The sequence below is a fragment of the Saccopteryx leptura genome, chromosome 3 (assembly GCF_036850995.1).
Source record: "Saccopteryx leptura isolate mSacLep1 chromosome 3, mSacLep1_pri_phased_curated, whole genome shotgun sequence".
Lineage (NCBI taxonomy): Eukaryota > Metazoa > Chordata > Mammalia > Chiroptera > Emballonuridae > Saccopteryx > Saccopteryx leptura.
Window position 1 is genome coordinate 70,301,528 of NC_089505.1, and position 72,089 is coordinate 70,373,616.

The 72,089-nt window shown below is 42.9% G+C and overlaps 2 protein-coding genes across 4 annotated transcripts; both read right to left on the reverse strand.

Annotated features, from left to right (window-relative positions):
• Positions 1 to 15,742: 15,742 nt before the first annotated feature.
• On the reverse strand, positions 15,743 to 20,251 carry LOC136399259 (sialic acid-binding Ig-like lectin 5). Of its 3 annotated transcripts, none has more exons than XM_066374291.1 (9): positions 20,197 to 20,251; positions 19,739 to 20,119; positions 19,242 to 19,520; positions 18,957 to 19,004; positions 18,494 to 18,751; positions 18,125 to 18,409; positions 17,812 to 17,911; positions 16,920 to 17,001; positions 15,743 to 16,376 (listed from the first exon to the last, which is right to left on the reverse strand). In XM_066374291.1, exons 1-9 carry the CDS (start codon positions 20,234 to 20,236, stop codon positions 16,182 to 16,184), a joined length of 1,668 nt encoding a protein of 555 aa, XP_066230388.1. In that variant the 5' UTR covers positions 20,237 to 20,251; the 3' UTR covers positions 15,743 to 16,181. The 3 variants fall into 3 exon arrangements, with proteins under 3 accessions (XP_066230388.1, XP_066230386.1, XP_066230387.1); XM_066374289.1 differs by having other exon boundaries at positions 15,743 to 16,361; positions 16,896 to 17,001; positions 20,197 to 20,236; XM_066374290.1 differs by lacking the exon at positions 18,125 to 18,409 and having other exon boundaries at positions 20,197 to 20,236.
• A 5,322-nt stretch (positions 20,252 to 25,573) lies between these two features.
• LOC136399278 (sialic acid-binding Ig-like lectin 14) lies at positions 25,574 to 40,839 on the reverse strand. The gene is given in 9 exon segments (XM_066374332.1): positions 25,574 to 25,689; positions 25,823 to 25,958; positions 26,067 to 26,324; positions 36,446 to 36,451; positions 39,569 to 39,616; positions 39,842 to 40,120; positions 40,340 to 40,642; positions 40,645 to 40,725; positions 40,803 to 40,839. Coding segments are annotated over 9 exon segments (1,164 nt in total). The 3' UTR covers positions 25,574 to 25,673.
• Positions 40,840 to 72,089: the final 31,250 nt, after the last annotated feature.

A 72,089-nucleotide genomic window follows, 5' to 3' on the forward strand; every position in this document is an offset into this window, starting at 1 on the left:
ATATAGCCCTGAGACTGGTTATATACCCTTGACCACATATAGGTTGGGGGAAAAGGAAAGGGAACATGACACAATCATTAACAAGCTTATAACATTTGTCTATAGGATTTATAAAAAACACTCCTACATATTAAAACTTACAAGGTAACACAATAGTGAAAAATGTTGTTTTATGTATCAAAAGACATTCCCAAATGTTTTAGTGTCTATCTCCAATTCTCTTGTGTAGAGGTACATACATCAATCACATGACTTTAGGATGGGAGGGAACTTACATGATGTCAGAGGATAAGCATTTGTAAATTGCCCATTAAGGAGAAAGAAAGGGGAGAGAAAAGGACCACTCAAATCTTACACCCCCCCACACAAGGTAGCTGTTTACCTTCTTCCTCACAGGTGTAGGGAAGAGAGGGGTTCCAAGTCTCCTTCCTCTTTTCATTCAAACTCAGTACAAAAACCTTTCTATTTACAATATAATAGCCCTTCATAAGCATGAATGCGATCGGCCATCTTGAGCTGGTGTAAATCACACAAAAGTATAACAATCATATTTACAAAATCTCTCTGTATGCTTGACCTAAGTTATAAAATGCCTTTTAAGCTCCTTAGTAAAAGGGGGTTTCTTATCTCAGTACATAGTATGTCCTTGTAAGCCAGGAAACTCCCACTTCCTTCTCCCTCCATTCTCTAAAGAAAGGATGCGGCAAGAAGCCTGACTTTTTCTCCTAAAATATTAATATTAATTCTTGCAATTCTTTGGTACCTTACCACACCTGGAGATATCCAAACTAAAAATCCTGTTCGCTTTTTTGGTCCCCGACAGCATGGTGACTAGTATATAACAGTAGGTATTAATACTATTAACTATAACAATATAGTTTTTTTTTTTTTTTTTTTTTTTTTTTTTTTTTTTTTTTTTAAATTTTTTTTTATTTATTCATTTTAGAGAGGAGAGGAAGAGACAGAGAGAGAGAGAGAGAGAGAGAGAGAGAGAGGAGAGACAGAGAGAGAGAAGGGGGGAGGAGCTGGAAGCATCAACTCCCATATGTGCCTTGACCAGGCAAGCCCAGGGTTTCGAACTGGCGACCTCAGCATTTCCAGGTCGATGCTTTATCCACTGCGCCACTACAGGTCAGGCAATATAACAATATAGTTAATAATACTGTAAGGTCGGTGGATAATGAGGAAGGTCACATGGGTAACCCAGACCCACGAACTTTGGCTAGGACCGCCCAAAACCAAGTATGCCAAAAAAACTTCCCAGGAGTCCTTTGGAAAAAAGCAACTGTTTGCCAGCCAGTGAGATTTCACTACGTCATATTAGCTTGACCACCCTAGAGACTCTAAATATCTCTTATGCGGGTCACCCCTTGTGACTTGCCTAGACTCTGTCCCCGAGGCTAGGGAACCTCGTCGGGCGGGATGCACTCTGTAATAAATAAAGCCTTTTATTTTTCTACACTTTGTGGCTCAGACCCCACACTTCCTTCTCAGTGGGGAAAAATACCCTACATTTTGATGCCGAAAACCCAGGAGGTGTTGAAGTCCGCAAGAAGTGCTCCTCTCCTCTTCCCCTCTGAGTAAGAACCAGGATTTCCGACCTTCCATCCACTTCGGTGCATGGTGTGGTAAGTTCCCTGCCTCCAGCCACCCTTGAGTTCTTTCCACTGAGACTCCCTGTCCGAAAACTGTAGCTATGTCAGGGAAGTCTTTCCGTTCTGAGTACGTGTGTCCATGGAGACGTCCAGAGCACATCTACTTTACCTTATCCATTCATGGCCAGAGCTTGAGTTTTGGGATGCCAATTCTCAAATCTGACCATTCCGAGGACTGAGGGTGGCCATGGGGCACAGGAATTTCCCTCCCTAAAGAAAAAGAAACTGTTCTTCTCGCTGTGGCCAGGCCACAGAACTCACTGATTAGCCTCCTGAAGGGACTTTCGGTTTTAACACCCTCACCAATTTAACTATCACTAAAAAATGCTGGGAGCTGATTGGAAATCTCTTACATTCATGGCTTCTAATTATTCACATGCCTGTTCCTAATCTCTGTGCCACCTGTTCCACCACAGAGACCCTTTTTCTGGCCAGAGAAACCTCACCTAAAACCTCCCCTCCTAATCTTTCCTTCTCTATGGACTCCCAACACTCTCCCCCTCCTGCCTGACCCCCGGGGGCACCCCTCTCTCAAGACTTCTCTCTGGTCCCTCTGCAGACCTCTTTCGGTCAGGTGTCTTCCCTCTGAGAGCCCCCCCTCCCTTCACAAAATCCTGTTTCTTATTCACCACTACCATTCTCTCTTTCTCCTCTCCTGCTGGCCAGGGGCCTCTCCCTTCTCCAGTGTGTTCTTAAACCCCTCCTCCATTAGGCCATTCTCAGCCTGGCATTGGCTCTTACACTGGTTTTTAGGATGTCCAACCCCAATTTTCTTGCGGGAAGTTATGGCCCTGTCCTGCCTTTGGCTCCAGCGTTTTCTGCCAGATCTGAGTGCTGGGCTTCCCACGAGCCCCCCTCCTCTTATTCTCCACCCCCAAACCCCTATCCTGAACCTGTGAACATGGCATTTAAAGTTTTTAACAGTCCCAACTAGTAGAAAAACGCCAAGGCTATTTGCCAGGCCCACATGCAGAAGAAGGTAATGCTCCAAACCCAAACCCTTGTAGCAGCCCGGAGGCTGGCAGAGCAACAGAGGTAAAACACAGAAGCTTCTCGACCTAAGTCCAAGCTGCAAAGAAAGTCTCCACCAGGAGCTTGCTTTAAGTATGGCAAGCAGGGTCAACAGTGATATGTAACTAATTATAATTAATCATATATTCTATTTGTCATATCGTATTTTGTATACTATCATATTATATGTATATAAATATAACAAATGATACTTTATGAATATGGTTGGTATTATATAAATATAGATTTACAGTTTACATTATATTAGCTCGACCACCCTAGAGACCCTTTAAATATCTCCCACATGGGTCACCACTTGCAACTTGCCTAGCCTCTGTCCCTGGAGCTAGGGAACTTCATCGGGTGGGATGTGCTCTGTACTCAATAAAGCCTTTCAAAATACAATATGACAAATAGAATATATGATTAATTATAATTAGTTACATATCAAAATTTTTATAGAATATAAACTATGATAAATATATAAGGTTTACACAATATAAAAATATATTTTTCAAAACAAATATATGTAAGAAATTCAATTAGCTCAACTTTCAAGTCAAGAAATAGAACATGAAGGCTCCCCAAGGCGCTCAGTGTTTCTCTTTGTTTCCCATTCTGCCCAATCCTCTCATAAATTACCAACATACTGACATTTGGGGTCATCTATTTTTCTGCCTTTGCCTATAAGCGTAACACCGGCACACTCATTCTTAAACAAGAGAGTTGCTTTAGAACTTCACATAAATAGAATGATGTAGTAACATGTATTTTGTATGACCTTAATAGGGTTACCCTAGCTTTCTTATTAGTAATGTTGCCATAGTATATAATTTTGTCTCTTTTGACTGTTGACATTTGTTATCCTTATACTTTGACACATATATTATAAAGAGCATAGACTGGAATGTTTATCCAAGCCAATTCTCTGTACTTAATTGAAGTGTTTATCCCACTGTATTCAACATAATTATCTCACCATATATTTATGTCATACATGTACCCAAAATTCCACGACTTCATCTTTTTACTATTCTCACCTTTTGATTTACTAAATTCTTCACCATAAACTTTTAACTGCTTCTAGTTTGTAAATTATACATTCTAATTCTATCTGTATGGTCACTACCATAAAATATTACTGCATGCAGAATTACCCTTTTTTAATAAATTTTTATTAATGTTAATGGGGTGACATTAATAAATCAGGGTAATATATTCAAAGAAAACATGTCCAGGTTATCTTGTCATTCAATTATGTTGAATACCCATCGCCCAGAGTCAGATTGTCCTCCGTGACCCTCTTTCTACTTTTCTTTGTGCCCCTCCACGTCCCCCTTCCCCTCTCCCTCCTTTCCTCCCAAGTCCTCTCTCCCCCCACCCCTGGTAACCACCACACTCTTGTCCATGTCTCTTAGTCTCGTTTTTATGTCCCACCAATGTATGGAATTATGTAGTTCTTGGTTTTTTCTGATTTATTTATTTCACTCCGTATAATGTTATCAAGATCCCACCATTTTGTTGTAAATGATCTGATTTCATCATTTCTTATGGCTGAGTAGTATTCCATAGTTATATGTGCCACATCTTTTTTATCCAGTCTTCTATTGAAGGGCTTTTTGGTTGTTTCCATGTGTTGTTGTGAGTCGGGGGTGCAGAGAGAGAGATCAGCAGAAGAAATCATCAAGGACTAGCAAAGGACCACCGCTTGCTCAGGCAAATGGTCCCGAGTTCATGCTGTGTCCTAATTTTATTCACAAGACTTCAAAAAGCTTGTTTACTGAGAAACTGGCATAACATTAAGTGTAACTTTTACTTAAAGATACATGGAGTGCACCTGCAAGATACCTTAGTAACAACATAATATCAGAAGGCATTAATTGCTATTGCTTCTATGGATCCCATAACATTCCTCTCCTTATCTTAAGAGATAACCTTGGAAAGTACAGAAATCTTATGAAAATGTTTTACTGAGAAAAGCCCAGCAACTGCCTTCAGTCACATAGACCTGTTTCAGTGACCCGCCTTCAAGTCACAAAACAATTTTCTTGGCAAAACATTCTTTTCTTGTTGGCTGTGTTCCCATCCAAGGCCATGCAATGGGTTATTCCACTACATTCATGTCTTGGCCACTGTGAACAATGCTGCAATGAACATGGGGCTACATGTGTCTTTACATATCAATGTTTCTGAGGTTTTGGGGTATATACCCAGTAGAGGGATTGCTGGGTCATAAGGTAGTTCTATTTTCAGATTTTTGTGGAACCACCATACTTTCTTCCATAATGGTTATACTACTTTACAATCCCACCAACAGTGAATGAGAGTTCCTTTTTCTCCACATACTTTCCAACACTTGCTATTACCTGTCTTGTTGATAATAGCTAATCTCACAGTTGTGAGGTGGTAGTAGTTTTGATTTGCATTTCTCATTGTAGTTTTGATTTGCATTTCTCTAATAACTAATGAAGATGAGCATCTTTTCATATATCTGTTGGCCATTTGTATTTCTTCCTGGGAGAAGTATCTGTTTATGTCCTCTTCCCATTTTTTTATTTGATTGTTTGTTTGTTTGTTGTTGAGTTTTATGTGTTCTTTGTAAATTTTGGATATTAGGCCCTTATCTGAGCTGTTGTTTGAAAATACCATTTCCCATTTAGTTGGCTGTATGTTTATTTTGATGTCAGTTTCTCTTGCTGAGCAAAAACTTTTTAGTCTGATGTAGTCCCATTCATTAATCTTTGCCTTCACTTCTCTTGCCTTTGGAGTCAAATTCATAAAATGTTCTTTAAAACCCAGGTCCATGAGTTTAGTACCTATGTCTTCTTCTTTGTACTTTATTGTTTCAGGTCTTATATTTAGGTCTTTGATCCATTTGGAATTAATTTTAGTACATGAGGACAAGCTGTAGTCAAGTTTCATTCTTTTGCATGTGGCTTTCCAGTTTTCCCAGCACCATTTGTTGAAGAGGCTTGTTTTTCTCCATTGTGTGTTGTTGGCACCTTTATCAAAATGTTTGACCATATATATGTGGTTTTATTTCTGGGCTTTCTATTCTGTTCCATTGGTCTGAGTGTCTATTTTTCTGCCAATACCATGCTGTTTTGATTGTTGTGGCCCTATAATATAGTTTGAAGTCAGGTATTGTAATGCCCCCAGCTTCATTCTTTTTCCTTAGGATTGCTTTGGCTATTCAGGGTTTTTTATAGTTCCATATAAATCTGATGATTTTTTTTTTCCATTTCTTTAAAAAATGTCATAGAAATTTTGATGGGAATTGCATTAAATTTATAAATTGCTTTGGGTAATATGGCCATTTGATTGTATTTATTCTTCCTATCCAAGAACAAGGAATATTTTTCCATCTCATTGTGTCTTTTTTGATTTCTCTTAACAATGCTTTGTAGTTTTTGTTATAGAGGTCCTTTACATTCTTTGTTATGTTTATTCCTAGGTTGTTTTTTGTTGTTTTTTTTTTTGTTTGTTTGTTTTTTGCAATCATGAAGGGGATTATTTTTTTTAGTTCATTTTCTAATATTTCATTGTTGGCATATAGAAAGGCTATGGACTTTTGTATGTTAATTTTGTATCCTGCGACCTTACTGTATTGGTTTATTGTTTCTAGTAATCTTTTTGTGGAGTCCTTCGGGTTTTCGATGTATAGGATCATATCATCTGCAAAAAGTGATACCTTTACTTCTTCTTTTCCGATATGGATGCCTTTTATTTCTTTGTCTTGTCTGATTGCTCTGGCCAGAACTTCTAGCACCACGTTAAATAAGAGTGGAGAGAGTGGACAACCCTGTCGTGTTCCTGATTTAAGGTGGAAAGTCCTCAGTTTTATGCCATTTAATATGATGTTGGCTGATGGTTTATCATATATGGCCTTTATCATGTTGAGATAGTTTCCTTCTATACCCATTTTTTTGAGTGTCTTAAATATAAAGTTGTGTTGTATTTTATCGAAAGCCTTTTCTGCATCTATTGATAAGATCATGTGGTTTTTGTTCCTTGTTTTGTTGCTATGGTGTATTACCTTAACCATCCTTGAGATTCTGGGATGAATCCCACTTGATCATGATGTATTATTTTTTTAATATGTTTTTGGATTCGATTTGCCAGTATTTTGTTTAGTATTTTAGCATCTGTATTCATTAGAGATATTGGTCTGTAGTTTTCTTTCTTCTGCCGTCCTTGCCAGGTTTTGGTATGAGGGTTATGTTGGCCTCATAAAATGTGTTTGGAAGTATTGTTTCTTCCTCAATTTTTGGAAGACTTTGAGTAGAATAGGAACCAAGTCTTCTTTGAATGTTTGATAGAATTCACTAGTATAACTGTCTGGGCCTGGACTTTTATTTTTGGGGAGGTTTTTAATAGTTTTTTCTATTTCTTCCCTGCTAATTGGTCTGTTTAGGCTTTCTGCTTCTTCATGACTCAGTCTAGGAAGGTTGTATTGTTCTAGGAATTTATCCATTTCTTCTAGATTGTTGAATTTGGTGGCATATAGTTTTTCATAGTATTCTACAATAATTCTTTGTATATCTATGATGTCTGTGGTGATTTCTCCTCTTTCATTTTGGATTTTATTTATATGAGTCCTTTCTCTTTTTTCCTTGGTGAGTCTTGCCAAGGGTTTGTCAATTTTGTTGATCTTTTCAAAGAACCAGCTTCTTGTTTTATTAATTTTTTCTATAGTTTTTCTGTTCTCTATGTCATTTATTTCTGCTCTGATTTTTATTATCTCCTTTCTTCGGCTGGTTTTGGGTTGTCTTTGTTCTTCTTTTTCTAGTTCCTTAAGGTGGGAAGTTAAGTGGTTCACTTGGGCTCTCTCTTGTTTGTTCATATAGGCCTGAAGTGATGTGAACTTTCCTCTTATTACTGCTTTTGCTGCATCCCAGAGATTCTGATATGTCGTATTATCATTTTCATTTGTCTGTATATATCTTTTGATCTCTGCGCTTATTTCTTCTTTGACCCATTCATTTTTTAAACGTATGTTGTTTAGTTTCCAAATTTTTGTGGGGTTTTTTTTCCTCTTTTTTGCAGTTGAATTCTAGTTTCAAGGCTTTATGATCAGAAAATATGCTTGGTACAATTTCAATTTTTCTGAATTTGCTGATGTTGTCTTTCTGGCCCAACATATGGTCAATTCTTGAGAATGTTCCATGTACACTAGAGAAAAATGTATACTCTGTCACTTTGGGATGAAGTGTCCTGTAGATGTCTATCATATCCAGGTGCTCTAGTGTTTCATTTAAGGCCAATATATCTTTATTCATTCTCTATTTGAATGACTGATCTAGAGCTGTCAGCGGTGTACTGAGGTCTCCAAGTATGATTGTATTTTTGTCAGTTTTTGTTTTTAGGTCAATAAGTAGCTGTCTTATATATTTTGGTGCTCCTTGGTTTGGTGCATATATATTAAGAATTGTTACGTCTTCTTGATTCATTCCCCTTAATCATTATGAAATGACCATTTTTGTCTCTGAGTACTTTTTCTGTCTTATAGTCAGCATTATTAGATATGAGTATTGCTACACCTGCTTTTTTTTGGATGTTATTTGCTTGGAGTATTGTTTTCCGGCCTTTCAGTTTGAATTTGGTTTTATCCTTGTTGCTTAAATGTGTTTCTTGTAGGCAGCATATAGTTGGATTTTCTTTTTTAATCCATTCTGCTACTCTGTGTCTTTCTATTGGTAAGTTTAATCCATTTACATTTAGTGTAATTATTGACACTTGTGGTTTCCCTATTGCCATTTTATAAATTGCTTTCTGTTAGTTTTGTATCTTGTTTGATTCTTCTCATTTGTTTTTGTTTGTTTGTATTCCATACTTTTTTCCTCTGTTGCTACCTTTTTTAAGTCATGTGTTTCTGTGGTGGTTTTTTTCAAGGGTGGTTACCATTAAGTAATGAAAAGGGTACCTACCATATTTATTGTAGTACCCTATTTTATGAGTGTTTCTGTGCTTCATCCTCCTTTGGTACTGTTAATCTCCATCCTCTTCCCCCCTTTTTTTTTTCTTTTGTTGTCACAGTATAAATTTGGTTTTATTGTGTTCTTGGTGGAGCTGTTACTGGTGGTTTTGTTTTGTTTTGTTCTTTGAATCTGGTTGAAAAAACCCCTTTAGTATTTCCTGGAGTGGGGGCTTTCTGATGATAAATTCCCTCATCTTTTCTGTATTTGTGAATGTTTTTATATCTCCTTCATACTTGAAGGATAGCTTTGATGGGTATAGTATTCTTGGCTGAAAGTTCCTCTCTTTCAGGGCTTTAAATATTGGGGTCCACTTGCTTCTAGCTTGTAGAGTTTCTGCTGAGAAATCTGATGATAATCTAATAGGCCTTCCTTTATATGTTGTATTCTTCTTTTCCCTGGCTGCCTTGAGAATTTTTTCTTTGTTGTTGGTTTGTGCCATCTTCATTATGATGTGCCTTGGAGTAGGTTTGTTGTGGTTAAGAAAACTCGGTGTTCTGTTTGCTTCTTGAATTTGAGGCTTTAGTTCTTTCCACAGGCTTGGAAAGTTCTCGTCTATTATTTGTTTGAGTATATTCTCCATTCCATTTTCTCTCTCTTCTCCCTCTGATATACCTATTATTCTTATGTTATTCTTTTTGATGGAGTCAGACAATTCCCATAGGGCTTTCTTGTTTTTTTTATTTTTGAGTCTCTTTCTTCTTCTCTCTGTTGTGCCTCAAGTTGCTTGTCTTCTAGTTCACTAATCCTACCTTCTATCTGGCCTGTTCTATTAGCTAAGCTTGTTACCTCGTTTTTCAGCTTGTGAATTGAGTTTTTCATTTCTGTTTGATTTTTTTTTATAGTTTCAATTTCCTTGGTAATATATTCTTTGTGATCGTTGAGTTGTTTTCTGAGCTTCCTAAATTGCCTTTCTGTGTTTTCGTGTATACGTCTGAGTATTTTTTAAATTTCTATTTTAAATTCTCTGTCATTTAGCTCCAAGGTTTTCAATATATTAAATTTTTTCTCCATAGATTTTTCCACATCTATCTGTGTTACTGCTCTATCTTTTGTATCCATGATATTCGATTTCCTTTTTCTTAATGGAATCTGAGGGTGGTCTTGTTGATAGCACTAATGAGAATTAATAAAGAATAAAAAGTTAAAAAATGGAAAAAAATTTGGGGGGAAAAAACCTACAAAAAAAGTAATAATTTATTATTCCCCCCCCCTTTTTTTCTTCTCTTCCCCTCCTCTCCCCTCCTCCTTAGGGAAATATCATGATGACCTGTGAATTATATTATTCTAAATGGAACAAAAACTGCCTATAATGGAGGGCCTGAGTTGGGGGGAAGTGTTCAAGGGGCAAAAAAGGAAGTAGGGACCTACAAAATGCAAAAAAGGAAAAAATCTTGGTCAAGTATAAAATGATTTGCTTTGTAAGTGATGGTTGACTAAGAGATATAATGAGAGGGATAAGAGGGAAACAAAAAAGGAGAAAAAAAATCTATTGTATTAGTGGAGAAAAGACTAAATAGAATGGAGATCCTGGGTTGGGAGGAATGCTAATGAGTTAAAAAGCAAAGTAAAAAGCACCCAAAATGCCACACACAAAAAACTTGAGTCCCAAATTAAATAATTTGTTCGTGATTGAGAATTGAATGGGAGGAAATGTAAAAGGTGAAAAGAAGAAATGAATAGAAAGGAAGAAATAAGAAAAAGGGGAAAAATAAAGGAAGAAAAAAAGGAAAAGGAAAATAACAAAAGGAGAGAGAGAGAGAGTTAAGGGTTTTGGAGTGTAACCTTCATGGAGAGTAAGGACAAATAAAAGAAATAAAATGTAATACTCATAGGTAGTGTAGTTCAAGAAAAGGGAAGAATAAGATGGGCAGAGAATAAAAGGACCTAGGTGGAGGAAATAGAAATAATAATAATAAAGGCAAGAAGATAAAAGAAACAAAAAAAAAATAGTGGAACAAGTTATAAAGTGTGTGGATTTTTCTTGATTTTGAGAGGTTAACTTCTTCCTTTTTCTTTTCTCTCCCTCTTCCTGGTCGGTGACTCTGTACCCCAGGCTCTGCCCCTGTGTCACGCTTAAGTAGGGATTTGCAGTTGCTGAGATTCTACGGCAATGTCATATAGTTGGCTTCAGTCTCATTGGTAGTCAAGGCTTGTTAGCATTTCCAGGATCCAACAATGAGAGAGTCTGTTTTCCCGGAGCCTCTCTCCTAGTCTCCCCTTCCTGAATTAGCAGCCTGGTGATCCAGCTATGAGGCTGCTGCTGCCTCTGCCTGGGGAGTAAGAGGCTCAAAGAGCTGGCAAATCCCCACTCTAACCCCACTCAACTCAGGGCTCTGGGTAAGGCTCTGGCAGTCAGAGCCGCCAGCATAATCAGGCGGGGCTGGGAACCAATTGCTCTCAAGGTGACTTTCAATGAGCCTCTAGGCCTGTTCAGCATGCCTAGCACTCTGTGGGACCACTCTCCCCAGGCTTTCCGCACTTTGTAGCCTGTTTGGCTGGGAAGAAGATGCACTAGTCGCTGCTTGCAGTACAAGTCTTAACATCTGCCAAGTCCCTCTTGTTAGCATATATCCCTGAGTATGAAAGCTCTGTCAATCAGCAGGTGCCCCCGCCCCTTTAGCAAGAGGCACTAAAAAATATCATGCCTCTTGTCTTGGATCGCTGAACTGAGAGAGATCTTATAAATTAAAGCCCCGTAGGTCAGCTGGGAGGTATGCAGATTGTGGATTAATCTAATTTCAGTGATTGGATCTGCAGATGTGCTCCAGGACGGACTGCAAGCTGCCCGTGCCCCTCCCCTGAGGCTTGATTGTTAGCTTGAATGGCTGGGTGAGGTGCCCCACCCACGGAGAGAAGCTCAGCGTAGGGAAGTTCGCTTTGGTGCACTCCCCGCTTGCCGCTGGCGGCTGGGGTGCACTGGGCCTGCGGGAGAATGGGGTGCTCTGGGCATGCCGGGGGCTGGGGATGCTCACAGTGCGTGGGCTGCTGGAGACGCTCGCGGCGCACAGGACTCTCATGTCATATGGGCCGCTGGGGACGCTCGCTGCGCGCTGGACCATGGCGCCGGGCGTGCGGTTTCTCACAGTATGCGGGTGGCTGCTCGCAGCATGCTGGCTGTTGCTCCCCAAGTGTGGGTGGGCAGTTGCTGGCATGGGTTGACTCACCACAGGCACACTCCTTCCTCAGCTTGAATGAAAGTCCGTGCCGCAGTTAGCTTCCTCCACACCCTCAGCTCCCTCCTGACTCTCAGTTCCAAGTGAAAGCAGCCCTTTCACCTTCAGTGTGTGTGGAACTCCCTGATGCTCCAAGGATAGATTTTTCTGTTTCTAGTTGAAAAATTTGTTGAAATTTTGGGGAGATCTGTCAGACACGCTGATCACGGCACCATTTCCGTGACGTCATTCACAGAATTACCTTATCAGAGTTTTAGTAAATGAAAACCTATCTCTTCTCCTAGATGATGTGTAAACATCAGGATATGTAAAGTCTTCATACCCCACCAGAACCACTTTGGTGTTAGCTGTTATTATTGTCAAGAATTTAAAACAATATTTTTCTTCTAAAAACAATGATCTTCCCCATTTATTTGTTTTTCTTTAATTTTTTTTATTTAGAAAATTAAATTTAGCCTGATCTGTGTTGACGCAGTGGATAAAGTGTCAACCTGCAATGCTGAGGTTGTCAGTTTAAATTGCCCAGCCTGCCCGGTCAAGACACATAAGAAGCAACTACTACGAGTAAATGCTTTCTGCTCCTATCCACCCCCTTTCTTCTCTCTCTAAAATCAATACAGGCTTTAAAGAAATAGAATAAAAAATTAAATTTAACAGGGTGACATTAATCAATCAGAGTATATAGGTTTCAGGTAAATATTTCCATTTATTTGTTTTAAAAGATCTCTATTGCTTCCTAATTTTTGAATTATCTCTGCTGAGTGTAGATTATAAAGTGATATTTAAAGGCACTATTTTCTTCTGCTTTCCTTACTTGCTACGCATAATACAATTAAACTTCACCTGTTCTTGATGTAACCGGTTTTTTCTTATCCGATTTTGTTCAGATTTTCTCCTTGTCTCCAGATGTCTTTGACTCAGCCTCACCCTGATTCAAACTCAATATGGGAATGGTCTCCTATGAAACTCCCCGCCTTGGGCAGGATCAGTCTTGGCTCGCATTTCCAGGCCCCAAAGACCACAGAACCAATGCTCCTGTGACCTGTGTGGATAAATGCCATTGAGAATTTTGGGGTTTTGGCTTAGATCATCTTTCTAATTCTCTGGATTCAATGTTTGCCTCAAATTCTAGCCTAATACATTCCTGTTTTCTATTCTTTTCAGTTACTCTCTCCTTTTAAAATGAGGATTTTATTTTTCCTATTTACTTTTTTTCAAATGATTTTGTTATTTTTAGCAAAAGTCTTGAGAAGAATGATTTAACCTGTTATTACAAAAACAGAGTAACTATTCAACTTCTTACTGCACAGAAAACAGGCTCTGTGTAGTGGATGAGGGGAACCGATGTGCTCCAGGCTCACGCTGGGAATGTCCACTTCATCCCTCAGGAACACTATCTAAAGTCTAGGAAAGAAATGATCTGCATTTGGGTGCTGTAGTGTCACTGGGGCACTCACCTGCGCCCATACTACTCGTGGCCTCCTCGACAGACATGTCCCCAAGCAAAGCCAAGGTGGCTGGACCAGCCCTGTGGTTCTTACTGGGATTATATCACACGCTTCAGCAACAACCATCAAAGAAAATGGAAAAAACACGGTTATTACAGTTGTCCCCCTTTTTCTGCATCTGTGCTTTCTTTCCATCCTTCAGTTGCCAGTGATCAACCACGGTCCAAGAATACCAAATGGAAAATTCAGAAATAAACAATTCATGTTTTGAATTTTGCAATGTTCTCAATACAGCAGGATGACTCTCGTGCTGTCCTGCTCTGTCCTGCCTGGTTGATCCATTTGTCTGGCGTCTCTGTGCTGTACACACAATCCATTTGTTAGCCACTTAGTAGCCGTCTAGGTTATCAGATTGACCCCACAATATTGGGGTGTCTCTGCTTGAGTTATCCTCACAACTGCCTAATGCTAGGTGACAATGGCTACATCATTCACCTCATCACATAGGCATTGTGTCATCTCACATCAGCACAGGAATAAGGGTGAGCACAGAACAAGAAGCTATTCTGAGAGAGGGAGGAACCACATTCACATAACCTTCATCACAGTATATCGTTATAATTCTTTTATTTTTAATTAGGTATTGTTGTTAATTTCTTATTATGCCTAATTTATAAAATAAACTTTATCACTGACCTGTATGTGGAAAATCAGAGTATATATAGGGTTTGGTATTGTTCACAGTTTCAAGCACCCACTGGGGGTTTTCGAACATGTCTCCTGTGGAGAAGGGGAACTACTATAATTACAAGTCCTGGAGGACACACAACAGGCCCGAGGACCACTCAGCACGGTCAGAGGTGGAGAAACAGAGCGGACCTAGGATTCTGCCTTTATTGAGGTGAAGGGTGGGGTGCCTTGAAATCTGAGGTTCTATTGGTGAATTTAGAACATAAGATCAGTAATTAAACTTCGAGAGCAAAGGAGGGCTGAGCAAGTGGCAGTCACTTAGGGGACCCATGGCTTCCTCAAAGGGAACATCATGGGAGAGGTGGCCTGGCTCACCATTGGCTTATGTAGCTGGCAATGTGGTTGTCCCAGGTGGATGCCTTTGAAACGGATGCCTTGGCAACCAAGGGCTCAATGTCAGCCAATTTCAAACAAAACAGCTTCCTGTTAGGCACTTACGCTATAATACTGCTGGTAATATTTTGCCCATTTTTGTTCTACAGCTTTCTTTTTAAAAAGTAAATTAGGGCCCTGGCCAGTTGGCTCAGTGGTAGAGCGTCGGCCTGGCATGCGGAGGTCCTGGGTTTGATTCCCAGCCAGGGCACACAGGAGAAGTGCCCATCTGCTTCTCCATCCCTCCCCCTCTCCTTCCTCTCTGTCTCTCTCTTCCCCTCCTGCAGCCAAGTCTCCATTGGAGCAAAGATGGCCCGGGCGCCAGGGATGGCTTTGTGGCCTCTGCCTCAGATGCTAGACTGGCTCTGGTCGCAACAGAGCGACCCCCCGGATGGGCAGAGCATCCCCCCCTGGTGGGCGTGCCAGGTGGATCCCGGTCGGGTGCATGCGGGAGTCTGTCTGACTGCCTCCCCACTTCCAACTTCAGAAAAATGCAAAAAAATAAAAAATAAAAAAGTAAATTAGTTCAACTGTGAAGGAAGAAGACTATGAGCTCTTTCTTCAGTCCATCTTCTCAGTCCACGTCTGTCCGTGAACTCGGGTGAGAAGGACAGGAGGTGTACGCCAGACGAGAGCAAGGGGGTAGCCTACAGGGGAGGAGCCTCGAAGAGCAAAGGCTTTTGTAGGAACCTGCATGGAAGGTTAAGGAAGAAAGACCAAGAGGAGAGGGAGGGTGAGTAGATAAATGCCACAGGAAGATGTCTGTGGTATCATGTCTGAGGTGAAGGAGCCAAGAAGAGATTAGTGTACGAGAGAATGAGGGTCAGCTCTCTGGCTGGCTTGTCCAAAGTTACAAGAGATCTTATCCCAGACAGGAATTGGGAGGGTCTGTGGGAGGTGCTATCACACCTTATGTACTGATGAGACCACTACAGAAAATCTCTATGGTTACAGCAGAGCTCTGGGGTCCCAACAGCCCCTCCCCATGAACTTCCTCATCCCTTCTGCAAAAAGGCTTTCATCCTGCTTCTACCTCGCCCAGTCTGCATGTGGCTCACCATGGCTGCACGGACTGCATCTCAACCCATTCCTTTCCCAGAATAAATCCTTTTGAGGGATGAAATGTCTAGTCATATTTTGCTTATGGCCAATAGGCTATTGGAAAGCTCCTTGTGGAGTCCATAAATGGGACAGGGAAGAGACTGGGGTCAGGAGGTGCTGGAAGAATGGACAGGTGAAGTGAGACAACATGATCCCAGACAAATAAGATACCCTATCATGAACAGAACACTAGGGAGAGAGGCTGGTCTTCCCCTGGCAAGGCTCTGAAGCGTTCTGGAATGGAAAATGAAACCTACAAGTTGACACCCTGTCCTCTGTGCCTGGTTATCCCAGGGTTCATGAGAACTTGCCAGCAGGACCTTTCTGTTCAGAGAAAGGAGACCAGCAAGCCCTGAGCACACGCCTGGATCAGGCGCTCTGTTGTTGATTTCCGTGAGTTAATTTATTTCATGCTCACAACGAATTTTGAATAAAATGCATGGGAATCAGAAGGACAAAGAAATGAAGTGAAACACTTGGCGACAATGCCTTAGGAAGCGCTGAAGCCTGCATGTGAGCCCCCAAATCCCTGTCATCCCGTCACCTGTCTTCTGTGCCCTGCCTGGGGACGCTCACACGGGAGTTAATGTTGATATTGTCACAAGGTCTCCTCCTGCTGCATCAGTTACGCCTGACTTCTTCCCCCGGAGAAGCCGTGATGCCTGCGGCCAGTACTGAGCTCTGAGCGGGTCCTCACTTGCTTGTCTTCTTGATCTCTGAGTACACAGGGGAGCTGGTGGCCTCCTGGTCCTGAGACTCCCGCAGCCTCATCCCGTGAAAGCTGAGGTTTGCGTACTGGAGCTCCTGCTGCTCCCCTGATGGAGGGTCAGCCCCATCGGATAATGCTTGGTCTGGGGGCCTGTGTGGCCCAGACTTTTGCTTCAAACCCTGAGTGAAGGGGAGAGAAGGTATCAGAGAATCAGGCAGATATGGTCCCGAGTGGAACTTGAGCTAATAGAACACTTTTTCATTCATCCTTTTAGTCCACACATATTTCTCATGAACTCAACTATTCGCACATTTATTTAAAATATTGTAATACTGCAATTGATTAGACCATATCAACAGCTTATTAATCACATACCTGCTTCAAAGAAACCCAATACAAATGGTATTCTTATTGTTACCATTTAGAGATCGGGAAACCAGAGAGGAGAGGGTATGTATTATTCCCAGAATGGGGACAATGTAAGAGTTTTGGGGAGATGGTTCCCGCAGCCTGTACCCAGCAGAGGGAGGTGGGCTCAGTGGTAAGCAGGGTGGGCAGGAGGCTGACTGTGGGCTCTGGGAGATAGAGGGGAAGTCAGCTCCCAGCTGTCCGGCTGACCACAGAGGGGTGGGTTCGAGGAGATGCTGAGGAGCTCAGTCTGGACTCATTGAACAGACATGCCCCGCCCCCCACACTGCATGAAGAGACACCCCACCACTCACCCAGGTGGCTGTGCCCATGACAGGGTCCTCACCATCCCTGACCTGGGGTCTCCCGGCCGCTGGCTTCCTGCGGGCTCTCACTCTAAGGGAAGAAGTCAGCAGCCAGAGTGGCTCAGGCACAGGTGGGCAGGGGCCCCCACTCCCTGACAAGACGACTGAGGCACCCAGACCCTGGGACCAGACTCGGAGACCATCCAGACATGCAAATGAGTACACTGTCCCCTGGGTGACCAGGCCTTTGGCCCACACTGAATTTTCATGAGAAAAAACTACTCCTACAAGCAGAAACATACATATGTGACCACAAATGTGTTATTTGTAATAACCAAAAGCAGAAACAACCCAAATGTCCACAATAAATGAACAGACAAATAAAAAGTGTCCCATCCATACTATGAAATATTGTTTGGAAATAAAAAGGAATAAAGTACTGAGACAGGACCCTTGACAATACCGTGTTCTGTGAAAGAAGTCAGTCACAAAGGACCATGTACTGAATGAGTCCATTCACATGAACTGGGCAGAATGGACAGGTCCTGAGACAGGAAAAGGTCAGTGGTTGCAAGTCTGGGTGGTAGAGGGATGGAGGCAGGGTGACAGTTAAGGGATGTGGGGTTCTGTTTTGTTTTGTTTTTCATTTTTTCTTTCATTTTGGCTGAATGGAAACTTTTCAAAATTGATTGTGGTGATGGTACACAACTCTGTGACTGAACTAAACTATGTTGAATTTCACACTATAAATAAATGGGGATTTCAATAACAATATTATTTCCACCTCTCCAACCCCCAGAAAGTCCCCTCTGCATTTAACAGCTCTCAGTTAGTGGGACTGAGTGATCTCTCCTCTTTTCCCTACAGCACAGTTCCCTGTATACCCGGGACACAGGCTTACATGTAAAGGAAGAGGAGACACAAGCACAGGGACAGCAGGGCCATGACACCAGCACCTCCAAGAGCCGCAGGAACCACTCCTGCCTGGGACACGGACTTCCCTGCAGAGGAGAGGGCGTGAGACCACCCACCACATGACTTAGTGTCCTGTCTCCCCAACTCCTTGCAGAACCCGCTGTAGGTTCTGTTCCTGCAGGAGATGGAAGGCCCTGTCCTAGCAATCACCCCCGTCCAGGCCAGGCCCCTCCCCCAGCTCCATCTTCTCTGTGACCCACTCCTCTCTCTAAGCCTCTGCCCCCATTAGACCCCCTGACCTGGCAGCAGCAGGACAGCGGCGCTCTGGGCCCCGTGGACATTGTTGGCCTCGCAGCTGAGTCTGAGGCCGGGGCTGAGCTCCTGGCTGAGGCTCAGGGAGCTGTTGGCCCAGGGCCCCGCTGAGCGGGAGGTGACCCTGCAGGAGGCATTGCTGTGGTTCCCCTCCAGCAGCCCCGCCCCCAGCCGCCAGCGCAGGGAGGGGGCCGGCTGGGCTCGGGAGGAGCAGCTGCAGTGCAGACCCTGGTCCTCCCAGGAGCAGGAGGGGCCCAGCAGCTGCAGGGAGACTGTGGGGAGGGAGGAGAATGGTCAGAGGTGCCTCTCCCTTTCCAGGACCCAGGTGACCTGCCCCCAGGTGTCCCCACACTCACAGAGCACGGAGAGGCTGAGAGAGAGAGTCTGGGAGCCAAGCCGGTGCCGAGCCCGGCAGGAGAACTCCCCTTCTTCCGCAGTCCCCACGCGGGGCAGCTCCAGGGTCCCAGTGCTGGAGATAGGGGTTGATTTCAGGGCTGGGGACCCCCGGAACCAGCTCAGCTCTGCAGGGGGGTTGCTATCAGCTTCACAGAGCAGCCTCACAGCCTTGCCCTCAGGGATAGGCAGAGCGAATGTTGTTTGCAGAATCTTGATGGCTTTGGGGAGAGAAGTGCAAAGAGAGAGACAGAGAGAGGTGTGAAACAAATGTGCATGCTCCCACCCAGAGGAAGTGAGGGAGAGTGATGATTTTGCATTCTTTCCCACCCCTTATCTGATCCCATTCAACCTAGAATTTTCTCCTCTGCTCCATGGATGACCCAGGGGAAGGTCCCTGCCCCAGAGGGTCGAGGTTCCTCTTACCTGTGACATTTCTGAAGGAGATGCCTATGGTGAGGTTCTGGGGTGCATCTGGGACAGAAAGACATGGCCCCCCTTCAGAGGGGAGGGATGGATGGAAGTCACCTTGAACCCAAGGAGGGTGGTGGGAACCAGAAAGGTGGGATTGCTGTCCCCTGGCCCATCCCCCACCTGCACTCAGATTCATTCATGAGTGTCCTCTACCTCAGCCTTACACACACACTCATACGCATGTATACACAACAGCTGCACTACCACCAGAGACCCAGCCATCCCTGAGACACTCACAGAAGACATTGAGCCAGATGGTTCTCTGTGTGATCATGGAAGACCTTGTGTATTTCACCTGACAGGTAAGGCTGGTGCCATGGTCCTTGGGCCTCGGGGTGAAGGTGAGCACCGAAGAATGGAGGGTGTTTGGATTCAGCGATTCAAGAGCATCCCCCTCCCAGAAGAAGGTGAGAGGGTTTCCCCATTTGCAGGCCCCCGGCAAGCTGCAGATCAGCTGTGTGGGGTGGCCAGCCTTCAGAGGCTCCGGAATATGAATGTCGGGTTTGTCTGTCAGGGCTGAGGAAGACAGAGGGAGACGCTTGAATCACTGCATTTGGAGACCCAGCGTATGACCCTAAGAGGGACTGGTGACTTAATCCCAAGGGAACCCTGGGTCATGTGCCTTTCATGCCCTCCCTGGGCCCAAGGCCAGGATCAAAGACTGTCCAGTGTTCTGGTTACTGTTCTTAGACGGGGTCCCAATTCCCTGGGTCCTATTTGGCCCCCTCTCCTACCTGTCACCTGCAATTCCAGCATCTTTTTTTTGTAATTATATTTCACAAAATCTCCTCTCTCCATTCTGAAGAAGTAGGTTCCTGTGTCTCTCATCCTGGCATCTCTGATGCTCAGGGAACAGTCGTTGGCCTTGGAGTCCGTGAGGAGGAAACGGTCCTGGAACTCTTCCTTCACAAATTTCTCTGGGTTATTTGTGGCCACAAGATCGTCATGGGTTGTGTTGTCCCCATGTCGGTACCAATAGGTATAGAGTATGCCAGGAGAAAACCACAAACCCCACGGGTGGGAGAAGGAGCAGGGCACGTGGACACACAGACCCTCCTGGACCGTCACCAACCCCTGCACTCGGAGCTCATAGCCTGGGATCTCCTGCAGGAACCCTGCGGGGACCAGAGCCTTAGTTGCAATCACAACCCCTTCCCCTGCTGCCCATCCTCTCCTCCCTCACACCACTCACCCTCACACAGCAGGGGCAGCAGCAGCAGCAGGGGCACCATATCTGCATCTGATGGGGCAGAGTGGGTCCAGGTCCCTGTGTCAAGGAGCAAATGCCCAGCTGTGGGGTGGAACAGAGTTTGCCCCAACAGGAAGCTGTGGGTGTGAGAGCTGTGACCAAGCATGAAAGGGGAACTTCAGCTCCACAGGCCATAGAGGGTACAGTGTGGTCTGAGAAATCATCCTATAGTCCTGGCCATTGGTTCAATGGAGAGAGCACTGGCCCAGCACATGGATGTCTAGGTTCAATTCTTGGACGGGACACACAGGAGAAGCAACCATCTGCTTCTCCCCCCCCCCCCTTCCTTTTTCTCCCTCTTCTCCTGCCACAGTAGTGTTTCAATTAGTTCAAGTGTGGCCCCAGGTACTGAGGTTAGCTCAGCTGGAGCACATCAGCCTCAGGCACTAAAAATGGCTCAGTAGTGAGCATCGGCCCAAGAAGAGGTTGCCGGGTAGATCCCATCGGGGTACATGGAGGAGTCTGTCTCACTATCTCCCCTCCTCTCACCTAAAAAAAAGAATCATCCTGTCTCACCTCCTGCATCACCTGACACAGCAAGTGGATATACTGAGGCCCCAGAGGTGGAGATTCTTGTCCAGATGTCCATCTGAAAGTGATCACCTTACAGGTAATGTTTAACCCAAGAGGGAGATCACCCAGCATAGCATCACAGTCACAGAATGTCCTAGTGACTCTGGGGAAACAATCTTTAGCTGAGACAATTGAACATTCTGGAAAAGGATAATTAAAACATTTTGTAGACTATTCAAGTACTGGCAAGAGAGAAAGCAATGTAGACCCAACCTCAGGGGAGGGTGGAATGCAAGGGAATGTTGAGCAATAAAGCCCTTAGCTCTGAGGGGCACTGGGGACATGGGGTGCACACATGTTGGTCTTCAAGGGTCTGAGCATCTGTGGCGCAGCGTGGGCACACGGGCTTCCTCAGAACTGGAGATGGATACCTGACCCAGTGGTGGTGCAGTGGGTAGAGCATGTGTGGCTTGAGTGCGGGCTTATCACCTTGAGCACAGGATCGCTGGACTGAACATTGGATCATAGACATGACCTCATGGTCACTGTCTTGAGTACCAGGTTGCTGGTTTAATCAGGGTTGCTGGCTTGAGCAAGGGGTCACTGGCTTTGCTGGAGCCCCCTGGTCAAGGCACATATGAGAAGCAATCAGTGAACAACTAAGGTGCCAAAACTATGAGTTGATGCTTCTCTCTCTCTCTCTCTCTCCCTTCCTGTCTGTCTCTCTATCACTGTGTGTCTCTATCACTCGCTAAAAAAAAAAGAAAAGAAAAGAAAAAAATAAAACTTGGAGGTGTAAATAAAGATCAGGCTTCAGGCCTGACCTGTGGTGGCACAGTGGATAAAGCGTCAACCTAGAAATGCTGAGGTCGCCAGTTTGAAACCCTGGGCTTGCCTGGTCAAGGCACATCTGGGAGTTGATGCTTCCAGCTCCTCCCCCCTTCTCTATGTCTCTCTTTCCTCTCTCTCCCTCTTTGTCTCTCTTTCTCTCCTCTCTAAAAATGAATAAATAAAATAAAATTTAATTTAATTTTAAAAAAAGATTGTGCTTCATGCTGCGGGGACCTCAAAGGCTGGACCTCACACAGCAGAAAATTTGCCACCCGACAGCTCAGGAAACTCCATCTTCAGTGCTCAGTCCCACTTCAAAGTCCAGCAAGGGCTTCAGGGATGTGTGTGAATCACCTGCTATCCTACTCCTCTTTTAAAAACAAAGAGGGCCCTGGACGGTTGGCTCAGTGGTAGAGCGTCGGCCTGGCGTGCGGAAGTCCTGGGTTTGATTCCCGGCCAGGGCACACAGGAGAAGCGCCCATCTGCTTCTCCACACCCCCCTCCTTCCTCTCTGTCTCTCTCTTCCCCTCCCGCAGCCGAGGCTCCATTGGAGCAAAAGATGGCCCGGGCACTAGGGATGGCTCCTTGGCCTCTGCCCCAGACACTAGAGTGGCTCTGGTCACGACAGAGCGACCCCCCGGGAAAACTTAATAATAATTTCCCAAATTTGTAATTGTGTAAAAAACATTCAAACATTTCAGCCTGACTAGTGGTGGCGCAGTGGATAAAGCATCAACTAGAATGCTGAGGTTTCTGGTTCAAAACTCTGGGCTTCCTGTTCAAAGCAAATGTGGGAATCGATGCTTTCTGCTCTTCCCCTCTTCTTCTCTTTCTGTCCCTCTCTGTCTCTCTCCCTTTCTCTCTCCCCATTAAAATGAATTTTTAAAAAGTGCTGACATTTCAGTAACAAGTTATGTGGTTGAAAGTAAGTTTCTTAAACTACAGAACAGAAAAAAAAATGTCAATTAAACATGCCACAGAAAAAATGGAACTCTCTTTCTAGACTCTATATTATATAAATATATATTATTTATTTCATATATTATATCAAATAAGTTATTAATATAATATTAACATTAATTACTTTTGACAGAATTATTATCTTACAAAGAGGCAATGAAAGAGCATCAGTCCGCACTGTGGGAACACGTGCTGTGCAGGTGTGACAGACAGGGGTGCCATACGGCCAACAACATAGTCTGTACTTTTTCTGAATTGTCTTGTATTTTGGTTTTGAGCATTCTGGCTTTGATGACTTGATGTGATGTGTTTTCTCATTTAAGAAACCCTCATGTGTTCCACGTTTTGTATTTCTGTTTGTGTGATCAATTTAACATTTGCATAAACATCAGGCTTCATAAGACCTGGTCTCACCGGGCCTGGGGTCCAGGTGAACAAGAAACAGCCAGCTCCACCCCCCACCCACCCGGACTCCTCACGTATAACAAAGAAGATTGTGTTGTGAAAGCAAAGGACTAAAGACAGCAGGATTTCCATGGTTGTGTCCCCACAGTTCACATCACGGGGCGGTCTAGCAAATCTCAAGCTGATATTATAAAGAAGACAGAAATAAAAGTGTTAGCAAGAATGTTGAGAAAGGGGAACTGTGTTGCACTGTTGGTGGGAATGTGAACTGGGGCAGCCGCTATATAAATCAGTAACACAGTTCCTCAAAAACTAAAACTAGAGCTGCCATCTGATCCAGCAACTCCACTCCTGGGTAGGTATTTGGAAGAAATAAAAACACTAACTTGAAAAGATACATGCGCCCCGTGTTCAATGGAGTGTTCTTTACAGTAGCAAGTGTGTGAGCAGTAAGTGTCCACAGGTAAACGAAGAAAATGTGGTACATAGAGAATGGAAGACAACTCTGCCACAGAAAGGATGGAAATCCTGCCACTTGCAGCAGCGTGGATGGACCATGGGCCATTATGCTCAGTGAAGTAAGCGAGACAGAGAGACAAATGTCACATGATCTCACGTAAGCTGGAAATGTTTCCTAAATTGAACTCACAGACACAGAGTAAAGGTTGGAGGTTACCACAGGCAGAGGGTGGGGGATGGGCACACTGGACGAGGTGATCAAAGGTGCAAATTTCCCTTTATACAATATTTAAATCATGCGGACGTAATGTACAGCATGGTGACTATTGTTAATAATACTGAGTATTAATACCAGTAACTATAATAATATAGTTGTAGTACTGTGTTGTATATTTAAAACTTGCTAATGGAGGATGCTGTTAAGATAGAAAATTGTTAAAAGTTCCCCTCACAAGAAAATAAGTGTGTAACTGTGTGTGGGGATGAGGGGTAAGAGACACAGCGTGGTGAGCAATAGCAATATGTAACTTATCTAATCACATGATGGACACCTGACACTAGCACAGTGTTCTGTCAACTAGATCTAATAACACTTATGTATATAAACACTAAAAAGATCCCACAGGAGAACCTCTCAGTGGGGAACCGGCACCTCGGGGTCCCTACTCTGACTCTGAGAGGTGCGAGTCCTCAGGGAGCAGGGGGGGACTTGCTGGTTCTTTCAGGAGCTAAACTAACTTGGATTCTGTTTTGTGCATTTTCAATCTAGAGTCATGCTTCCCTCCTGAGCAGAGGAATGAACTCATTAATCTCATTCATTACATGTTTGTCCAAAACCATTCACTTAACCACAGTCAGTCTCAGAATCCCATAATTTGGACCAGAAACTCTCACAGCCACTAAATAGGAAAATCAATATATGTTGCACTTCTTAATAAAAATGTTTATGTATAATTAAATGTTAAGATTTTGTTTAATTAAGTGAGAGTTGAGGAGGCAGAGAGACAGACTCCCACATGCGCCCCAACCAGGATCCATTCAGCAAGCGCACTAGGGGGCGATGTTCTGCCCATCTGACCCGTTGCTTCGGAACTACTTTTAGCGTCTGAGGCAGGAGTCATGCTCAGCACCCAGGGCCAACTCCCTCAAATAACTCCAGCCATGGTTGCGGGATAGGGACAGAGGGAGGGGGAGAGAGAGAGAGAGAGAGAAGGGGACGGGTGGAGAAGTAGACAGTCACTTTTCCTGTGTGGCCTGACTGGGAATCAAAAAGGGGACACCCACACACCAGCTGATGTTCTACAGCTGAGCCAACAGACCAGGGTCACGATGCTTTATAGTAACCATTACATGGTAGGCATCTTTGAACTGGGACAGAAGAGCTGTGCTCCTAACTCTACTGTGTGATGTCTGCACTGACAGGGCAGTTTGGGAGACCAGAACCTCAGGTGTCCACCAGGTAACTTCTGTGCAACGGGAGGATAAGATCTTGAATTCTGTTCCTTCTGGGGCCTGGGGATAGAAAGAGGACAAGGGGGTCGGTGGGCAGGACCAGCACAGAGACAAGACTAGACCAATGGGAGAGGCACAGACAGAAACAAGTGGCAGTCAGTGGGTAGGAATTACTTGTTTTCTGTTGTCTGTGACTCATGAAGTTTTCACACTTTAATCAGCTTTGAGGCCAATGAAATGCAGCTCACCCAGGGCGTTCCGGTTCTCAGAGACAGCCAAGACATCTGCCAGGAACAGTCTTTCAGATGCAAACCAACCCACCCTGAGCCCATGGTCCCCAGCCACCCCGCCTGCTCTAAATCTCCCAGGACCTGGGACCAGACACACAGAGACCTCCCCACAGGCCCGAACCCCAGATTTATTCATCCCAGCTGATCCTAAATGCTCACCCTGACTTCCCTTCTTTCCCATGGAAACCCCAATAAAGACTCTGGCTTGGCTCCCACACCTGCGTCTGCTTCCTGAGGGGTCCCTGCTTCCCCGAGGCCCTGCTTGGTGCTATAGTCCTGTCTCTAAGAAAACGAAAGTAATACAATCTTCTTTCCATGATATTAACTCTTCTCCTTGTTGATCAGACACCAGAAATTAAAATTCCAAGGGTATAATTTATACAGGTGAGTCTAGAATTTATAGAAAGGAGGTGACATTGATGTCCCACGACTATCCCTCTAGACTCCGTATCCACACGTCAGACTTGTCTTCACAAAAGGAAGAATCAGTCAGGATGTTGGCCTTGTTCTTCAGGGGCCTACACACCTGCACAGTGAACAAGAAATTGGCTCACGGTCTGGCCATGTTAGCTCAAACCCCAGGCCGGGCCAGAGAGCTCAGCCCCACCTAGAACTTGGGGCCAATCACAGAACTTCCCTAGATATAGAGACCTGCTCACCTGGAGTAGTAGAGCCAGGTGAGGCCATAGGTGAGGAGGAAGCCAGCCCCCATGAGGGCCCCTCTGATCAGGGTGAGGACCAGGGGCCAGGAGCCCTGCTGCTCCTCAGTCACACAGCTGTGGGGAGGGGGGCTTCCTGGAGAAGAGCAGAGAGGGGTGATGTTGTGTCCCCAGGACTCAGTCCCACCCACAGCCCCAACACCTGACCAGGCAGCCTGTCCCCAGCACCCATCCTGCAACTCACTCTGCACAGAGAGGCTGAAGGAAACATGCTGGGAGCCCAGCGGGTGCTGAGCCCGGCAGGATAACTCCCCTTCTTCCTCAGTCCCCACGTGGGGCAGCTCCAGGGTCGCGGTGCTGGAGATGGGGGTGGCATTCAGGGCTGGGGACCCCCGGAACCAGCTCAGCTCTGCAGGGGGGTTGCTGTCAACCACACAGAGCAGCCGCACAGCCTCGCCTTCCAGAATTGGCTGGGAGGAGGTTGTTTGCAGAATTTTGAGGACTTTGGGGAGTAAAAGAGAGAGAGAGAAAGAGACGGAGAGGTGTGTACACAGGTACAGGAGCCCACCCGCAAAAGGTGAGGGAGGCAGGGTGATGATTTTGACCTTTGCCCTCCCCATATCTGATCCCATTCAAACTTGGATTCAGCCTTTTGCTCTGTGGCTGACCCAATGAAACATTACAACCCCCAGATGCGTGAGGTTCTTTCTTACCTGTGACATTTCTGAAGGAGATGCCTATGGTGAGGTTCCGGGGGCGGGGGCATCTGGGACAGAAAGACATGGCCTCACTTCAGAGGGGAGGAGTGGATGGAAGTCGCCCTGAGCCCAAGGAAGGCGTTGGGAACCAGGATGGTCAGATTGCTGTCCTTTGGCCCATCCCCCACCTGCACTCATGATGGGTGCATGAGTGTCCTCTAGCTCAGCCTCCCCAACACACACACACACACACAGACACACACAAGAACACACAACAGTCCTATTACCCCCAGAGATCCAGCCATCCCTCAGACACTCACAGAAGACATTGAGCCATATGGGTCTCTGTGTGATCACTGAAGATCCCGTGCATTTCACCTGACAGGTGACTTTGGTGCCATGGTCCTGGGGTCTCGGGGTGAAGGTGAGCACGGAGGAGTGGAGGGTCCGAGGGTTCAGTGAGGTGGATGCTCTTGCATCCCCACCCAGAAAAAAATGAGACATCTTCCCTTTTTGCAGGCCCCCGGAAGGCTGCAGGTCACCTGTGTGCATTGGCCGGACTCCAGAGGCTCCAAAAAATGGATGTCGGGTTTGTCTCTCAGGGAAGAGGCAGAGAGAAGGAGGCGCTTGAACCACTGTGTTTGGAGACTCTGAGTGTGACTCAGGTCCAAGCACACCCCAGGTTGTGTGCCTCTCAGGGGAGGGTGGAATACAAGGGAATGTTGAGCAATAAAGCTCTTAGCTCTGAGGGGTACTGGAGACATGGGATGCACATATGTTGGTCTTCAATGTTCTCAATATCAGTGAGACAGCAACTACACACAGGCTCCCTCAGAACTGGAGGTGGATGCCTGACCCAATAGTGGTGCAGTGGGTAGAGCATCAACCTGGGATGCTGAGAATCCAGGTTGGAAACCCTGAAGTCACTGGCTTGAGTGAGTGCTTATCACCTTGAGCACAGGATCACCGGACTGAGCATTTGATCATAGACATGACCCCATGGTCACTGGCTTAATTCCCAAGGTAGCTGATTTAAATCAGGGTCACTGGCTTGAGCAAGGGGTCACTGGCTTTGCTGTAGTCCCCGGTAAAGGCACATATGAGAAGCAATCAATGAACAACTAAAGTACCACAACTGTGAGTTGATGCTTCTCTCTCTCTCTCTCTCTCTCTCTCTCTCTCTCTCTCCCTTCCTGTCTGTCTCTCTATCTCTGTGTGTCTCTCTCACTCACTAAAAAAAGAAACGAAAAAACAAACAAAAAAACCTGGAGGTGTAAATAAAGATCTTGCTTCATGCTATGAGGATCCCAAAGGCTAGACCTCACACAGCAGAAAATTTGCCACGTGACAGCTCAGGAAACTCCATCTTCAGGGCCCTCACGTGCTCAGTCCCATTTCAAAGCCCCAGGAAGGGCTTCAGTGATGTGTGAGAATTACCTGTTATCCTACTTCTCTTTTAAGAATGAAGAAAACTTAATAATAATTTCCCAAATTTGTAATGATGTAAAAAAGTTCTGCCTGACCAGTGGTGGTGCAATGGATAAAGTGTCAACTAGAATGGTGAGATCACTGGTTCAAACTCCAGGCTTGCCTGTTCAAAGCAAATATGGAAATTGATGCTTCCTGCTCCTCTCCCTTCCTCTCTCTCTCTCTCCCTTTCTCTCTTCCCCCCTAAAATGAACTTTAAAAAGTGCAAACATTTTAGTAACAAGTTATGTGGTTAAAAGTAAGTTTCTTAAACTACACAACAGAAAAAGAAATGTCAATTAAACTGCCAAAGGAAAAACAGAATTTTCTTTCTAGACTTTATATTATATATGTAAGGTTGGTGGGCAACAGGGAAGGTCACGTGAGGAACCAGACCCGGGAACTTTGGCTAGAACCGCCCACACCCATGCTCACCAAAAGAAACTTCCCAGGAGTCCTTGGGAAAAGAGCAACCATCTGTCAGCCAATGAAATTTTGCCACATCATATTAGCTCGACCACCCTAAACGATCCTTTAAATATCCCCACGTGGTTTCATCCATGCGACTTCTCTGGTCTCTTCCCCAGGACCAGAGAATATTGTCCGGGAAGATCTGTATTAAATAAACTTTTATTATTCCACACTTCGTGTCTATGCCCTTCCTTCTTCCTCAGCAGGGAAAAATACCTTACAATATAAATATAATATTATTATATGAAATAAGTTATTAATATAATATTAACATCAATTACTATCTTGACAGAATTATTATCTTACAAATAGGCAATGAAAGAGCATCAGTCCGCACTGTGGAAACATGTGCTGTGCAGGTGTGACAGACAGGTGTGCCACACTGCCAATAACATAGTCTGTGCTTTTCTGAATTGTCTTGTATTTTGGTTTTGAGCATTCTGGCTTTGATGACTTGATGTGATGTGGTTTCTCATTTCAGAAATATTCATGTGTGCCATGTTTTGTATTTCTTTTTGGAGCAGTGATCAATCTCAACATTTGTATAAACATCAGGTGTTGGGGACCAAAAAATAAACAGGACAATTTCAGCCTGGATTTTGGGGACAGAGGTGCTGGGAGCTGGCTGTGGGCTGATGGTCTGCCTAGCTCCCCACCTCACCTGCCTAATTGTACGTATCCATTCAAACGTATCCAGAATCCACTCTTCTCCTTTTCCTCACTTCTTTTTCTCTTCTCTTTCTTTCTTTTCCTTCCTTTCCCTTTATTCCTCTTCCTCTTCTGATCTGTAGAGCCCGAAAGTCACCAGGTGTGACAGAGCAAGGTGTGTACCTGAGCAGAATGGTGCCTAGAAAGAAGTGTCTCAAAGAGAGTGAGCAGGGTGTCTACCCAAGCGTGTCAGAGAGGAATGTCAGGACCCCAGCAAGGTGAGAGTGAATGGCCTGTGTTTCCACTCAGGAGGACCCGGCAGGGTGATGAGGGGCCCTTGATGAGATGGGGAGGGGTAGGAACATCCCAGAAGGTGAAACAGAGCCAAGCAGGATGAGGAGGAATCCTCACCGGAAAGAAATGGGGGTCAAGATGGGAAACTAGCTACACTCAGTGGAACAGCTCAAATAAATACATTATGAATGCTGGGAATCAGGTCTGTCATTGTCAGAGAAGAAATCTGTTCCCATGGGAAGACAGAAGATGAGAATGACTCATTTAGTATGGGATTAGACTTGGAGGCCAAAACGTGAACAAATGGATTTCAACATTTGTTTTATGAATGAATTAATGAATGAGTACAGACAAGAGACTATTTCCAACCAAGTCAAGAATAAGACGCTGGCACCTGCTATCTGAATTATTACTTCATATTCTAATAGTGCCACTCATGGTTGAGAAGAAAACCAATTTGGATTAATTTAAACAAAAAAATTATTTTGTAGGAGATTGGAAAGCTGACACATTGGATGAGAAAGCTAAAGTACCAAGTTTACAGAATGGGTCAGAACCCAAGGAAACAATGAATAGAGACCCATCACCAAGTTTGCCTAGGGACAGCCTGTTCAGGGCCAATGCCATCAGAGGGAGCACTGGACCCTTCTCTACATCTTTGTAAGGTCGCAGTGAGAGTTTCCTCAGACAGCGCACACCAGCCACTAGGTGCCAAGGAAAGCAAGTACCCAGCTTCCTTAGTGGTGGTAAGTGGGATCCCCTCAGTGATGGAATTTCCAAGCAGAGAAATACAGATCAGCTGCTCAGTGCAAACAGTGCTCTCAGACTGTTAGCCATATTTTTTAATGACCATGAATTTAATGGCCTACTTGGGTATCTAATATGGGTCTTTTTAATATGCAATTAAAAAGAGAACCAAATAAAAGTATAAGTACTGGGAAAGATATATTCTTGTTATTTGCAATTAGTATGATTGTAAACCTGGGATATCCACAATTAACTAGAAAAACTATTAAAAGCAATACATTAACTCATTAAGGTGTCAGGTTACACCACACTTTTTCCATTTTCATACAAGTGGCATCGGAAAATGACAACATTATAAGGAATTTGGACACCAGGAGTCAGCTTGGATGTGAAGGAAAAGGTCCCCTGCTGGGGCTGGGGGAACAATCTGACATCATTCATGAGCGTCACACCCACACACACATGTAACCTCAATGTTCCCACTCCTGGGAACCAATCCCATTACAGCCAAAGCATCAGTATGTACGGATAGACATAAAAGGGTGTTTGTTGCAGCCCAAAACAAAACCCGTGAAACGGGAAACAAAACAAATGCCCGTTAGTCGGGTAGTGGCTTTGGCACACTGACAGCACTGAACACAAGCAAAGTTTGTAACTATCACAACAAGTTAACTGCAGAAGCAGGTTATGTGAATGCAGTTATCCTCCATGAAACCAGATATTTGAAAAGCTTGCAAAAATGTGAAACGACGTCATTCTTTATATTGATTTTCAGATTTGAAAATACAGGTATGTTTTATTCAATAGCTTAACTATTTTACTTTAAATGAATTAATACACAAATATCCTGACAACAAGTCTCACTGAGTGAGGATTATAAAGTAACTACAAATTTACTTTAAAAAATAAATAATCCAAGAGAAAAATTAGCTAATGATCTGAGCAGATGTTGCAAAAAAGAACAAGTCCAAAGAATTTCTAAATATATATAAAAAGGAGCACAATAATGCTATTATTGCCTGACCAGACGGTGGCGCAGTGGATAGAGCGTCAGACTGGGAGGCAGAGGACTCAGGTTCCAGACCCCGAGGTCGGCAGCTTGAGCACGGGCTCATCTGGTTTGAGCAAAGCTCACCAGCTTGGACCCAAGGTCCCTGGCTTGAGCAAGGGGTTACTGGGTCTGCTGAAGGCCCACAGTCAAGGCACATATGAGAAAACAATCAATGAACAGCTAAGGTGTCGCAACAAAAAACTGATGATTGATGCTTCTCATCTCTCTTCGTTCCTGTCTGTCTGTCCCTGTCTCTGACTCTTTCTCTGTCCCTGTAAAAAAAAAAAAAAAATGCTATTATTTAAAAATATATAGTAATGTTATAATATTGAACCAATGTTAATTTCCTGAGTTTTTTAATTTTTTATTTCATTGTGCTAATATTTCACATGAGATCGACCCTCTTCACAAACTTTTCAGTGTGCCATGCTGGGTTGTAGTTACAGGTACAGGGTTGTGTAGCAGACCTCCAGAACCTGTTCATCCTGCTTAACTAAGCTTTATGTCAGTTTATTAGCAACCCCCAGGCCCCTCCCTCCAGCCCCTGGCCACTACTCTCCCACTCTTTGATGCTGTGAATTGGACTCTTTTAGAGACCTCACATAAGTGGAATCACTAAGTGCTTGTCTTTATATGACTGATTTACTTCAGTGAACATGATCAAGTTTCGTCTTATTACTGCATACTGCAGAATTTTCCTGCCCTTTTTGTTGTTGTTGTTGCTACTATTGATTTAGGTTGAGTTTATTGGGGTGACACTGGTTAACATAGCACACAGATTTCAGGAGCCCAATTCTGAAACACATCTTCATATGCCATATTGTGTGTTCATACCCCAAAATCCAGTTATTGTGGGTGGAGGGGAGAGAATCTGGGTAAGGGAGAGGAAGAAATAAAGGAGAATAAAGGACAAATTATAAGGGGAGACTCATGGACATGGACAGCAGTGTAGTGATTCCTATGGAGGGGACAGAGGGCATAGGAAGGGTAACTGGTGAATTTTCCCCCTTTTTAAGGATGAATAATATTCTGTTGTATGTATACACCACATTTCCTTTATCTGTTCACCTGTCCATTTCCACAATCTGGCTGTTGTTAATAGCGCTGCAGTGAACACAGGAGCACTCATATCTTCTTGAGATTCTGATTTCAATTCTTTTAAATAACTATCCAGAAGTGACATTGCTGGATCATAATTTTAATTTTTTGAGGAACCTCCATACTGTTTCTACAGCTACCGCCCCATTTTCGCATTCCCACCAACAGTGCACGAGGTTCTTACCAGCACTTGTTGTCTTTTGTGTATTTTTTATAGCAGTCATCTTAACACGTGTGAAGTGACATCTCATTATGGTTTTGATTTGCATTTCCTTGATGATCAGTGCTATTGAGCATTTTTTTATACAGCTACATGACGTGGACAAGTCTTACAAACACAATGTTGGAGGAAATAAAAAGACATAAAAGAATGCACATAAAGTTTTGTTCAGATATAAAAATATTTCATCTTAATAGCCACTTGTATGTCTTCTTCCAAGAGAGGTCTAGTCCAGTCCTCTGTTTTTAAATTGGGTTATTAGGTTTTTTATTCTTGAATTGTAGGGGTTGCTTTTATACTTTGGAGATTAACTCCTTATCAGATGTATGGTTTGAAAATACTTTCTCCCAATCTGTAGATTATTTTTCACTCTGTTGATTGTTTCCTTTGCTGTGCAGAAGCTTTTAGTTTGATGCAGTCCCACTTGTGCTTTGTTTTATTTTTATTTTATTGCCTGGGCTTTGGTGTCATAGCCATAAAATCATTGTCACGACCAGCATCATGAAGGTCTTCCTTATGTGTTCTTGTAGGAGTTTTACAGCATCAGGTCTCATGTCTAAGTCTGCAATCGTTCTGAATTGGTTTGTGTGTGTGGTGTAAGAAAAGGGTGCATCTTCATTCTTTGTATGAGAATATCCAGTATCCCCAGCACCATTGCTGTAGGGACTGTCCCTTCCCCACTGTGTATTCTTGGTGCCAGTAATATAAGATCTGAACATGAGGGGAATTGGGGAGAACTGTACCTGGGAATTCTGAGTACTATTTTTGCAACTTTTCAAAACACTAAAAGTAATGCAACATGAAGAGTTAAAACTGTATAGTTGTCTTGTTTTAATATCCTAACATCAGGGTGTGGGAACAATTATTTATCAGCACTTTTAGCTCTTGTTCTTCTCTTAGTTCTCATACTGAATAGTTCTGATGCTCACTTGGCCAGTAAAAGATCTTAGTGACAGTAATATTGCCACCAAGTCATTAAGCTTTCCTTCCTTACTAATAGATACTGGCTAAGGGAATGGATTATTTTCTCATTAAGATTCGGTCGAAAGTGATGATGTCATTTCACTAAATTGTACCGCAAACTGAGTCTTTGCTTCCTCAACACTTCATGAAGTAGATAGAGGATTGTTGCCCTCAGTGATACTTTTTGTGAAGTAAAACATACGTGAAGATTAACAGACCAAGTGTTTTCATACATACATTATGAATTTAAAATAAACACCCTTATTGTCATACAGGTCAAGAAATGAAATATACGCAACATTTCAGTATCTTCTCTAGCGACTTTCCCAACAGTAACTACTGCATCGCTCCAGAAGTCAGTGCACAACATCAAATATTTTTATAATCTTGCCTTCAGTCTTCTTTTTAGTGCTGTCTCTTATGTAGTTTTCTTTTTGTATGGAACAAGACTTTGTGTGTTATTTTGTGTCTCCTTATTCCTCCAACACTGTGTTTGGGAGAGTTGTCCATGTCATCATGTAGCGATAGTTTCTTTTCATTGCTGCATAGTATTCCATTGTGTGGATGTACCACCTTTATTTATCCATCTGACCCCAAGTGGACATTTGGGTTGCTTCCAGATTGGGGGCATGACAAGAAAGGTTGCTGTGAACAGTCTTGCCCATGCAGCTGGTGTAACTGTGCACAAGTATCACTGGGGTAGCAGTTCTCAAACTTTTTCTTATCTCAGAATGCTTTCACACTATTTAAAAAGAAAAAAGGTATTGAGTGCCCCAGGAACGTTTGCTTTGCAGGTTATAACTATATATATATATTTGCCTTCTTAGAAATTAAAACTCAAAATGTCAAATATTTATGCATTAATTCATTTAAAATAACATTTAAAATTACATGTTAACACATGTTCTGAAAACAAAAATAAAATCATGAAAAGAGTACCATTGTTTTTACATTTTTTGCAAATATTTTTAACATCTAACTTCATGAAACAGATTGTGGGACTTTTCAGCTTCTATTACATGTCAGCCAATTTCTTATAGTAAATCACTTTCTATGTATCTATACCACAGCAATATCTAACCTTTTTCATCTAGTGACACACATAAACTAATTGCTAAGATTCTGTGGCACACCAAAAGAAAGTATTATATTTTCGCCATTGTGACAAAAAAATTGGTATAATTTTGATTTATGCACACTACATAGCTATTGTTGTGTTAGCTATTGTCATTTTTTATATTTTATAATTTAAAAAAAAGATTGTTTGTTTTAAAATTGCTGTGAAACACAGCTTGAAATTCTATCTGCCACATCTTACTGGTTCTGTTTCCCTAGACAACCCTGACCCAGGCACCGTCCTCCAAGGCTGAAGCTCTCACTGGCCTCAGGTCCCATCCCCCACCCTTGCCCCATCAGATCTGGGGGTGGTAATGGCTTCTCACTGTTGCTTGTCCCAGGATCCCTCAGGGCCTCTTACTGGACCTCTTAGTCCTGCCCCTTGGTAACTCCTCCCTCCATTAGTCACGTGTAATCAGTCTCCTGACTGTGCCCTCAGTCTCGTACTGAGATCCCGCTGACACACCTCTGCGTGTACCATCCCCTTGCTCTGTGGCTCTCAGACCTTCCAGCTGAGATCATCTGCCTTGTGCCACTGAAGCGCCCTCCTTTGGGGAGGATCTAAGTTTGCTCTGCCATTTGCCACCGCTCCAGTTTGGCACCACTTTATTTCCTATTCCCCTCATTCCAGGAGACTTTGAAAACTGCAGCTCATCTCAGTAACCAGAATAAGCAAATGGTCATCGTCCAAAAGCAGCAGGGAGTGTATTGCTTATTGATCTCCATTCTAAACATCAGCAAATGTCAGCATGAAGATTCCTCACTAGCTTGTCACGTTTCATGATTTTATACAGACTGTTTAATATCTTCTTGGGCACTTTTAATGGTTTTCAGCATGAGAGTTGATCTAACTACCCTAACCTGCCATTATCAAAAATAAGAAAGTACTGCCCTCACTTATATTGTTTCTCAGATTTTTGCATGCACTTGCTGTTCCACATAATCAGGAAGAAGCTGTCTTTGAATTCTGAATGAGAACTAAGACAATTGAACAAAACTAGTGAATTTCAAGATATCTGTATTATATTAGTTATTATATTAGTCATCTATTACTACATAACAAATTATCCCCCAAGCTAAGTAGCTTAAAACAACACACTGTCATCATCTCATAGTGTCTGTGGGTCAGAAATTTGAGCAGGGCTCATTGTGGTCTGTGTCACAGCTTCTAAACAAGCTGTGATCAAGGTATTGGGGCAAGGGCTGCAGCCTCATCTGAAGACCCAACTGGGGGATGACCCACTTTGAAGCTCATTCATTGGTTTGCCCAACATTCTGTTTCTCACAAGACTTTGGAATGAGGGCCTCCGCTTCTGACTAGCTGTTGGGAAGAGGATACCCTGTGTTTCATGCTACATGGCCTTTTCTAAAATGGCAGCCTCCAATATACCCACTTCATTAAATTGTAGAAGCTGAAAAAGCAATAGACAGAGTTTGCTAGCAAGACGTAAGTCCAGGTTCTATGTAATTAATCTTGGACATGATGTGACATCTGACAACTTTTGCCATATCCTATTGGTGATAAGCAAGTCATTAGGCCCAGTGCACACTCAATGGGAGTTGGATGATACAAGAGAATGAATATCAGAAAGTGGAGAGTTTTGGGAGCCATCCTGGGAGGCTGCCTACACTACAAACGTGATGTCTGGATTCCCATCTCTACCTCAGCTGTGAAGAGCTACACACTGGTTCCAGCACGTAGCAGGAGCAGAGTGATAGCAACATTATGTACCATATACCTCCTCTCTGACAACCCCCAACAGGTTGGTTTGACTTCTTCTTCAGTAAGTTCCTCAGATAAACCAAACACTGTCTCTGCAAACAACTCCCAGTTGTCAGTAATTCCTGACAAGTTCCTATTGTCATCTGCAGAGGACACTGTCAAATTCCTATCTTTTTCTTGTTGTTATGCACGTGGCCCTTTGAACACGGAAACACTTTTTTTGCCATTTTGTTTGAATAGTTCGTATGAATACAGTTCCAAAGCATTTGTAATGTCACAAGTTTGATGTTGGCTGAAGAAGAATGATGAAAGTGTAGCTCACCATCTTTCTGCTTATGGCCATTAATTGTTTTTCTTGATACTGAGCTCTAATTACTCTTGAACACACAACTAAAGAGTGTGAATAAATAGAAATATGTCATTTCTAATTCACACATAGCTTTGGTCACTCTGTCCCATTATAAATGACAACTACTGATTTTCCATTCTGCATACATTTCATAAAACATAGTCACTATGTTGTTAACTATGTGTAAGACCCAGCCATGTCTGAGCAAGCAAGTAAAAACACAGATAAATTCCTTATAAATCAGATAAAGAGACACGTGATGGCTTCTTCATGGCCAAATGTTTTGTGTAAAAAATACAAAAGTAGCATATAAAATAATTCTGTACACAGTTTAATATCATCCAGAATAATTTTTGAAAACATGTTTATAAAAAGAAAACCTCAGGGATAAAAACTAGGGCAAATATTGAAAAGCATTCATCTTCCCCTTCTGAAAATGGTTGAGTTGCCAGCCAGAACTGTTCTGTACAGAATGGAAAACTGAGGGACAGAGAAGTGAAGTGAATTGCTTGATGACAATGCCTTAGGAAGCACTGAAGCCTGCATTTTAGCCAACGCCCCTGAAATTCAGTCACTTGTCTTCTGTGCCCTGCCTGGGGACGCTCACGCAGTAGTTAATGTCGATATTGTCACAAGGTCTCCTCCTGCTGCATCAGTTACTCCGGACTTCTTCCCCCGGGGAGGCTGTGATGCTGAGCTCTGAGCGACACCTCACTTGCTTGTCTTCTTGATCTCTGCACACACATGTGTACTTTTGGCCTCCTGGTCCTGAGGCTTCTGTGGCTTCAGCCTGGGAAAGCTGAGGTTCGCGTAGTGTAGCTCCTGCTGCTCCCCTGATGGAGGGGCGTCCCCATCGAGTGATGCTTGGTCTGGGGGTCTGTGTGGCCCAGACTTTTGCTGGGAATCCTGAGTGAAGGGGAGAGAAGGTGTCAGAGAATCAGGCAGACATGGTCCCGAGGGAAACTTAAGCTGATGGAACACTTTTTCATTCATCCTCTTAGTCCACACATATTTCTCATGAACTCAACTTTTCACACATTCATTTAAAATATTGTAATACTTCAATTGATTAGACCATATTAAGAGCTTACTAATCATATTTCTGCCTCAAAGAAACAATATAAATGATACTCTTTTTATCCCCATTTACAGATAGGGAAATTAGAGAGGAGAGGGGATGTACTACTCCCAGAATGGGAACAATGTACCAGTTATGGGGGATTGTTCTGGCAGCCTGTACCCAGCAGAGGGAGTTGGGCTCAGTGGTCAGCAGGGTGGGCAGGAGGCTGACCATGGGCTCCAGGAGGTGGAGAGGAAGCCAGCTCCCAGCTGTCTGTCCGGCTGACCACAGAGGGGCGGGTTCGGGGTGATGTTGAGGAGCTCACTCTGGACTCATTGAATGAACATGCCCCGCCCCCCACACTGCATGAGAAGACACTCCACCACTCACCCAGGTGGCTGCGACCACGACAGGGTCCTCACCATCCCTGACCTGGGGATGAGTGGTGGGTGTCTTCTTTTATTCTGGCCAAATGAAAACGTTTCAAAATTGATTGTGGTGATGGGTGCACAACTTTGTGACTGAACTAAACTGTACTGAATTGTACACTATAAAAGTACATGGGGATTTCAATAAAGTTATTATTCCCACCTCCCCAACCCACAGAAAGTCCCCTCTGCGTGTTACTGCTCTCTGTAAGTAGGATTGAGTGATCTCTTTTGCCCTACAACACAGCTCCCTGTTCCCCGGGACACAGACTTACATTTTAATGAACAGGAGACACAAGCACAGGGACAGCAGGGCCATGACACCAGCACCTCCAAGAGCCGCAGGAACCACTCCTGCCCGGGACACGGACTTCCCTGCAGAGGAGAGGGGATGAGACCACTCACCACAGGACTCAGTCTCTTGTCTTCCCACCTCCTTGCAGAATACGCTGTAGGTTCTGTTCCTGAAGGAGATGGAGGGCCCTGTCCTAGCAATCACCCCATCCAGGCCCGGCCCCTCCCCCAGCTCCATTTTCTCTGTGACCCACTCCTTTCTCCCTAAGCCTGTCCCCCATTAGACCCCCTCCTCTAGTAGCAGGACAGCGGTGCTCTGGGCCCCGTGGACATTGCTGGCCTCGCATCTGAGTCTGAGGCCGGCACTGAGCTCCTGGCTGAGGCTCAGGGAGCTGTTGGTCCAGGGCCCCGCTGAGCGGGAGGTGACCCTGCAGGAGGCATTGCTGTGGTTCCCCTCCAGCAGCCCCGCCCCCAGCCGCCAGCGCAGGGAGGGGGCCGGCTGGGCTCGGGAGGAGCAGCTGCAGTGCAGACCCTGGTCCTCCCAAGAGCAGGAGGGCCCAGCAGCTGCGGGGGGTCTGTGGGTAGGGAGGAGAAAGGTCAGTGGTGCCTCTGCCCTCCCAGGACCCAGGTGACCTGCACCCAAGTGTCCCCACACTCACAGAGACGCTGAGAGAGAGAGTCTGGGAGGCCAGCAGGTGCCGAGCCCGGCAGGAGAACTCCCCTTCTTCCGCAGTCCCCACGAGGGGCAGCTCCAAGGTCGCGGTGCTGGAGATGGGGGTGGGGTTTAGGGCTGGGGACCCCGGAAACCAGCTCAGCTCAGCAGGGGTTTGCTGTTGGCTTTACAAAACAGCCAAACAGCCTCGCCCTCTGGGATGGGCAGGGAGGAGGTTGTTTGCTGAATCTTCATGGCTTTGGGGAGAGAAATGCAGAGAGAGATAGAGAGAGGTGTGAAACACACATGCATGCTCCCACCCAGAAAAGAAGTGAGGGAGGGAGGGTGATGATTTTTCATCCATTCCCACCCCATATCAGGTTTTATTCAAACTAGGATTTTCTCCTCTGCTCCATGGATGACCCAGGGGCAGGTCCCTGCCCCAGAGGGGCAAGGTTATTTCTTACCAGTGACATTTCTGAAAGAGATGCCTATGGTGAGGTTCCGGGGGGCATCTGGGACAGAAAGACATGGCCCTGCTTCAGAGGGGAGGGATGGATGGAAGTCACCCTGAACCCAAGGAGGGTGTTGGGAACCTGGAAGGTGGGGTTGCTGTCCTCTGACCCATCCCCCACCTGCACTCAGATCCATGCACGAGTGTCCTCTAGCTCAGCCTCACACACATGTATACACAACAGCTGCACTACCACCAAGGACCTAGCCATCCCTCAGACACTCACAGAAGACATTGAGCCAGATGGTTCTCTGTGTGATCACTGAAGACCCTGTGCATTTCACCTGACAGGTGAGACTGGTGCCATGGTCCTGGGGCCTCGGGGTGAGGGTGAGCACCGAAGAGGAAGGGAATTTTGGATTCAGCGATTCAAGAGCATTCCCCTCCCAGGAGAAGGTGAGACATCTTTCACCTTCGCAGGTCCCTGGCAGGCTGCAGGTCAGCTGTGTGGGGCGGCCGGACTCCAGAGGCTCCGGAATATGAATGTCGGGTTTGTCTGTCAGGGCTGAGGAGGAGAGAGGGAGACATTTGAACCCCTGCATTTGGGAGACCCAGCGTGTGACCCTAAAAGGGACTCATGACTTAAGCCCAAGCCAACCCTGGGTCATGTGCCTTTCATGCCCTCCCTGGGTTCAAGGCCAGGATCAAAGACTGTCCAATGTTCCGGTTCCTGTTCTTAGACCAGATCCCAATTCCTTGGGTCCTGCTTGGGCCCCTCTCCTACCTGTCACCTGCAATTTCAGCATCTTTTTTTTGTAATTATATCTCACATCACTTCCTCTCTCCACTCGGAAGAAGTAGGTTCCTGTGTCACAGATCCTGGTGTCTCTGATGCTCAGGGAACAGTTGTTGGTCTTGGGGTCCGTGAGGAGGAATCAGTCCTGGAACTCTTTCTTCACAAGTTTATTTGGGTTATTTGTGGCCACAAGATCGTCATGGGTTGTGTTGTCCCCATATCGGTACCAGTAGGTGTAGAGTGTGCCAGAGGAATACCACCGACTCCCCGGGTATTCCGGGGAGAAGGAGAGGGCACGTGGATGCACAGACCCTCCTGCACCCTCACCAATCTCTGCACTTGGATCTTATAGCCTGGCTGCTGCTGCAGGGACCCTGCAGGGACACAAAGACTCAGTTACAGCCTTCCACTGTCCCTCACCAGCTTGTCTTCCCTCCCTGGGCCCACTCACCCCCCCACAGCAGGGGCAGCAGCAGCAGAGGCACCATGTCTGCACTTGACAGGGCAGGGTGGGTCCTGAGTCCCTGTGTCATGGAGGAAAATGCCCACCTGTGAGGTGGAACAGAGTTTGCCCCAACAGGAAGCTGTGAGTGACATAACTGTGACCATGCCTACAAGGGGTACTTGGGCTCCACTGGCCCGGGGGGGTGCGGTGGGGGCTGAGAAATCATCCTGTCTCACCTCCTCCCTCACCTGACACAGGAAGTGGATCTACTAAGACCCCAAAGGTTGAGAGGCTTTTCCAGGTGTGAGTCTGAAAGTGGTCACCTTGCAGATGATGTTTAAGTCAAGAGGGAGGTCACCCAGCATAGCATCACAGTCAGAGCTGGTCCTAATGACTCCGGAAGGACAAACATTCAGCTGAAAAGATGGAAAATTCTGGAAAAAGATACTTTTTTTTTTTTTCTGAAGTGAGAAGTGGGGAGGTAGAGAGATGGACTCCCACATGTGTCCAACTTCCACCCAGCAGGTCCACCAGGGGGCGATGCTCTGCCCACCTGCTTCCAGAGACATTCTAGCACCAGAGGCAGAAACCATGGAGCCATCTTCAGCGCCCGGTACAACTGTGCTCCCATGAAACCTTGGCTGTGGGAAGGGAAGAGAAAGACAGAGAGAAAGTAGAGGGGGAGGGGTGGAGAAGCAAATGGATGATTCTCCTGTGTGCCCTGGCCAGGAATCAAACCCAGGACATCCACATGCCAGGTCAATACTCTACCACTGAACCAACTGGCCAGGGCAGGATAATTTTTTTTAAATGTTAGACCACTCAGGGGTCCCCTTCAAAACATCCCACGTAGAGGAGAGACAAGATGGTGCTGGAGTAGGCAGACGTACCAGAACCACCTCTGGGAGGTAGACATACCACCATCTACCTCCCAGAACCAAAGTGGATTACAAACTAATTTTAAGAACTATCATCTGGAAAAACCAACTTTGGAGTAAGCTAAGAGGACTCTTCAACCAAGGAACACTGAAGAAGCCACACCAAGACTGGTAGGAAAAGCGGAAACGTGGAGAGGGCTGCCCAGCTCCCCGGAGCGAACGGCAGCAAGGAGAAACTCATGTGGCGGGAAGTGAGTTTAGCAGAGGGGGAAGGGTCCTGAGCCCCAGGAACAAAGTCCCAGCCTGCAGCCCCAGAGCCCAGAAGAGGCGTAAGGACAGTATTTAGCTGGAAACAAGTCAGGATACTGTTTGTGAGAAAGAGTCTGATTTCTCAGACCCAGGATCCTTCTTAAAGGGACTGCACAGAACATCTCTCTCACAACCACTCACCTGGGGCTCCTGGGGATGGGGAGAGAGGAGAGGACCAGAGTAACATGAAGAGAGTGTAATCTAGGAGGCACAGGGAGAAACATTTTGGGAGATAGCCGACCTAACCCCGGGGACTAGTCATCCCCAAAGCTGAAGTGAATATTTCCCCTGGAAACAGCAATATCAGCAAAGGGAAGCAGGAGAGCAGCCAAACAAGCTCCCCCATGGCATTCAGAGCAGAGTCGCATAGAAGGAGGGAGCTTTTGGGTCTACAGTAGTGAGTCTTAGGATCCAAGCTGCAACGCCCCCACCCACGCGGCTGAGGGCTGCAGTGGGCAGTTCTGCTGGCAGGGGTGGAAGCCAGCTGGCCACCACTGGGCTCAGGTGTGAGCTCAATCTTGCCCAGCTGGGGGGAAGGGGGCATGCAAAAGCGGTCAAGCTCAGCTGCTGGCAGCCTGTAATCCAGCCTGCGAGAGAAGGGCGAGAACCCTGGAAAGGGTGGAGACCAGCCCCTGAGCAAGGGCACAGGAGCACAGTCTTGCCCCGCCCATGCAACCCAGGCTTGCAGTCTGACTTGGTAGCTGGCTCCTCCCGCAGGGGTGGAGCCAAAAGCCCAGAAGAGGCAGAGTTTCGCTACTGAGCTGAGCTTGGGCACGCAGTCCTGCCTGGCAGTAGAGCCAAGGCTAGCAGCCGTTCCTCGAGCGGGCTCCTCCTGCAAGGGCAGGGCGAAAGCCCGGAAATAGGCGGAGACCCGCAGCTGAGCAAAGGTGCTCGCCAGTGCCCTCAGGACCAAGCATAACATCACACACGGGGGCAGGGCAAAGGCCAAGGACACCAACGCTTGTGCACCCGAGCACATGATCACAGCCACTCCTGTGAAGAGAAAATGCGGAAGCAGAGAAATACAACTCAAATAAACCAAGAGAAGTGCCCAGAAAAGGACCTAAGTGAATCAGATATAACCAAATTACCAGACGCAGAGTTTAAAATAACGATTGTTAGGATGCTCAAAGATATTAGAACAACCATAGATGGCCATTACGAAAACCTAAATAAAGAGATAACAAATATAAAAAAGGACATTGAAATAATAAAAAAGAATCAGTCAGAAATGACAAATACAATATCTGAAATAAAGAATACAATGGAAGGAAGTAAAAACAGGATGGATGAAGCAGAGAATCGAATCAGCAAGTTAGAGGACACAATAAATAAAGGCATGGAAGCAGAGCAGAAAAAAGAAAAGAGACTCAAAAAGTCTGAGGAAACTCTAAGAGAGCTTTGTGACAACATGAAGAGAAATAACATCTGCATCATAGGGGTTCCTGAAGAAGAAGAGAAAGAACAAGGGATAGAGACTTTGTTCAAACATATCATAGCAGAAAACTTCCCCCAATTAAGGCAGGAAAACATTTCACACATTCAGGAAGCACAGAGAACTCCACTAAGGAGAAACCCAAAGAAACCAACACCAAGACACATCATAATTAAAATACCAAAGCTAAATGATAAAGAGAAAATGTTAAAAGCTGCTAGAGAAAAAAAGACTATCACCTACAAAGGAGCCCCCATAAGGATGAATTCTGACTTCTCAACAGAAACACTTGAGGCCAGAAGGGAATGACAAGAAATATTCAAAGTGATGCAGAACAAGAACCAACAACCAAGACTACTTTATCCAGCAAGGCTATCATTTAAAATTGAAGGAGAAATAAAAAGCTTTACAGACAAAAAAAAAACTCAAGGAATTCACTGCAACCAAACCAAGGCTGCAAAAAATGCTAAGGGACCTGTTGTAAACAGATCAAAGGAAAAAAAAGAATATAGCAAAAGAGGAATACAGTATTAAAGAAAAAATGGCAATAAACAATTACATATCAGTAATAACCTTAAATGTTAATGGATTAAATGATCCGATCAAGAGACATAGGGTAGCTGCGTGGATAAGAAAACAGGACCCATACATATGCTGTCTACAGAGACACACCTTAAATTAAAAGATTCACACAGAGGATAAAAGGATGGAAAAAAATATTTCATGCAAATGGAAATGAAAAAAAAAGCTGGGATAGCAATACTTATATCAGACAAAATGGACTTTAAAATAAAGACCATAGGCCCTGGCCGGTTGGCTCAGCGGTAGAGCGTCGGCCTAGCGTGCGGAGGACCCGGGTTCGATTCCCGGCCAGGGCACACAGGAGAAGCGCCCATTTGCTTCTCCACCCCTCCGCCGCTCATTCCTCTCTGTCTCTCTCCCCCCCCCCCCCGCAGCCAAGGCTCCATTGGAGCAAAGATGGCCCGGGCGCTGGGGATGGCTCTGTGGCCTCTGCCTCAGGCGCTAGAGTGGCTCTGGTTGCAACATGGCGATGCCCAGGATGGGCAGAGCATCGCCCCCTGGTGGGCAGAGCGTCGCCCCTGGTGGGCGTGCCGGGTGGATCCCGGTCGGGCGCATGCGGGAGTCTGTCTGACTGTCTCTCCCTGTTTCCAGCTTCAGAAAAATGAAGAAAAATAAAATAAAATAAAATAAAATAAAATAAAGACCATAGTTAGAGATAAAGAAGGTCATTACATAATGATAAAGGGAGCAATCCAAAAGGAAGACATAACCATTATAAATATCTATGCACCTAATATAGGAGCACCTAAATGTATAAAGCAGACTTTGATGAACTTAAAAGGTGAGATCAACAACAATACTATAATAGTAGGGGATTTCAATACCCCATTAACATCATTAGATAGATCCTCAAGAAAGAAAATTAACAAAGAAACAGCAGACTTAAAGGACATATTAGATCAACTCAATTTAATAGATATCTTCAGAACCTTTCACCCTAAAACAGCAGAATATACATTCTTTTCAAGCACTCATGGTACATTTTCTAGAATAGACCACATGTTAGGGCACAAAAGCGGTCTCAACAAATTTAAGAAGATTGAATCCATATCGAGCACTTTTTCTAATCACAATGGCATTAAACTAGAAATCAACCACAATAGAAAAATTGAAAAACATTCAAACACTTGGAAACTAAATAGCATGTTATTAAATAACAAATGGGTTAACATTGAGATCAAGGAAGAAATTAAAAAATTTCTAGAAACAAACGATAATGAGCATACATCAACTCAAAATTTATGGGACACAGCAAAAGCAGTCCTGAGAGGGAAGTTTATAACATTACAGGCATACCTCAAGAAGCTAGAAAAAGCTCAAATAAACAACTTAACCCTGCATCTAAAAGAACTAGAAAAAGAACAGCAAGTAAAGCCCAGAGCTAGTAGAAGGAAGGAAATAATAATGATTAGAGCAGAAATAAATAACATAGAGGCTAAAGAAACAATACAGAGGATCAATGAAACCAGGAGCTGGTTCTTTGAAAAGGTAAAAAAGATCGATGAACCTTTAACTAGACTCACCAAGAAAAAAAGAGAGAGGACTCAAATAAATAAAATTACAAATGAGAGTGGAGAAATAACAACTGACACAACAGAAATACAAAATATTGTAAGAAAATACTATGAAGAACTATACGCCAAAAACTAGACAACCTAGAAGAAATGGACAAATTCCTTGAATCATATAATCTTCCAAAAATCAATCTGGAAGAATCAGAAAACCTAAACAAACCAATTACAACAAATGAGATCGAAACAGTTATCAAAAAACTCCCAAAAAAGAAAAGTCCTGGGCCTGATGGCTTCACAAGTGAATTCTACCAAATATTCAAAGAAGAACTAACTCTTATCCTTCTCAAGCTATTTCAAATAATTCAAAAGGAAGGAAGACTTCCAAACTCCTTTTATGAGGCGAGCATAATTCTGATTCCAAAACCAGGCAAAGACAACACAAAAAAAGAAAATTATAGGCCAATATCTCTGATGAACTTAGATGCAAAAATCCTCAACAAATTATTAGCAAACCGGATCCAGCAATATATGAAAAAAATCATACACCATGATCAAGTGGGATTTATTCTTGGTAGGCAAGGCTGGTACAATATTTGCAAATCAATCAATGTGATTCATCACATAAACAAAAGAAAGGAGAAAAACCACATGATAATTTCAATAGATGCACAAAAAGCATTTGATAAAATCCAGCACCCATTCATGATCAAAACTCCAGCAAAGTGGGAATACAGGGAACATTCCTCAACATGATAAAAGCCATCTATGAGAAACCCACAGCCAACATCATACTCAATGGGCAAAAATTAAAAGCAATCCCCTTAAGATCAGGAACAAGGAAGGGGTGCCCCCTTTCATCACTCTTATTCAACATAGTTCTGGAAGTCCTAGCCACAGCAATCAGACAAGAAAATGAAATAAAAGGCATCCAAATTGGAAAAGAAGAAGTAAAACTATCATTATTTGTAGATGATATGATATTGTATATAGAAAACCCTAAAGTCTCAGTCAAAAAACTACTAGACCTGATGAATGAATTCGGCAAGGTGGCAGGATATAAAATCAATACTCAGAAATCAGAGGCATTTTTATACACTAATAATGAACTGTCAGAAAGAGAAATCAAGGAATCAATCCCCTTTACCATTGCAACCAAAAAAATAAAGTAACTAGGAATAAATCTAACCAAGGAGATTAAAGACTTGTACTCAGAAAATTATAAAACATTGATAAAAGAAATCAGGGAAGATACGAATAAGTGGAGGCATATACCGTGCTCATGGTTAGGAAGAATAAACATCATTAAAATGTCTACATTACCCAAAGCAATTTATAAATTCAATGCAATACCGATTAAAATACCAATGACTTACTTCAAAGATATAGAACACATATTCCAAAAATTTATATGGAACCAAAAGAGAACACGAATAGCCTCAGCAATCTTGAAAAGGAAGAATAAAGCGGGAGGTATCACACTTCCGAATATCAAGTTATATTATAAGGCCATTGTACTCAAAACAGCCTGGTACTGGCATAAGAACAGGCACATCGATCAATGGAACAGAACAGAGAACCCGGAAATAAACCCACAGCTCTATGGACAACTGATATTTGACAAAGGAGGTAAGGAAATACAATGGAGTAAAGACAGCCTCTTCAACAAATGGTGTTGGGAAAATTGGACAACAACCTGCAAAAAAAAATGAAACTAGACCACCAACTTACACCACTCACAAAAATAAACTCTAAATGGATAAAAGACTTAAATATAAGCCATGAAACCATAAGCATCTTAGAAGAAAACATAGGCAGTAAGCTCTCTGACATCACTGGCAGCAATATATTTGCAGATTTGTCTCCACAGGCAAGTGAAATAAAAGACAGGATAAACAAATGGGACTTCATCAAACTAAAAAGCTTCTGCACAGCTAAAGACAATAAGAACAGAATAAAAAGACAAACCACACAATGGGAGAATATATTTGACATTGCGTCTGATAAGGGGTTAATAACCAAAATTTATAAAGAACTTGTAAAACTTAATACCAGGAAGACAAACAATCCAATCCAAAAATGGGCAAAAGAAATGAATAGACACTTCTCCAAAGAGGACACACAGATGGCCAATAGGCATATAAAAAAATGTTCAACATCATTAATGATTAGAGAAATGCAAATTAAAACCACAATGAGATATCACCTCACACCAGTCAGAATGGCTCTCATAAATAAAACAACACAGAATAAGTGCTGGTGAGGATGTGGAGAAAAGGGAACCCTCCTGCACTGCTGGTGGGAATGCAGACTGGTGCAGCCACTGTGGAAAACAGTATGGAGATTCCTCAAGAAATTAAAAATCGAACTGCCTTTTGACCCAGCTATACCACTGTTAGGAATATACCCCAAGAACACCATAGCACTGTTTGAAAAGAAGAAATGTACCCCCATGTTTATGGCAGCATTGTTCACAATAGCAAAGATCTGGAAACAGCCCAAGTGTCCATCAGAGGACGAGTGGATTAAAAAGCTTTGGTATATATATACCATGGAATACTATTCAGCCATAAGAAATGATGACATAGGATCTTTTACAACAACATGGATGGGCCTTGATAACATTATACTGAGCGAAAGAAGTAATTCAGAAAAAATTAAGAACTATATGATTTCATACATAGGTGGGACATATAAAAATGAGACTCAGAGACATGGACAACAGTGTTGGGGTTATAGGGTGGGAGAAGGAGAGGGAGAGGGTTGGAGGAGGGGAGGGGCACAAAGATCATGGCTTTTCAGCATTTTCCATATTCCCCCTTTAATCTATAGACAGACAGCAAATATTTACTTATGGTGTTTCCACTATAAAGATTGCTGTCTTAGGGACAAATGCTGATGAACTATTTCAGCAGTTCCTCCTTTTTTTTTTTTTTGGTAATTTTCTGAAGCTGGAAATGGGGAGAGACAGTCAGACAGACTCCCGCATGCGCCCGACCGGGATCCACCTGGCACGCCCATCAGGTGGCGACGCTCTGCCCACCAGGGGGCGATGTTCTGCCCCTTCGAGGCATCACTCTGCTGCAACCAGAGCCACTCTAGCGCCTGGGGCAGAGGCCAAGGAGCCATCCCCAGTGCCCGGGTCATCCTTGCTCCAATGGAGCCTCGCTGCGGGAAGGGAAGAGAGAGACAGAGAGGAAGGAGAGGGGGAGGGGTGGAGAAGCAAATGGGTGCTTCTCCTGTATGCCCTGGCTGGGAATCGAACCCAGGACTTCTGCATGCCAGGCCGACGCTCTACAGTTTCTCCTTCTTCAAAGACTTATATGTCAACATAGAGCTCCATGTTTCATAGGACATACTCAAGCTCACTCCATGCTCCCTGGAGCTTTAGCACAAGGGAATGCCCTTTTTTTTTTTTTTTTTTTTTTTTTTTTTTGGTTATATTTTTTCTTTTATTTACTTATTTTTTGTATTTTTCTGAAGATGGAAATGGGGAGGCAGTCAGACAGACTCCCGCATGTGTCTGACTGGGATCCACCTGGCATGCCTACCAGGGGGGAATGCTCTGCCCATCTGGGGTGTTGCTCTGTTGCAACCAGAGCCATTCTAGCACCTGAGGCAAAGGCCATGGGGCCATCCTTATTGCCCGGGGTGGCTTTGCTCCGGTGGAGCCTTGGCTGTGGGAGGGGAAGAGAGAGAAAGTGAGGAAGGAGAAGGGGAGGGGTGGAGAAGTAGATGGACGCTTCTTCTGTGTGCTCTGACTGAGAATCGAACCCAGGAATCCTGCACACCAGGCCAAGGCTCTACCACTGAGCCAACCGGCCAGGGCCTAGGAATGCCCTTGTTGATCAAGCTACCCAAAAGAAAATTATGTGGAGCAACCATGACAGACTGAGCAAGTCAGGTTCATACTATTCATCACCAGAACGCTGCAGCCCGGTGTAAACAGTTTCAACTTTCTCAGGAAGCAGCACGGCAGATTGGGAAATCCTGTCCAAGGGGTCCTATACTACCCCTTCATTTGGAGTTAACCCTCAAGGACCCCTACCAGGACAACTTTGGCAGATGGATGTTACTCATATACCTTCATTTGGCAAACAGTCATATGGACATACATATTCCGGATCTATAGTAACCTCTGTCAGAACAGGAGAGGCTGCTAAGCATGCTATAGCTCATTGTCTGTATGCATTGTTCTATTATTGGACTTCTTAAACTGGCTAAACTGAAAATGCTCCTGCATATGGAGCAAAAGCATTTACTGTATTTTGTCATGCTTACAATCTTTAAAGTTAAGGTATTATTAAAGTGTACTCAGCTAACATTTTAAGGTCAATTTAAAAAAAAAATTTAAGAGGGGGTAGTCATATCCTGGAACTCCTACGGGTCTACCATATCATGTTTTTTACTTAAAAAAAAATTTACATTTCTTTGGAATGCTGATGAACAGAAGACAAAATCTTTTTCGCCTGCAAACTACTACCTTCTTTATTAGATCTAGCTAATAACACTGTTTTGTCTTTTTCCAAATAGCTCCAGATATATGGAAAAGATTTATATAGGTGGATGGGGATCCTCAAACCCCCCAGTGAGATCTTCTGAGCATGGATTTTAAGATACCTAGAGGCAGAAAAAGTCCAATAGAGATCAGGTGAACTACCAGCTTTTAGGATACACCCTTAAAGGCTCCAATGCCCCAAAGGGGTCTCATAGGATACCATCTGGGTCCTGCTTCAATAGTGGAAAGGAAGGTCATTGAGCTAAAGCCTGCCAGGCTTACATGCCTCTGCTGTGAGGAAACAGGGACACTAGAAGGTAGGCTTCTCCCTCGCTCCTCTAAGGGAGGGTTCAGTCTCTTCCAGCCCTGCTCCAGCCACTTATGACCTAACCTTACCCAGAAAGCTGGGGTCTGCCACTGAGGGCTGAAGGTGCCCAGGGCCATCGGCCCCATCTACGACACTGTGGACGAGCCTAGGGTATTTCTTCCAAAAAGCAGGTAAACTGATCTCATTTGCACAAGGGCCACTTAACTATGTTTTGTGTGAATAGTCAGGTCTTTTATTCTTCCCTCAAAGATCTCTGTTGTGGGTATTGATAGTCCTATTTTCTGCTGCTTTGCTTAATATATAGTGTTTCCTTTGTCCCTCCTACCTCAATGCCCCACTCATATTTCAGGCTGGGACCTACTCCTAATTTAGAGCTCTCTTTCCCCCTTTTGCCAACTTCTATTATGAATCTACCTTTGCCACCCAGCTTAGTGTATCCCAAGGTTCTCTTTATCATGCCACAGTCACAGAGCTCCAGGGAAAAGCAACCTGGTCACATCTCTCCAGGCAGAGGAGAACAGAAACTCCATATCCACGCATGCTGTAAATGGCTTCTCCAGTCTACCTGAACCATTACCAGCTAGAAGCAGCAGTCATTGGGACTTGGACATGAGCTGCAAAGTATAGAATGGTGACAACAATTCCAGTGCCATGCGGACTTTTCCTGGATGTGGACTTTTCCTGGACTCCTGCTCACTGTGACAGCTCCTAACAGACTGAACTGTGGTTGGGTTGCATTTTTCAGGGATTTGACATGGTGATGGGGCCAACTTGCACTTGGTGAACATGTTAAGGACACTACTCTTTTATGGATTCTTGCTGTATTGGCCAAGAGTTTGCTTAAAGGCTCTTAATCACTGTAAAAAAAATAGAAGACTGAATAAAGAAGATGGGACACATATACACCAGGGTATACTATTCAGCTAGAAGAAATGATGGCATCGGATCACTTACAGCAGAATGGTGGAATCTTGATAACATTATGCAGAGTAAAATAAGTGAATCAGAAAAAAAACAAGAACTGCAGGATTCCATACATTGGTGGGACATAAAAGCGAGACTAAGAGACATGGACAGGAGTGTGGTGGTTACGGGGGGTGAGGGGAGGGAAGAAGGGAGAGGGGGAGGGGGAGGGGTACAAAGAAAACTGGATAGAGGGTGACGGAGGATGATCTCTCTTTGGGTGATGGGTATGCAACAGAACTAAATGACAAGATAACCTGGAAATGTTTTTCTTTGAATATATGTACCCTGATATATTGATGTCACCCCATTAAAATAAAACTTTATTTAAAAAAAAATGTTAGACCACTCAGGTGCTGGCAAGAAAGGAAGCAATGTAGACCCAGGCTCAGTGGAGTGTGGAACCGATGGAGACTGTTGAGCAATAAGGCCTTTTGCTCTTTTGAGGGCTTTGGGGGGATATGGGATGTAGAATTGTTGGTCTTCAAGAGTGTGAGCATCTGTGGGACAGTGACATTACTCAGGCTTCCTTAAAACTGGAAGTGTAAGTGAAAATGTCGCTTCATTCTATGGGGACCCCAAAGGCTGGACCTCGCCTAGCAGCAAATTTGCCTCCAGAAAGCCCAGGAAACTCCATCTTCAGGGCCCTTACGTGCTCAGACCCATTTCAAAGCCCAGCAAAGGCTCCAGGGATGTGTGGGATCACCTGCACTCTGGCTGATCTTTTACGAAAGAAAGACACTTGATAACAATTTTTCAAACTTGTAAAAATAAGAAAAAGTTTGACATCTCAGTAACAAGTTATGTGATTAGAAGGAAGTTTCTTAAACTATACAAGAGAAAAAGAAATGTCAATCAACCATGCCAGAGGAAAAACTGAATTTTCTTTCTATTCTCTATATTATACAAATATAATATTATCTAACAAATAATAGTAATTATTAATATATTAACATTAATTACTATTTGACAGAACTAATTAAAGAATATCAGTCAAAATTGTGGATAAAATGTGTTAGGAGCTGTGCCACATTGCTAATAAAAATAGTCTAATTTTTCTGAATTGCCTTGTATTTTGGCTTTGAACATTTTAGCTCCTGTGACTTGATGTGATATATTTTCTCATCTCAGAAATGTTCATGTGTACCACACTTTGTATTGTTTTTTCAAAGCAGTGATCTTAACATTTGTATAAACATCAGGCTCCACAAAACCTGGCTCTGTCTCTACCCTGGAGCAGGTGAGCAAGAGGTGACCAGCTAAACCAGCCCCACCCCGGACTCCTCACGTTCTGCAGAGAAGACTGTCTTATGCAAGCAAAGGACTAAAGACAGCAGGATTTCCATGGTTGTGTCCCCAACAGTGCACATCACTGAGCAGTCTAGCAAATCTCAAGCTGGGGTTACAAAGAAGACAAGAAATAATAAGTGTTGGAAAGAATGTTCAGAACAATAAACCTTCTTGCACTGTTGGTGTGAATGTAAATTGGGGCAACCACTATGTAGATCAGTATAGCAGTCTCTCAGAAATCAAAGATAGAGCTGCCAGCTCTGGCCGGACAGTGCTTGTAGTTAGAGCACTGTCCCGATACCAAAGACTGTCGGTTCAATCCAGGTCAGGGCACATACAGAAACAGATTAATGTTTCGCTCTCTCTCTCTCTTTCTCTATTATTATACTCTCTCTCTCTCTCCCTCTCTCTCTCTCTCTCTCTCTCTCTGGCTCTCTCTCTCTCTCTCTCTCCCTTCCTCTCTCTCACTGAAATCAATAATTTTTTTTATTTTTTTTATTTTTTTTTTAGCTGGAGAGTGATGGAGAGGAACAGATAGATAGGAAGGGAGAGGAATGAGAAACATCAACTCGTAGTCTTGTAGTTGCGGCACCTTACTTGTGCATTGATTGCTTTCTCATATTCTTATGTGCCTTGATCAGAAGGCTCCAGCCAGGCCAGTGACCCCTTGCTCAAACCAGTGACCTTGGGCTCAAGCCAGCAACCTTGAGTTCACACTAGTGAACTTGGGCTTTAAGCCAGAGACCTTAGAACTCAAGCTAGTGACCTTGGATTCATGTCAATGATCCCACACTCAAGCCGGTGACCCTGTGCTCAAACTAATGAGCCTCAGTTTAAGCTGGATGAGCACGGGCTCAAGCTGGTGACCTCGGTGTTTCTGTTCAATGCTCTATCCACTGTGCCACCAACAGATCAGGCAAAGAAAAATGTATTTTAAAACATAGAGCCGCTATATAATCCAGTAACTCTACTTCTGGTTATTTATTTGGAGGAAATGAAAACACTAACTTGAAAAGACATATGCAGCCCTATGTTCACTGCAGCATTATTTACAGTAGCCAAGAAAACATAGAATTAATATTATTATAAAAAGTCCTACAGTGGATTCCAAAAAACCTTTAATATATTCAATAGGATTTAATTATGATAAATTATTCATTAATCCCTTCAATATAGGTTGACATGTTAGAATTTTTAATTTTTTTGAAAAGCTTCATGAATATGTCTTTGTAATATAATGATTTCTTTAGTTACATTATCTTGATTTAACAAATGCTTTTTAACATTTTCCTAAGGGAAATAAGTACGATTTTAAGAAATAGGGGTAACATAAAAAAAGTAGTTACATTCTAATCACATCTTAGCTTAATTTGTCTTTGCAGGCTAACAATTTGATCTCTTAACACAATCATAGTCTGTTCTAAATCATTAACTTTAGTATTAATGTTATGATCTCTATGTTATTGAGAAGTCCACAGTTGTTCAGAATCTTCATGCCATTTTTGTACAAAGTCTTTATACTTTGATGTAACATAACTCCAGATACAGCAGCCATGGTGGTTACAGCTATTAGTCCCATAATAATGGTGACGATTAGTCCAAGTAGTCTCTTGGTTCACTTCAAGGACTTAATAAGATGTTGTAACAGCATCATGGAAGGGGAACCCTGCCACATCCAATGCATCTGTACTGGAATCTAGACTCCTATTTAGGTTCTTAAAATGTAAAGACTTTGACTATTTTTATTAAAAAGAATAAAAGAATTAATACATGTATAAAAAGCACACTTATTGCAAGTTATTGAATAAATTTCAGGTGTCTATTTGGTTTCACCTATAATAAACATATAAGGCAATCTAACACAAGCAGATATGAAATGTGTTTCATTCTTCTTAAAGATTAACATAATATGATTAGAAGGATAATCTTTCTAGATTTCTCCTTTCCACACTGACATATGTTTAAGTGCTATGGCACTTTCTACAAATGATATTGTATAGGGCCAAATTTTATATGAGGAGCTTGAGGTGACATCCCTCCTCTATGCCATACGATAGTAGGATTATTTTGATCACCAGCTGTGATTAAACCATTGTTCTTATGCCACCTTAAATCAGCACCCTGCCCTTTAAATCGAGCGGAGCTATGAGGGTTTTAATCTATGACATTTCATGTACAGATGTCTTACTTTTAAATCTATATCCTTGTAACAAATGTTTTTTTTTCTTTACTGTTATTTTTGACAATAGAGAGCCAAGCTCGAGCTTCTATGTTTAAACAATGTGGCTCATGTCCTATACATATAGGTAATCCCTCAACTCCTGTTGTATAATTTTCTAATTTCACGCCTTTTTCTGAAGGTGCTAAGGGACCTCCATTATTAAAAGGAAGCCAATTAGAGTCATTAACAAAAATAGGAAAGGTACTATTTTCCTAATAAATAGCTCTACTTAATAGAGGATTAGGGACATATGCCTAATAACTAAAATTTTCAGCTCTACTTACCAGAATTTTTACCAAAGCAATCATTGCTAAAAACAGGTTAGTAGCATTTTCTTCTTTTCTAGTAGCTTGTAGCATTTTTTTTTTTTTACCATTAAAGGTCAGTTTTTTAAGTTGACCCCAACTTGGTATTTTAGCCTTTTCAATACCAAGCAGCAGCACCTTTAAGATTCTTCTTTTGAAATTTATTTCTTCCATTTCAGCAATGGGCAGATATGGAAAGAATCTATTGTTCTTACTCATGTTGTTAGTTTAATTCTGTGAGCAGGACTTCACTGGATTCTGCAATGACACAAGCAAACCCTCTTCCCCAATGTTGTACTACACTAGGTACCTATTGATTCAACTCACTTTTATAATGTATAGGTTGATTAATCTTAGAACTGTTATTTTTGGTCCAATGTCTGTAGCAGTCAAATTATCTTCTTCTGTATTTAAGAGATTTAAAGTAAATAAAACTTTGTGTAACATAATTTTAGGGAATAATCTCCTTTCTTCTCCCTCTTTTTGTTTAAGTAACACATTTTTTAGAGTGCAATTACTGTGTTCAATAATTGCTTGCTTTTGTGGATTATATGGAATTCTAATAGTATGTTTAATATTTTAAAATGTTAAGAATTGTTGAAAATTAGTAGATATATAGGCAGGACTATTGTCAGTTTTAATTGTTTTAGGAATTCCTATAACATTAAAAGCTTTAATAAGATGTTGAATGACATAATCAGCCTTTCCTCTAGGCAAAGGTGTGGCCTATTGAAAGGAAGAATAAATATTAATAAAATTGTATATAAGAGGTTTTTTTTTAAAAGAAATATGAGCAATATCTATTTATTACAGGTTATTACTGTGTTGTTCTTTAGGATTCATTCTTCTTGGTAATAAAGGAGTATTTATAATACTATACTGAGGACAGTTTCTAACAATATTTTAAGTTTCTTGCCAGGTTATTTTAAATTTTTGCATAAAATCTTTTCTTTTGTATGAGTCTTTGTATGAAATTTAGTAGCTATTTTTATTGATTTAATGAGTAACTGATTAATTGTATTATTTGTAGTAGACATAGGTCTTGGTAAAGCTGTATGAGAATGAATGTGAGTTATATAGACAGGCAAATTTCACTCCTATAATAAAAGTTGTAACTTTTGAAACAATTTGTGCAATCTAGAACTATTATTTGAAATATAAACAGTTAATATAAGTTTAATTGTATGTTCTACATGTTGTGAATCAGTAACAATGTTAATAGGACAGGATGTTTGAATTTTGTCTTCAACTACAATCAAACTACACTGATTTAAGGTTTCAGAAGCACTTTTAAGGATGACTGAAAGTTCAGCATTATTTTTATAAGCTATTAATATGTCACTTATATAATAGATTATTAAAGATTGAGGATATTTTTAATGAATTTTTTCTACAGGTTGATTTACATAATGTTGATACAGTGTCGGGCTATTCAACATTGCTTATTTAAGTAATATAAACTTAGTAAGAATAGTTAGTTATGCTTATTATTATAGACTCAACAGCTAGCATTACTAGAAACAGAGTCAAAGATGGTTTTTGAAATCTTAGTCTTAATTTAAACATATTTTGCCTTCTAGGTAAGTTTATTTAATTGTCAAATTTCCCTTTTTTCTATTTTTAATTTATGCCAAGGCTTTAATTTTTTGGAAGGTATTTACTGGTCTTCCGTATTTGCAGAGATAAGAGCAAATCCTCACCCCTTCATTTTGCCTACATTGCTGTTGTAAATTAGCAAACTGCTCATTTAAAAAGTTCATCTTGTGTAATATTAATAAGAGGGTTAGCATTAGCATTTTGATTAGCTTGAATGCAAGCTTGATTCTCCTATTAAGTCATAAATTGTAATTCTTTCACTTTTGAAAGAACAGTCTGAGTTAACATTTTTAAATTTTTTGAAATAAAACATTCACAGTCCATGAAGAAGAATAGCAGTTCCTACATATAAAGACAGATGGTTTTATACTGGGAGCAAGCTGTTTTTAATTCTTTAAGAGCTTTGACAGAAATTTGGTCATAGTGAGTATAAAAAACTCCTTGTCAGAAAGTTTAGACTGTAATTTAAAAAGTTGCTCTTTTAATTATTTATAAGATAAACTTTTTTTATTAGAGGCCAAATGATCCTTGTTATTTTCCTATAATAAAAAAATTTTTAGAGCTTTGTTAGGGGCTTTTCCTAAGCCATGCAGCTTAGTGACTACTGCCTAAGTGGGCTAAAAAGAAAACTAATGTTGCTTAGTAATAAGAGATGCATCAGCTTCTATATTTAAAAGTCTTTTGTATTGTTAAGTCTATTATAGGGCATTAGAGAAACTAAATTCCCGCTTTCCTCAGTGCCTCCTTTATCAGGATGTGGCCTTACAAGTAGCCAACTGTCTGAAGTAGCTTGAGATAAATTCTTAAAATGACTTAATTTTACTTAATTCCTTAGTTTTACAAATTTGAGCATATTTTATACACAAATAAGACAATTTTCAACACAGAAACACAAGTATAACATATAACTTTAATTCTAATACTTGAATTCTTATTTGATTTCAAACTTTGAATATTTTACAATGTATTAACCAAATTAGCAAGTCTTAAGGATCCATATTTTATTCTATTTAAATTTAAATGAGCGCTTCTTATAATTTCTCATTTTAAAGCAAAAAATATTCTCAATATATGGATAAAACTATTTTTTCAATATAAAAGCCGGCATTTTTAATCTTTGTATGTAAACACTTAATTCAGGCATTAAAAATCACATTTTAGACAACATCAAACAAAAACTAAACAGAAATTAGAATCAGACAAATCAGACCAGACAAACCAAAGAGAAACCTCAGATTTCAGAGCACAGTCAGACTAGAAAGATGTCTGCCTGATTTTAATCATGGCATTTTCTGACAGAAGGACTGACGATGGATGAGACTAAACAAAATTTCCCCAAGGAAATTCTCTTGGCAGCTGCTGGGATATTTTCTCTAGTCAGATCCAACACATGTCCCCTGCCTCAGTTTCCAAGCAAAGAATAAGAAAGAAACAAAATGATAGCTCAGAGGATTGTAGCTAAAACACCAAAGAAAATTAGTATTTATTTATTATTATTATTACAAAGACTAGAGAATTCTAAGGACTTCATGATTCTTCTATATGTCCTAATTCTAATTGAATTTGTACCAATTGATGTAAAGCTGCAAGTTTTTCTCCCTTGTCTCCAACTCCAGTGATTTGCATCCAGGCTTTAAGACAAGCAGATTTAATCTGAGCTATAACAGCATCAGTATAACCAGTTTGTTGTCCCACAGCTGCATAAGCACCAATGCTGATGAGCATTTCAAAAGTAGCTCCCGGGGGATTATTTCTGGCGTTCATGCGAGATATTTGAAAAGCCTCCTCTCTCCACCAAGATTTGAATTGTAAATATTGTCCTGGTTCCAAAACAATACTAGCAAGTAAATCCCAATCCAAAGGAATAATTAAATGATCATTACATAGGAAAAGATAAGTCCTTGAACATATGAGGACTGAGGTCCATATATAGCAACAGATTGTTTGACTAGCTTTAAGAAAGTAAATTCAAATTGGTCAAATTGGATATTATGCCCTCCCCCAGGATCTGGAGCACTAAGGGAAAAGGCTGTCAAATAATTGAAAAAAATAGATGCAGAAAAATTACTAGAATTAGATTCTAAATCATCAGGATGCATAAGCGCCTGTTGCATTTCAGAGATTTCAGGGAATTGAAAAATCCTTCCCCTGCCAGGACCAATTAATTCTTGACCTTGAATTGGAGGAGCCGTAGGCTCACATATATCTTGCTTTTGACCAGAATAAGCAGTATACTGATTTTCAACCTCCTGTTGTTCCAGTGTAAATTGTAGTTTATTTAATAAATGTTTTAGACAGGCAACATCATCCATAGGGGCTCCCTCATTTTTTAAGAAAGAGGGATGAAATCCTGTGGATAGCTGAATTTCATTAACATTTTCAGTAACTTCAGAAGCAGAGACAGTATTGTCCAAGTCATTATTCTGTTCATTCTGTGCTGAATTAAATTCTTCAGGCTCATTATACATAACCTCACTCAAGCCTTTAACAGAATCTCCATATGACTGCAAAGTGCCAAGGGCTGTAGCAATAAGATTATAAGCAGCCCACATTTCAGCATCTGGCGGATCTTTGTGCGGAAGAGCGCAGTGTAAAGACTTTCCTACTTGTTGCCAAACATTCAAATTCAATTGATTATGATGTTCAGGAGTATACCAATAGCAGTGTTTCTGAATAGCATTTAAAAGATGTAACAAAACCTTGTCTTTTATGTGAATCCCAGACCCTTTTAAAAGGAATTTTAAAACTTGTACATAATTGTCCAATAATGAATGGGAATTTTCCATGACTTTGAAAGTTTTCCTGAAAGTTTCACGTACACAGAGTGTCCAACTTACCCTTTTGGGGTTCTGCCTGTTCCTAATATCTTCTTAAGGCCCCACAGTAGGTGGCAAATGTTGTTATGAGTCGGGGCCACAGAGAGAGATCAGCAGACGAAATCATTATGGACTAGAAAGGACCACAACTCACTCAGGCAAATGGCCTCGAGTTTGTGCTGTGTCCTATTTTTATTTACAAGACTTCAAAAAGCTTGTTTACTGAGAAACTGGCACAACATTAAGCATAACTTTTACTTAAAGATACATGGAGTACATCTGCATGATAGCTTAATAACAATATAATATCAAAAGACATTAATAGCTATTGCTTCTATGGTTCCCACAACATTTCTTTCTTTATCTCAAAAAATAACCTTGAAAGGAACAGAAATTTTATGAGAATGTTTTACTGAGAAAAAGTCCAGGAACTGCCTTCAGTCATATAGACCTGTTTCAGTGACCTGCCTTCAAGTCACAAAACAATTCTCTTGGCAAAACATTATTTTCTTGTTGGCTGTGTTCCCATCCAAGGCCATGCAATGGATTATTTCAGTACACAGAAGAATTTTCCTAACAACATAAGGGGAGTCTTCAGCGAACATCATACCTAATGCAGTAGCATTAGGTCTTAGTTTAGAAAGGCAATGATAATAAGTAAAGGCTACAAAAATTAAAAATAAAACTAAGCTGTCTTTCTTCATAAATGACTACATATAGAGAAAATTCCACAAGTATAGACAGATACATTTAGCTTAACAAGGCGGTTAGCAAGCTTGCTATAAGCAATATTAAATTGCAATAATTAAATGCATTTCTATATCACAGTAATAGAGAAAATTTAGGATATCATATAAAATGCCATTGAAAATAGCAGAGGGAGGACCTGAAGATGGCAGCGGAGTAGGCAGATGCACAGACTCCCAGCTCTCACCACCAAAATGGAATACAAATCAACTTAGGAACAATCAGCGTGAAAAACCAACTCTGGACTACAAGAACAGCTCTCAAAAACCAAGAAGCAAAGAAGAAGCCACAACAAACCTGGTAGAGAGCGCCTGAATGTACCCTGCTTACAGGAACAGAGGGAAAGTTGAGGCTGAGAGCCCAGAGGGGCTCTCACTCCAGGGAAAAGAGCAGAAAATACTGCTCACAGCCACTTGCCTGGCGACCAGGGAGCGAGGTGTGTTGAAAGAACTGGCTTATCTTCCAAGTGGTAAGGGGAGAGAGAGGGACAGACAGTGAGGAGCAGAGAAATGCAGGAGACGACCTAAAAAAGCTGACTCATCTGTGCTATAGGTGGCCATAGCTGGGGGAGGGACTGATCATTTCACAAAACAGACCTGAATTACTTCTGGATCACAGATCTCCAGACATCTCTCCAGCTCCAATCAGCACAACAGGACACAGCTGAAAACACGAAGTGGGGAGAAGGGGCAGTAACTCAGGTCTCCACGGAGATCTGAAACACACCTTCCCCTACTGAAGTTGAGAAAACACCCTGCCCCCAGAGAGATTAGTTGGTGGAAGGGGCTTTCAGAGTCTCAGGTTACACCCATCCAATTCCTGGATACAGTTTCAAGGAAGCCCCCTGCTGAGATCAGTAAACAAGACTATCACCTGTTAAGAAAACAAACAAATCAAGACTTCAAAATGGCCCAAACTGAAAGTGTATTAAAAATAATAGCTGATGCCAACCCAAGAAGACCTAGAAATAACACAATTGAAAATTGGAGGCAGACAACACCAAGCCTAGACTCAACCAGCTCTACAAGCAAAACACCCAAACACAGACATAATGAGAAGACAAAGAAGTGCAATCCAAATGAAACCACAAGAGAAACCTTCAGGAGTTGAACTGAGTGATATGGAAATAACCAAAATTCCAGATGCAGAGTTCAAAATAATGATTGTAAGGATGCTTAGAACAATAATGGATGGTCATTACGAACACCTAAATAAAGAAATAGCAAGTATAAAAAAAGGATATTGAAATATTAAAAAAGAATCAGTCGAAAATGACAAACACAATATCAGAAATGAAGACCACAATGGAAGGAATTAAAAACAGGATGGATAGAGCTGAGGATTGAATTAGTGAGTTGGAGGATAACTTAAATGAAGGCAAGAAAGCAGAGAAGAAAAAAGAAAAGAGACTCAAAAAGTCTGAGGAAACTCTAGAGACCTCTGTGGCAACATGAAGAGAAATAACATCCACATCATAGGGGTTCCTGAAGAAGAAGAGAAAGAACAAGGGATAGAGACTTTGTTCAGTCATATCATAGCTGAAAACTTCCCTAACTTAATGCAGAAGAAACTCTCACAAGTTCAAGAAGCACAGAGAACTCCATTAAAGAGAAACCAAAGAAACCAACACCAAGACACATCATAATTAAAATACCAAAGCTAAGTGATAAAGAGAAAATATTAAAAGCTACTAGAGAAAAAAAACTATCACCTACAAAGGAGCCCCCATAAGGATGACATCAGACTTCTCAACAGAAACACTTGAGGCCAGAAGGGAATGGTAAGAAATATTCAAAGTAATGCAGAACAAGAACCTACAACCAAGACTACTTTATCCAGCAAGGCTATCGTTTAAAATTGAAAGACAAATAAAAAGCTTCCCAGACAAAAAATAACTCAAGGAATTCATTAAAACCAAACCAATGCTGCAGGAAATGTTAAGGGGCATGGTGTAAACAGATCAATGTGGGAAAAGAACATAGCAAAAGAGGAATACAGCTTTAAAGAATAAAATGGCAATAAACAACTACATATCAATAATAACCTTAAATGTAAATGGATTAAATGATCCAATCAAAGGACATAGGGTAGCTGCATGGATAAGAAAACAGGACCCCTACATATGCTATCTACAAGAGACACACCTCAAAACAAAAGATGCACATAGCTTGAAGGTAAAAGGATGGAAAAAAAACATTTCATGCAACTGGAAATGGAAAAAAAATCTGGGCTAGCCATACTTATATCAGACAAAATGGACTTTAAAACAAAGAATATAGTAAGAGATAAAGAAAGCCACTACGTAATGAAAATGGGAACAATCCAACAGGAAGATATAACCATTATAAATATCTACGCGCCTAATATAGGAGCACCTAAATATATAAAGCAGACTTTGATGGATATAAAGAGCAAGATCAACAGCAATACTATAATAGTAGGGGATTTAAATACCCCACTAACATCACTAGATAGATCCTCAAGAAAGAAAATTAACAAAGAAACAGCAGACATAAAGGACACACTAGATCAACTCGATTTAATAGATATCTTCAGAACCTTTCACTCTAAAGCAGCAAAATATACATTCTTTTCAAGTGCTCATGGTACATACTTTAGGATAGACCACATGTTAGGGCACAAAACTGGTATCAACAAATTAAAGAAGATTGAAGTCATATCAAGCACTTTCTCTGATCACAATGGCATCAAACTAGAAATGAACCACAACAAAAAAGCTCAAAAATTCTCAAACACATGGAAACTAAATAGCAGGTTGTTAAATAACAAATGGATTAAGAATGAGATCAAAGAAAAAATAAAAAAAATCCTAGAAACGAATGACAATGAACATATAACAACTCAAAATTTATGGGACACAGCAAAAGCAGTACTGAAAGGGAAGTTCATAGCACTACAGGTACACTTTAAGAAACTAGAAAAAGGCCTGACCTGTGGTAACGCAGTGGATACAGCATCGACCTGGAAATGCTGAGGTCGCCGGTTCGAACTCCTGGGCTTGCCTGGTCAAGGCACATATGGGAGTTGATGCTTCCAGCTCCTCCCCACCTTCTCTCTGTGTCTCTCTCTCCTCTCTCTCTCTCCCTCTCTGTCTCTCTCTCTCTCCCTTTCTCTCTCCTCTCTAAAATGAATAAATAAAATTTTTTTTAAAAAGTAGTTTTGAAAAAAAAAAAAAACTAGAAAAAGCTCAAATAAACAACTTAACCCTGCATCTAAAAGAATTAGAAAAAGAACAGCAAGTAAAGCCCAAATGTAGTAGAAGGAAGGAAATAATAAAGATCAGAGCAGAAATAAATGACATAGAGGCTAAAGAAACAATACAGGGAATCAATGAAACTAGGGGCTGGTTCTTTGAAAAGGTAAAAAAGATCGATGAACCTTTAACTAGACTCACCAAGAAAAAAAGAGAGAGGACTCAAATAAATAAAATTACAAATGAGAATGGAGAAATAACAACTGACACAACAGAAATACAAAATATTGTAAGAAAATACTATGAAGAACTGTATGCCAAAAAACTAGACAACCTAGATGAAATGGACAAATTCCTTGAAACATACAATCTTCCAAAAATCAATCTGGAAGAATAAGAAAACCTAAACAGACCGATTACACCAAATGAGATCAAACAATTATCAAAAAATTCCCAACAAAGAAAAGTCCTGGGCCTGATGGCTTCACAAGTGAATTCTACCAAATATTTGAAGGAGATCTGACTCCTATCCTTCTCAAGCTATTTCAAAAAATTCAAGAGGAAGTAAGACTTCCAAGCTCCTTTTATGAGGAGAGCATAATACTGATTCCAAAACCAGGCAAAGACAACACAAAGAAAGAAAACTATAGGCCTATATCCCTGATGAATATAGATGCTAAAATCCTCAACAAAGTATTAGCAAACCAGATCCAACAACATATGGAAAAAATCATATACCATGATCAAGTGGGATTTATTCTGGGGAGGCAAGGCTGGTACAATATTCGCAAATCAATCAATGTGATTCATCACATAAACAAAAGAAAGGAGAAAAACCACATGATAATTTCAATAGATGCACAAAAAGCATTTGATAAAATCCAGCACCCGTTCATGATCAAAACTCTCAGCAAAGTGGGAATACAGGGAACATACCTCAACATGATAAAAGCCATCTATGACAAACCCACAGCCAACATCATACACAATGGGCAAAAATTAAAAGCAATCCCCTTAAGATCAGGAACAAGTCAGGGGTGCCCCCTTTCGCCACTCTTATTCAAAATAGTCCTGGAAGTCCTAGCAACAGCAATCAGACAAGAAGAAGAAATAAAAAACATTCAAGTTGAAAAAGAAGAAGTAAAACTATCGTTATTTACAGATGATTTGATATTGTATATAGAAAACCCTAAAGTCTCAGTCAAAAAACTACCAGACCTGATAAATTAATTCAGCAAAGTGGCAGGATATAAAATTAATACTCAGAAATCAGAAGCATTTATATATACCAAAAATGAACAGTAAGAAAGAGCAATTAAGGAAACAATCCCCTTCACTATTACAACCAAAAAAATATAGTACCTAGGAGTAAACTTAACCAAGGAGACTAAAGACTTGTACTCGGAAAATTACAAAACATTGATAAAAGAAATCAAGGAAGATACAAACAAGTGGAAGCATATACCCTGCTCATGGTTAGGAAGAATAAACATTATTAAAATGTCCCTTAGACATTATTAAAATGTCTATATTACCCAAAGCAATCTATAAATTCAATGCAATACCAATTAAAATACCAATGACATACTTCAAAGATATAGATCACATATTCCAAAAATTTATATGGAACCAAAAAAGAACACAAATAGCCTCAGCAATCTTAAAAAAGAAGAATAAAGTGGGAGGTATCACACTTCCTGATATCAAGTTATACTACAAAGCCATTGTACTCAAACCAGCCTGGTACTGGCAAAAGAACAGGCATATAGATCAATGGAACAGAACAGAGAATCCAGAAATAAACCTACAGCTCTATGGACAACTGATATTTGACAAAGGAGGTAAGACAATACAATGGAGTAAAGACAGCTTCTTTAATAAATGGTGTTGGGAAAATTGGACAGCTACCTGCAAAAAAATGAAACTAGACCACCAACTTACACCATTCACAAAAATAAACTCTAAATGGATAAAAGACTTAAATGTAAGCCACGAAACCATAAGCAGACAATTTGCCTCCTGAAAGCCCAGGAAACTCCATCTTCAGGGCCCTCACGTGCTCAGTCTCTTTGCAAAGCCCCAGCAAGGGCCTAAGTGACTGTGGTCATAACCTGCAATCCTACTACTTTTTTATAAAAGAAACTTGATGAGCATTTTCCCAGATTTGACAATGATGTGAAATATTTCATACATTCCAGTAACAAGTGGTGTGATTGAAAGAATGTTTCTTAGTCCCTGGCCAGGCAGTTCAGCTGGTTAGACTCTAACTGATACACCAAGGTTATTGGTTCAATCCCTGGACTGGATACATAAAGGAATCAACCAATAAATGCAGAAATAAATGGAACAACAAATAGGTGTTTCTCTCTCCCTCTCTCTCTCTCTAAACAATACATATTATTTTTAAAAAAAGAAAAATTTTAAAACTATACAGGAGAAAAATATTTTAATCAACTTTGCCAAGGGAAATACTGAATTCTCTTTCTCTTCTCTGTATTGTATAGATATAATAGTATTATAACAATTAATAATAGTTATTAATAGAATATGAACATTTATTCCTATATGACAGAATTATTCTCCCATAAAGAGGCAATCAGAGAGCATCAGTCAGCACCGTGGGAACACGTGCTGTGCAGGTGCCAGACAGGTAGGGGGCCACACGGCCAATTACAAGGGTGTATAATTTTTCAGAATTGTCTTATATTTTGCTTTTCAGCATTTTTACTTTTGTGACTTGATGTGATATATTCTCTCACTTCAGAAAAATGCACATGTACTACATTTTCTATTTATTTTTGAAGCAGCAATCTCAACATCTGCATAAACATCTGGCTCCACAAAACCTGATCTGACCCCCGTGGGTCCAGGTGAGCAAGAGGTCCCCAGCTCTGGCCCCCAACACCGCAGACTCATCATGTACTGCAAAGAAGACTGTCTTGTGCAGGCAAAGGACTAAGGAGAGCAGCATTTTCACGGTTGTGCCCCCACAGTGCACATCACTGAGCGGTCAAGCAGATCTCAAACTGAGATTATTAAAAAGACAAGATATAGCTTGACCAGGTGGAGGCACAGCAGAGAAGACATCTGTCTGGGACGCAGAGGACCCAGTTTCAAAGTCTTGAGGTTGCCAGCTTGAGCACAAACTCATCTGGCTTGAGTGCGGTCTCACCAGTTTGAGCACGGGGTCGTGGGCTTGAGCATGGGACCATACACATGACCCCATGACCGCTGGCTTGAGTCCAAAGGTCATTGGCTTGAAGCCCAAGGTCGCTGCCTTGAGCAAGGGGTCACTCACTCTGCTGTAGCCCCCCAGTCAAGGCACGTATGAGAAAGCAATCAATGAACAACTAAGGAACCGCAACGAAGAAATGATGCTTCTCATCTTTCTCTCTTCCTGTCTGTCTGTCCCTATCTGTCCCTCTCTCTGCCTCTCTGTCTCTGTTACAAAAATAAATAAATAAACAAGATGTATATAACAAAAATATAATATGCACTTACTTAGTTAAGGAAATTGTAAGTCTGTTTGGAAGGACCTTTAAGATGTAAACAAATAGAGGAATATGCACACTGAAGGCTACGAAAACAATACTGTGTAAAGCCTATTCCACCCAAAATCATCTACAGAATTACAGCCACATGGCATCCCATCTCTCAGTTGATTTGTGCAACTTGGTACCTCTAGTGTGAAATTCATACTGAAGTAGTTTTTTCCAAATTCAGCCAAGCCCCAGCAATCATGAAGAAGAACAACAAACACATGAGGACTGGCTCTGTAAGACATCTAGACATGTTAAAATGTCATAGAAAACAGGATGGTGTGGGACTGACACAGGGTCAGACCGCCAGACCACAGGAACAGAGTAGGGCACCTAGAAATAACATGGACCTAAACCACAGGAAATGTCGTGTGTGATAGAAGAGGTGACACAGAGAAGTGACACAAAGATAAACTTCTCAATAATATGTCTGGGCCATTGGTGACTGGTTCAACTTTTTGATCGGAACTGAAAGTTCCCATCCAGTAATCACATGGTTGGTTCCCGTGGCAACCAGCACCCATTCTTAGGTGTTTTTCAAAATCACCTCATCGACCTGACAAGACACCTTTAGTGTTTCCACCGTTTAGGAAATTAGAAGATTTTTAGGAGCTCTGTGCCAGAAATGGGGCATAAACCAAACATATATGTTTTATTATAAATCACATTATCACAGGTGGGACGGCAGTTCAGGGCTCAAGCAGAGGAGGGACAGGATCTGACCTCCTTTCTCCTGATCTCTCTGCTGGCTGTGCTGAGCCCAAACACCTGTCCCCAGAGGGGCTGTTGCAGCGCCCAGATGTGAGATGAGGGTGCCGGGGTCTGGGTGGACCCACCAGAGCTGATAAAAATCTGATGGGTTCGCCGTACTTGTTGACAGATCAGGTGTACATTGGGAGTGAAAGAGAAAGTTCTAGAACAAGGCTATTTTTGGTGTGTAGCCACCATTGCCAGAGAAAGAAATGACTTTCAGAGATTTTTAAAGAAGAGAATTGGGAGTTCAGTTGGGGATGTGTTGGGTTGAAATGCATATCAGACACACCAGTGGAGGTTTGGCCAAGGGTGTTCGATATACAACTTTAAGAAAGAGTTCTAGCTTGCAGATGAACTTGGAGGGTCAACATCCAGACACTATTTAAAGTCATGGGCCTGAGAGATAGCACAAAATCCAAGTATTCATATAGACAAGAAATGAGGACCATCTCCAGTTATTTTGTGAGCTGGGTATCGGATTCATCTTCCTACTAAAAAATATAAGGGGGAAAATCATTGTAAATCTTAAAGCAATTGAAGCGGTTAATGAGAGAGAAGTTTCAGTTTAAAATCAGGGAGACAGTGGAAACCCAGAAAGGAAAGAGGGGAATGGGAGTCATACATGCCCCGGGGAAAATTCTGAAGGGGAAAAACTTTAATTTGGACCTTCATGGACATGGGGAGGAAGTCAGACTAGATGTGTGGGTAGGAGAAGGCTCGAGGATTGTGGTCGCACGTATCAGCCTGCACAGCCCCAGGCTCCTAGCCGGTCACCGCAGGGAGGACGGCGGCATCTCCAGGCTGGAGGGTCGGGACCCTGCCCTGGGATTACTTCCTTCTCTTACCGCGCGCTCTGCTTCAGCCGCCAGGAGCTGGAACATGAGATCAGAGGGCGAGAAGGAAGTTGCATCGGCAGCCACCTGTGCAGACAGGAGGACCCTGACTGAGCAGAGGAGGAAGTTTCCCCATCACACCCCTAAGGAAGGGAGACCCCGCGACAGGACAGCCCCAGAGCCCAGCCCTCGGGGAGCGCCGCCTGAGCACAGAGCCCGCAGCGCGCAGCAGAGCCACAAAGCTAAGAAATACAGAGAAAGGGTTCCGGTGACACCTACTGAGCTCTGGGCCCCTCAGTGCCTGGAGCCGGCGTATTCCAGAACCACTCACAGCTTCTCCGCGGACTCCTGCGGGCTCTGCTCTCAGGCGGCTCCCCACCACGCGATCCTCTCCCCGCCCCGTGAACGCCCCATCCCAGCACCGTTTCTCAGAACACGGCCCAGCTGTGTTCCTGACCCTCGGCTACCTCACTCCTTTACTGCAACTGCCTTGTTCTCAGAGGGATTTGATGTGGAGGACGCTGAATACACCAAACAAAAAATCCTACCAGCTGTAGGTTTTAGAGGCCAAGCTCACCCGAGAAAGGGAAAGAAACAAACTGCATCATCGCCCCCCGCTGGACTTTGAAAGCTTAGCATTTTTGACATCTATCAGACCTTAAACTGGGCGTGGCTGGCTCATCTACTCATGTTCCCAAAAGTGTAGGTGGGCAAGGCTCAGCCTCGGACAAAAATGCAACCAAAAAAGAGAGAGAGAGAGAGAGAGAGAGAGAGAAGAAAGAAAGAAAGAAAGAAAGAAAGAAAGAAAGAAAGAAAGAAAGAAAGAAAGAAAGAAAGAAATGACATAGAAGGAGGCCTTTTATCTCAGCTCTGTGTGCAAACTGCTTGGAGTATCGCTCTCATTCTTACAATAAAAAGCTGATCAAGCCTGACCTGTGGTGGCGCAGTGGATAAAGAATCAACCTGGAATGCTGAGGTCGTCGGTTCAAAACCCTGGGCTTGCCTGGTCAAGGCACATATGGGAGTTGATGCTTCCTGCTCCTCCCCCTTCTCTCTCTCTCTCTCTCTCTCTCTCTCTCTGTTCTCTAAAAATTGAAAAAGCTGATCAACTGGGGATCAATGACTTTTACCAAAGAATAAAGTTCACAGAGCGAGCCATCATCTCAAAATCTAGAGAGACTGACAAATGCAGAAAGTTCCAACTGAGAGATGTTTACCTGCCACAGAAGCTGCCGGAATCAAACACTAGTAGGGACACTGACATGATGTTGACAGTTAGGGGGAGGCTGTGTGTGGCTCACCATCAGAGTAAGAAATCCCTGCAGGTCTTGGTCTTGCAGGTCCCCACACTTTTGTGGGGGTTTCACCTCCAAGAACCCCACCAGGTTTGCACAGGAAAGAGCCCCTGGTGGCCCTGCAAAGAGAGTGAGGAGTAAAGTAAGTGAAGTAAGTCAGAACATTCTGCATAATGTAAGGCGACCCTGCAGAAAGAGAGTGAACCAGAGCCCATTCCTGTCTGGAGGGAGGTGTCTCTACATCCCGCACAGCCTAGCTTTTCTGCCTCTCCTCAGAGGGGCGGAGGGAAGCTGAGGGTCACGTGTGAAGGCCACAGCCCAGAGACACAGCCCGCTGCCTTGGGCATCCCAGCCTCAGCAGTGATGCTATGGGCTAGGTGTGAGGTTGGTTGAAAATGGGGGAAAGTCACTTGGAGAACCAGGTCCGGGGACTTTCCACGGGACCTGGGGATTTTCCACTGAGCACCAAAAGAAACGGCCCAGGAGTGCTTTGAAAAAAACAATTGTCCTATGAAATTTCACCACGACCCATCACCCCACCACCACCCTACTGACGCTATAAATTACACACACACACCCTGGGCGGGAGAAGCTGCGCAACTTCCCTGGCCCCTGTCTTGCAGACCAGTGAACCTCACCTGGGAGTGCTCTAAATAAAGCTTTTGCTTGTCCACACTTGGTGGCTACGTCCTTCTTCCTTCCTCGGCAGAAAATACCTTAAATTTGGTGCCGAAACCCAGGAGGAGCTTGACCCCGCAAGGGCCGCTCCTGTCCCCTTCTCTTCCGAGAAAGACCAGGGACCTCTGACCTCCCACCCACTTCAGCTCATGGTGCGGTAAGTCCCCTGGTGGCCCTGGCAAAGAGAGTGAAGAGTAAAGTAAGTGAAGTCAGAACATTTTGCATAACCTAAGCTGACTCTGCAGGGAGATAGTGAACCAGAGCCCCTCCCGTCTGGAGGGAGGCGTGTCTGTACATCCCGCACAGCCTAGCTTTCCCGCCTCACCTCAGAGGGGCAGAGGGAAGCTGAGGGTCATGTGTGAAGGCCACAGCCCAGAGACACAGCCTGCTGCGTGGGGGTCTCAGCCTCAGCAGTGATGCTATGGGCTAGGTGTGAGATTGGTTGAAAATGGGGGCCTGGCCTCCCCTCAGTTCTTTCCGACTCCAAGACTCCCTGTCCGTAATCACAGCTGCGTCAGGGACCTCCTACCCTTTCTGAGTGCATGTGTGCCCGTGGAGACGTCCCAGACACTCCCACTCTGCCTGACTGTCCGGTGGCCAGAGATTGAGTTGCAGGATGCCAATTCTCATCTGTGATCACCCCAAGGCTGAGGGTGGCCATGGAGGCACAGAAATATAAACCTGACTCAAAAACACCCCTACGGTGCCTTATCTGGAATTTCTCAAACACAGATCCCTCCCTAAAGAAGAAGAAACTGATCTTCTTCTCCACTGTGATCTGGCCACAGTACCCACTGGATAACCAGACCAGGTGGCCTCCTGAAGGGACTTTCAACGTTAACACTCTCATCGATTTACAGAACTATTGCTAGAGAACTGGGAAATAGTCGGAGATCCCTTACATTCAGGGCTTCTGGTATTTGCGCTCCCGTCCCAACCTCTGTGCCGTCTGCTCTACGGCACAGGTCCTTTTAGCCAGAGAAACCTCAGCTAAACCCTCTGCTCCTGATCGTTCCTCCTTCGCCGACCCCCTTGAGAACCCCCCTCCCTGCACAACCCCCTCTGCCCTGTCAGGGTCCTCCTCTCCCTTCGCTGGATCCTGTTTCTTATTTGCATGCAGATACCAGTCCCTCTCTCTCCTCCCGTCAGTGCTCACACCAGATCTCACTCTGGGCCACAAGAGGGAGCCAACCTCCTATGCCTTCTCCGCAAGGTGGCCGGAGCGGAAGGAGTTGTTCCGGTTCATGTTCCTTTTCCCCTCTCTGATCTGTCTGCAATCGAAAAGCACTTGGGCTCCTACTCTTCTAATCCTTCTGCCTATACCAAGGAATTCCAATATCTCACTCAGGCATATGACCTCACTTGGCATGATCTCTATATTATCATGTCTTCTACCCTTACCCCCAACAAACTGGACCAAATCCGGATGGCAGCATGGACTCATGCCAATCAGGTTCACCTCACAAACAACCAAGTGCCAGTTGGGGTACAGGTGGTCCCTG

Bases quoted from the DNA above. Each gene is read 5' to 3' on its own strand.
- LOC136399259 (XM_066374289.1), bottom strand. From the start codon at position 20,236: ATGGTGCCCCTGCTGCTGCTGCTGCCCCTGCTGTGTGAGG. The intron at 20,120-20,196 runs GTGAGTGGTGTG...TGGTCCCCGCAG, and splicing joins GCTGCCCCTGCTGTGTGAGG to GGTTCCTGCAGGAGATCCCA. The intron at 17,912-18,124 runs GTCAGGGGGTCT...TCTCCTCTGCAG, and splicing joins CGCTGTCCTGCTGCTGCCAG to GGAAGTCCGTGTCCCAGGCA.